This window comes from Panulirus ornatus, chromosome 46 (assembly GCF_036320965.1).
Source record: "Panulirus ornatus isolate Po-2019 chromosome 46, ASM3632096v1, whole genome shotgun sequence".
Classification (NCBI taxonomy): Eukaryota; Metazoa; Arthropoda; class Malacostraca; order Decapoda; family Palinuridae; genus Panulirus; species Panulirus ornatus.
Window position 1 is genome coordinate 7,355,370 of NC_092269.1, and position 72,089 is coordinate 7,427,458.

Consider the following 72,089-nt stretch of genomic DNA (forward strand, 5'->3'; position numbering starts at 1 on the left):
TTGCTCTACTTCCAGTAGCAGGGGAAGTTAATTGACGAGTGATAAAATGATTTTTAAAATGTCATCAAACATTATATGAAATATCTCTCATTCGATAGTCTAAACTAACGCCAAGCGTAATTAATTGAATGAATAGATTTAGTACGATGCTAGATTGTTTATTATCACCACTGACATAAAAATAGTATAGGAAAATGCGCACTGGTACATCTGTCAGTGGCAGGTAAACAACACATGAAATTTCTTTGACAGATATAGAGAACTGGACTCCATATGTCATGGCATTTATCTGCCATTGAACACTAAATGCTTCATTCGATTCATTTAAAAGGAGAAGCCCTTTAAGACTCATACATCAAAATGATGAAATAAAAGATATTTTTGCACATTATTTTATCATCTATAAATATATAGGTGTTATTAATCCAAATAATGTCGCATTTGTGAAAATATTTGATGTTCAGATAACGATGCTCATTTGTTCAAATCTTCCTCAATTTTTGTAAACAACAGAACACGATGTCTATAGTGTTGTCGTCCGCATTCAACACGGTGGTTGCAGAGCGGGAATGCACTTGTTCTTTGTGATCTAGAGCGTTAGTTGAATAGTTTAAGTGTTAGATATGTTATAAAACAGAAAATGTTTGCAGGCGGAGTCATCGAGGAGACGAGGGACTATGTAACCTTGTCGCTACCGGCATTACAACAGACGACATCCAGGCCATCCCGCTCATGGCGCCGAGTAAGTAGACGTCAGCTGATTTGTAACCACAGGTCCTTACACGTCCTCAGCCCACTGTTGTGTTAAATGGCGTGTAAACTCAGGTCTTTTATCGTGATTGGTGCCTTGGGGTCTCGCTCACATGAGTGTGGGTGATGGTGGTTGTAACATTTAGAACTTAATTATCTACGTCTATTATCCCAGTTTATCCCGAACTTCATTCGAAGGTGCAAATGTTTGAGTTACTTCCTTCCTCTTTCGAGATATTATTCCATTATTTTATTGCTTAATGTACAAAAAAAAATAGTTCAATATGTTCAAACTTGACTGTTATCTTTCATTTGTATATTGCTGTCCCCTTGTGTAACATTTGCTTATTTAGATATGAAACAACCTTTTTCCTTCGGGGACTGAATTAATCTACTGAAGTGACCTCATACAGCAGCCAAACTTCCCAGCAACTAGACTGAAAAACGAAATTATAAAAGTCACACATTTTCTTTTAGCTTTACAAATACAAGTGTTTGCCACTGACGGGGAAGGGTGAATTTAGGTGAGTTTTTCTGAATATATTTCGATTTGAAATGTTTCATCTACTTCTGTGTTGATTAGCGACTATTACCATAGTAGGCAGAATCGGTGTAATTGAAATGAAAGCACATTCGCAAAAGGGATAAAATGCTTGCACAAACGATAAATATAATTGTATATGAAGTGTTCATATCCAGATGGTAGATATGATTAAACAGTCACAGTAAAATAGATGAATATTCATATGTAATAGCCATAAGGTCATGGAAATCCTTACAGAAAAATTGGTGATTTATGAGTTTATCTTCCTATTGACACTTGGTGATTTATGCATGTATGTTTCCATCGACACAAGCCAAGAGTATTGATCCACAGTGCTCATATAATGTATAGAGAATGGAATAAGAATGCAGAGCACGATTTAGAATATTATGATTGATATTGAATATCAGGAAAACTTTAATTAATTGATTTGGAATTGTTTTAAACACATGCAAAAATCAACAAAACTAATGAATACTTCATCTAAAGTTCCCTGGTATCCAGGATTAATAGTAGAAATATATCACCATTGATGAGGTGTGCTGCTGGGGACTGTATGAAGTTGCAGTTCTGAGGGAGGTTGAGCCGTGATGCAAATAATCACTTGATGTGCTGACTCTTTGTTGACTTTCATTACCAACGATTATTTAGCTAAGTTGGAGGTCTGTCTAGTAATTTTGAAATTTGATAATGTAAATCTAAAGGTTAGGTAGGTTGCCTTAAGGTCTGATGATTTTAAGATTTTTTGACATTATACATACTTTTACAGTAACTGACTCACAGTTTACCAGTTGATTATAACGCTTATATGTATCACCTTATTTATTATTGTTCAACTCCATCAGGGCAATCCTTTTAGATGTAGGCAAATGCCTGAGGTGTGCTGGGATTTTTTTTTTTTTTTTTTTTTTTTGACAATTTGGAGCCTCACTGCCTCTGGAAACCATGCGCTGGAGTTGCCCTCTTCCAGTAGCCTGTCAAGGGTGAGGCACAAAAGGCTAAGAAGCAGCACTGGAATCTACAAGTAATGAAAGATCAACGATTGAGGATGATGGTGCTGAATGTAAATGGGATGACTGGTGAGAGTAAAAGGAAGGAGGTTGTGGAGAAGGTTAAAAGTTGTAGCTTGGATGTGCTAGGGATTGTGGAAACCTATTTCCTTGGGTAGGGTGTGTGGAGTGAAAATGGAAATGATGAATGCAAGTTATGGAAAGGCATGGAAGGAGGAATGATATGGATAGGAATGAGTGAAAATGATCATGGAAGAGAGAAAGAAGGATGTGCTATTCTGCTGTCACTGAAAGTGTGGGATGGTGTTACAGAGCATGGATGGAATGGATCAAGAATAGTGTGGGTGAAAAGAGAAATTGGAATTGTGAAGTATGAATGGGTATGTGTACATGTGCCTGTGACTATGCGAGGTAAGAATAGAATGAAGCATTTTTGGAAAAAAATTGATCGACTGTATAAGCAGTTTTGAGAATGAGAGACACGTGGTTGTAGTAGGTGATATGAATGAGTGGGATGTGATAGTTTGCAAATGGGGAGTGCCTGGAGTAAATGAGAAAGGCAGTTTTGTGAATGTTTGTGCTGAGAGTGTTTTATTCCCTGCAAACACCTTTTTTCTGCACATAATGATCCACAGATATATATGGACAAGAAATGATGGAAGAGAAGAGCAAAAAGCTTTTATTAATTATGTGTTAGTGGATGAAAGATCAAGAAAGGCCATGCTGGATGCTAGAGCAGTGAGAGGATTCTCTGGAGACTGACCATTTCACTGTTCTTTTGGGGATGAGGATCAAGGAGAAGTGGAGGTATGGCACAAGGGAGAATGGAGAGGTAAAAGTGTTGGCAAATGTGAAGATGAATCAGAAAAAATGCAGGGAGGAGCATGAAAGGAAGGTATCTGAAAGCTTAAATGGAAGTGGAGTGAATGTAGGGATGCAGTTTGTGTGAATGAGGTGTTTGAAATGTTTAGAGAAATACTTTTAGAGTTTGTAGAATTAACAGTTGGATACAAGGTTGTGGGGTATAGGAATAAAAAGGGCAATGCATTGCAGATGGATGAGATTAGACATGCTGATGAAGAGAAGAAAAAGGCATTTGATAGATTGCTTGATGGGACTGTATGAGTGGAAGTTCAGCAAAGGAGGAGGGAAGATTATATGTGTAAGCGGAATGTTAAGAAGCTGATAGAGGAAAGCAAAGAAAGAGTAGATGAAAATTTTGGAAGAAAGTTGAGTGAACAGTTTTGTGATAATAAGAAACTGCTGGAAGGAGGTGAAAAAGGAAAGAGGTGGATGGTTAATGGGTGAGAAGTGAGAAAGGGGAGTTGCTGAATCAAAAGGAAGATGGAAATAGTATTTTGAAGAACTGATGAATGTAGGAGAAAGGGAGGCAGCAGTTGTTGCATGCATTAGCATGGAGGATGGAAGGAAGAGGATGCATATGTAGGGGCCTGTAACAAAAAGGGAGGTAAGAAGTGCAATAATGAGGCTGAAGGTAGGGAAGGCACCTGGAGTAGATGAGATTACAGCTAAAATACTGAAGTATGGAGTAGAAAGTGTGATAAAGCGGATGCAGTTGATAAGTAATTTAGGCTGGAAACAAGATTGGTTGAAAACTATTATTGCTCTTTATTCTAAGGGAAAGGTGCCAAGTATGTATGTTGCAATTACAGGAGAATAAATCTGTTCAGTATACCATACAAAGTGTTTGCAAAAATGTTGATTGATAGTGATGGAAATGATTGAATGCAGAATAAGTGAAGTGCATAGGGTTTTTAGGAAAGGCAGGGGATGTGTGGATCAGAATTTTGTGGTAAAGATGACAGTGGAAAAATATTTAGTGAAAGGTAAGAAGTTGCATGCAGCTTTTATGGATCTGGAGAATGCATATGACAGAGCTGAATGGAATGCTCTATGGGACATGTTATGGATATATGGGGTAGGGGAACAACTGTTGGAAGGTGTGAGAGCCATCTGTAGAGGAGCAAAAGCATGTTCAAGAGTAGATGGAGAGTTTAGCAAAAGTTTCAATGTACATGTGGGTGTGAGGCAGACCTGTGTGATGTCACCATGGCTTTTTGATAAACATATGGATGGAGTGATAAGAGAGCTGAAAGCAAAACTAGGAAAAGTTGTGTGTTTTTTGATGTGTGTAACAGTTGGTGATTTGAAGGTAAATGCAGTTGAAAGTAAAGTAATGATGTTTGAAAGGAAACAGAGTGAAAGTATAGATTTTGTAAAACCATATAGAGTGAAAGAAGAAAGTGTACTAAATTGTCCTTTGGATAAGGGGGAGAAAGATTGTAAGAGGTGAGAGAATTTAAGTATTTGGGAGCTGTCTTGGGTAAGTTTGGTGATATGGAAGGAGAGATAAGGGAGAGAGCAGTACAGGATGGAAGTCACTGAATCCCTTGATAGAATAATGAAGGGTAGAGGTGTAAGTGTGGAAGTGAAGAGAGGATTTAGAGACAGCATAGTTGTCCCACCCCTGACTTATGCAGCCAAAACATAGACATGGAATGAGTCACAGAGATCAAGAATGCAGGCTGTAGAAATGAGCTATTTGAGAAGAGCATGTGGTATGACTAGATGGAATGAATAAGGAAATGAAGGATGTATGAGAGATGGGGTATGGCAGGGAATGCAAAGGGAATGAATTGTGGAGTGGTAGAGGGTGAAACGTAATACTTTGTGGTGGTTTGGACATGTGGAAAGAATGCAAGACCAGGAACTTACAACGAGAGGGTATGATGGCACAGTCAAAGGGGTTGGTGTGAGAGGAAGACCACTTGTGACATTGGGAAAGTGCAATAATACTGGATTGAGAGAAATGGTGGAAGAATGCACGGAATGATGTAAGCAAGGGAGGCATGTAAGAACAGGAATAAGTGGAGACTCTTTTACCATGGCCACCCCTTGATGGGAGTTTATGGAGGGAATGGTCATCAGAGATATAGATAAGATAGATATTATTTGTTTATGGATGGGGTTGTAAAGGAGGTAAATGCAAGAGTCCTGGAAAGAGGGGCAAGTATGAAGTCTGTTGGGGATGAGAGAGCTTGGGAAGTGAGTCAATTGTTGTTCGCTGATGATACAGCGCTGGTGGCTGATTCATGTGAGAAACTGCAGAAGCTGGTGACTGAGTTTGGTAAAGTGTGTGGAAGAAGAAAGTTGAGAGTAAATGTGAATAAGAGCAAGGTTATTAGGTACAGTAGGGGTGAGGGTCAAGTCAATTGGGAGGTGAGTTTGAATGGAGAAAAACTGGAGGAAGTGAAGTGTTTTAGATATCTGGGAGTGGATCTGTCAGCGGATGGAACCATGGAAGCGGAAGTGGATCATAGGGTGGGGGAGGGGGCGAAAATTTTGGGAGCCTTGAAAAATGTGTGGAAGTCGAGAACATTATCTCGGAAAGCAAAAATGGGTATGTTTGAGGGAATAGTGGTTCCAACAATGCTGTATGGTTGCGAGGCGTGGGCTATGGATAGAGATGTGCGCAGGAGGATGGAATGTGTGGAAATGAGATGTTTGGGGACAATGTGTGGTGTGAGGTGGTTTGATCGAGTAAGTAACGTAGGTAAGGAGATGTGTGGAATATAAAAAGAGCGTGTCGAGAGAGCAGAAGAGGGTGTTTGAAATGGTTTGGGCACAATGGAGAGAATGAGTGAGGAGAGATTGACCAAGGGATATATGTCGGATGGGGTATGGACGAGGAGAAGAGGGAGACCAATTGGAGGTGGAAAGATGGAGTGAAAAAGATTTTGTGTGATGGGGCCTGACATGCAGGAGGGTGAAAGGAGGGCAAGAAATAGAGTAATTGGAGTCATGTGGTATACAGGGGTTGACGTGCTGTCAGTGGATTGAAGCAAGGCATGTGAAGCGTCTGGGGTAAACATGGAAAGCTGTGTAGGTATGTATATTTGCGTGTCTGGAGACGTGTGTATGTACATGTGTATGGGGGGGGGGGTTGGGCCATTTCTTTCGTCTGTTTCCTTGCGCTACCTCGCAAACGCGGGAGACAGCGACAAAGTATAAAAAAAAAAAAGAAAAAAAAAAAAAAAAGATATTATTGCATAGTAAGGTATGCTGCCTTCCAGTCAGACTCTACAACACCAATTATGTTGTGCAGAGGAGGGTGGATGTGTTGGAGATGAAATGTTTGAGGACATTATGTGGTGTGAGGTGGTTTGATCGAGTAAGTAATGAAAGGGGAAGAGAGATGTGTGGTAATGAAAAGAGTGTGGCTAAGAGAGCAGAAGAGGGTGTATTGAAATGATTTGGTCACGTGGAGAGAATGAGCTAGGAAAGATTGGCAAAGAGGATATATGGGTCAGAGGTGAAGGGAACAAGGAAAAGTGGGAGACCAAATTTTGTATATAATTTTATATATATATATATATATGTTTAATTAATTTTGATTAATATTATTTTTACTGATGGAATAAAAAGCAGTTTACAGTTTTCATTGGCTCTGATGATGTAGGTAGTACTTCAAACTTACCGATGTGTGATTCATGTTGGAATGGCATGCTATACAGTAATGTAGTGGTAATCATCTTGTTAAGGAGAGTGGGAAGCTGCGGAGGTGGTTCATTTACAGCAATCTGTGTACATAAGAAGATTGCCAGGAATGGGGCTGGTGTTGATTTAAAGGTCATTTGGTGGATATGATAATGGCCGTGGATGAAGAGGGTGCTTTACTTCCAGCAGTTGGTGACTAGAGTGTGGTTGGGAAGGGACGAAAGAACCGGAAGGGAAGGCAGTGTACATGTGGTTATAGTTTGTGCCTTTCTAGAGATATGGCCCCTACTGTAGGTATATACATAGATCAAGTAATTTTTTCGGTGAGTACTATGTTCCCTATGCTGTACTGAAAACACTTTACAGAAACACAGTTCTTTGGTACTATGCTGTAATGAGTTTACTGTAATGAATGATTTGCATGGATCTTCTTTGTGGCCCTTGGTGTTTGACTGCCATTGCCAGAGTGCTAAGGCCATGCCCTCTGAGTTATATTCAGTGATTTCCAAGTTAGAGGTTTGTTCCACAAATAATAACATGGTGGTAAATTCTAAACAGTGTATAGCAGACCTTTTACAGTCTTAAATGTTTATTTGAAGTTTAGCTCCACAGTGTCTTCATTTGGAAAATATTTCCTTTGTAGGGAGAGTTCGTGAAGGTTAACCAAAACCCCAGTTTTTTAGCCAAGAATGAAACCAATGAATATAGTTATAATCCATTATCTTCTGTTCTTGGAAGATTTCATCAAGATTGCATCATGCCATTTGCTTGATTAGATCCCCTATAGACTTTTTAAATTTTATCAGTTGTCAAGGGAAACTGATTTTTACATCCTGAAACTGGGATCAAGAAACTTGTCTGATTGGCTCAACTTAGGCTTCACACTAGAGCACATGATGTGAGGAAAATGGCATGTTCTATAGCATTACATAGAGACATTTTGTTGGAGAGAGAGAGAGAGAGAGAGAGAGAGAGAAAGAGAGGAGAGAGAGAGAGAGAGAGAAGGGCCTTTAGTTATTATCTTCCAGCTTGATCAATCGATACCATAGTTTTGTTATGGTTCTACCCTGTGTGGCTATAGAGATTCCTACTTCTAGAGTTAGACTCCAATATGCTTCCGTGTCATCAGTGGAATTTTTCATTTTCCTCTTTTTAAGTCAAAAGCTTTTTCTCTCGCTTTGCTCTTTCATGTGCATATGCTCTCCCTGCTTATGGAACATAGTGTAGAGGAGAGATATGTAGGTGTTAAAAGTTGAAAACGTTTTCTCTTCAAGGTGTCCCATGAGCATTATTTTTCTGGTTTTCTTGTCCTGCCTACCTTTCCCTCCATTTTTGAAAAACCTTTTCTCAATACTCATTGTGATTGCATTGGCTTGGAGCTATGATTTCAGAATTGTGAGCTTTGAATGGCAAAAAGCAGATGGGTTGGTGAAGTCAACTTGGTGGTGGTCGCTGATTGGCTGAGAGCTAACCCATCTGTCGAGCAAATGGTTGTAGTGGTCAGAGGTTGACTGAAAAGGGGAATTCAAGTGAAAAGCTTCCTCGCCATTAATAGGATGGCAGGAATGATCCTGACCCTGACATTCCCAAGGAATATCTCACTGCCATGGAAGGAAAAGATTTTTCTCCTTTAAAACTACAGCTTTTTTTAAGGCCTTAATTGCATAAGTTATTTAATTTGATTCTACTTTGGTTAGTATATTGCAGTTAGATTTTCTGTCATCCCTAATTGTATATCTAATAAGTATTCCTTTCCATTTTGCAGAGCTGTTTCGTCAGTCATTATTTATAGCAGTCATGAAACATAGTGAGAAAAGGGGGAGACTAACATTTTGTAGCCCATCCGTACTGTTGTTGATGTAGGACATTAAAGTGAAAAAAGTTCTCTGGTTGGTTGGCATGTCAGCATGAGGTCTCTTCATCCCTGTCCAGGGATTCATCAGTATGTATAACAAGCATTTCCAGGCAGCTGGTTACTTTAGCATTAGGGTGTATGAATATTTACAGAATTTTGCATATGTAACAAAGAAGTCCTTTAAGTTGACCGGCGTAACATTTTTCTAGCGATGGAACCAGCTGCCCCGATTGCAGCGAGTGGTGCTTGTAATGCTGGGAGTTGCAGCCCTGGTGGCCCTCACCTATGTTGTTGCCAGTCGTGGTGAGCCCTCAGTAACTCCTACTGTATCCCAACCAAACTATCAACATGTGAGTAACTCTGAGCTAATGTATTTTCGAAAATATTTTCTCTGTACATACCACAGTTTGAAATGTTAATGAAAATTAAATTTGGCTGCTTATCACCATAAAATGTATACTTGACTGCCTCATCTTTTTGTATTTATTATTTAGGCTTTATTTGAAATATGTTGGTGTAAAACATTGTTTTATTTTAATTTGGGGAGATCATTCCTCTCTCTGCATCAGCTCATACCTATATGGCTAAAGCTTATCTAGATTTAAGTTGGCATCTTGGCAGAGGAAAATTATAGTTCATTAATATATATTCCCATACTTTGGCAAATACTTGTCAGTTCTTCCTTGACTAAAGGTTGCATTGTAAATCAAAATTGTACTCATGGGTATTATCTACATATTATTCATAGACTGAAAGAAAAAGTAGCGTAGATTCCTATCAAACTGAAATTATCTGCCTGCTTGAGATTAATTGTGAAGCATGTATATGCACACTAACATTAGTACCGGTAGACTTTTTCTTTATTACTTACTCCTATATTAACATTATCTATTATTCACAGGAAAATAACTTAACACCACCACCAATGCTGCCGCATCCACCAGATGATCAACAAGAAAAGTGAGGAAACTATCATAGATGCTGTTTGTCAGATTTTCAAATTACTACTAAATTGTCTTTGTATTATGTAATAAGAACTGAAAAGTTTTCTGATATGCTAAAGGCGGTAATTTCTCCATCCAGGGCTGAATCCCATGAACATCAGAGAGAGTACATGCTCACAGGGAGGTTGAAACATCATCGTACCCCTTAGATAGGATGTATGCACCAGGTTTTCACCCTGTTCAACCACCATCATGTCACAGAGGCTTGATTATGTCCATTCAGAGACCTACCACCCTGGCCAGGCTGATGATATCATTGGTGCCTCCAGCCTACAAACTCACTTCATACTTCTTCACACTCTCTTTTTATCTATCTATATCTCTGACACCTCTTCCTACCCTGGAACTCCCTTAAAGAGGTGGCTATGGCAATAGAGTCTTTATAACTCTTGAACTCTGTCTATGTAATAATGCTGACTTGCTCATGAATTACATCAGGTCCTAGTTTCTTTTTTCTTTCATGGCCTTGTTTCTAGGATGCTGGGTTTGTATCCTTTTTATTTAATTGTTTAAGGGGGTTTGAATAAAGTGCATTGCTCTCTTTTCTGGGCATCATTCACCACCTTAGTTGGATACGTATTCATGTGTTCTTCATTTTGATATACCAAAGTACCCTGCTCTCCTCATGTGACATCTCTATTTTGTTGTTTCTTGATAAGTTTTTCCTCTATGGCACAAATATTCATGTTTTGTGTTGAAGTTCTAGGAGTTTTAGTTAAATAGGCTTTCAGGGATTTTCAACATGGCGTTAACCATAGATGCTAGTTGTGGTCATCTTAAATTAGTCTACTTAATCAGAGATATATGTTGGGTTTTATTGGGAGGACTCTGTATATGGACATATGGATTGATGGTCCTACCAAAGACATGTTCTTTGCTCTTATAGTCATAGGAAGATAGCCTCATTTGTTAAAAGAATGACAAAAAGACATGTATCAGATCTTGATCTAACAGTTCTCTTCATTTAAGATGTAGTATACTTACACACATTAATGATATTAGTAAATGTCTGCAAGGACAAAGATGTGAATGATGTATTGTTGTATGGATGCAGGGCTTGGGCTGGTTAGATAAACATTTAAGTGGTTGGTATTGGAAATGTTTTGGAAATTAGATGTTTGAAAAATTATGTAGAGTGAGGAGAGTAGGAGTGTTGTAATAGAAAGAGGAGTGTGTATGGGAAAGTTGGAGAGGCTATGCTGAGATGGTTTGGACACATGGAGAAGATGACTAAGAGGGTAGACCTATCATAAGTGGAGGGAACACGGAAAAGGGGAACTGAGGGAGAAGCAGAAGTATGGATTAAAAGATGCCTTGTGTGTTTAGGGTCTGAACACGCTAGAGGGTGTGAGGCATGCATGGAATGGAGTGAATTGGAGCAATTTGTTATACAGGGGGTGCTGTGCTGCTAGTAGGCTGAACCAGGGTATATATAGTGGTCAAGGGACACTATGGAAAACTCTGTGGGATCTGGTTGTGAACAGGGGATCTCTGGTTTTGGGAAATTTTGGATAACAGCTAGAGAGTAGATTTGTCTGTTCCTGGTGCTTCCCCACTGTTGCAGGAGACAATGAACAAGCTTGAAGAGAAAAAGATGGATGTGTTTTTTTCAAATGGGTTTTTATATTCATTAAACCATCAGATACTTTCACATGAATTCCTTGCCTCAGATACACTCACTGCAAATTACCTTTACTGTACCTTTCAGAGAAAAAGACTTGAAAAATGAAGAGAATGCTAAAAAAGATGAAGGAGCCAGAGATGGAAGAGACCAGATTGTTCCTCCGCCAGGACTTCCTCAGAGAAGTATGTTTTGCTCGTTTTTCTTGGGATAAAGTAACTTATATCACCATTTATGTCAAGAAGTTATATAATTGATTTAAAGAAAATTAGTTCATATAGAATTTCAGAAGAAAATATCATCACACTATATTATATGCTCCATGTCATCTCATCCCACACACTTTTGGCTCTTGTTTAACTGTAGAATCTCCTCCCTCTCTTCATTTCTCTTATGCCAAATTTACTGTGTATCAACCTTCCTTCATGTAAAAGCTCATCATATGTAACTTCAAGGGCTTTCTCAGGGTTGTGATGATTTCAGGTCAGGATTGCTTTCAAACCCCTCATAGTTTAGTTGTACTGCCTCCTCTTGCATGAATTGCATGGCTGTAGAACCAGTCACTCCACCACCACAGTATATGCCCAGAGATATCCTCACACAAAAAGATTATATCACCTTCCATGAAAAGACTAAATGTAGTTAGCCAGCTTCATTGCTGGCCACTAGGTGAGAATCTTTTACAGAGGTTTCATCTCCAGTATTCTCAAGCTTTACTATGATGTTCCCCAAGGAGTAGTCCTATTTACAGTCCTCCATCACATTAACACCACACAACCAGCCAGACACATGCAACTCTTTGTCACAGTAATTAGAACACTAAGCGACTCGAAACAAAGTGCCTTCATCCCCATAGAAATGCACTGTAACCTTCATAACCTGTGGCAGAGATGAACCCAACCTGCATTCCCCCTCTCTCCTTCATCCTGACACACAATTCTTACTCTTTTGGTAAGAGTTTACCTCTGTATTAGGAACTTTCCCCTTACTTCAAATATTCCTAGCAGCCTCCACAAGTTCTCTGTCGACTGTATCATACACTTCCTTCAGATCCGTAAGTAACACATACAGTTCACTCTTCTTCTAGGGTTTCTTCAGACAGATTCTTCAAAGCAGACACCTGTTCCACACATTCTTCACCTCTTTTGAAGCCATACCACTCATCCACAGTCAGAGGAATTGTGCTTGCCACCACCCTCTCAGTCACTACTTTCCCATACACCTTACCAGGTATACTCAACAGATTTATACCTCTGTAATTCATGCATTTGCTCTTGTTTCCCTTGCCCTAATATAAGAGTATTATACCACCTGTGACATAGGCAAATAGGGTTGAGGAATACGTTTATCCTGTGTGTCATAGAAGGCAACTGAATGGGGAGGGAACCAGGGGGCTGGAAATCCCCCCCCCCCCCCCCCATTTGATTTTCCAAAAGAAGGAACAGAGAAGGGGGCCAAGTGAGGATATTTCCTCCAAGGCTCAGTCCTCTGTTCTTAATCCTACCTTGCTAATGCAGGAAATGGCGAATGTGTATGAAATTAAAAGTAAGATTATAAAGAGATAGGTTGGTTGGAGTTGAATGGAGAGAATATGCAGTAAGTGCAAAGTTGTAGATACCTGGGAGTTGACATGGCATTGGATGGAACCATGGTAGTTGAGGTAAACCATAAGTTGGGTGAGGGTCTGCAGTACTGAGTGGATTAAGAAGTGAATAGAAAGAGAAGTCACTGACTTTAAGGTCAAAGATGGGTATATTTAATGGTACAGTAGTGGTATAATATGGTGTTGTATGTATGTGAGACATGGGCCATAAATAAGTAGGCACAGAAGAGAGTAGATGTATTGAAATTGAAATGTTTGAGGACAGCATTTGTCATGAGGAGGGTTGATCAATTAGTGTGATAGTATGAAGAATGTGTTTGAGAGAGCTGAAGAGGGTGTGCTGAAATGGTTCTGAAACCTGAAGGACATGAGTGAGAAGAAGCTAAGGTGGTGTACATATCAGAAGTGGAGGGGACAAAGAGAAAGGGGAGACGGAATTGGAGATGGAAGTATGGAATGAAAGATGTTTTGAGTAATAGGGCCTGAACATTCAGGCTTGCATGGGATAGAGTGAACCAGGGCAACATGGTATACAGGGGACAATTTTCTGTCAGTGGACTGAATTAGGGTAAATGAATTCGTTAAGGAAACCACAGAAAGGTGTGTAGGGCTTAGCTGTAGATAAGGGCTCTGCTTTCAATGCATTATACATGATAGCCAGAGAGTAGATGTGAGCAGATGAGACTATTCTTCAGCTATTCCTGATACAACCTCACTAAGTGGAAAATAGTGAGTAAGTTTTGAAAAAAGAGATATGTGCTTTGCCATTTCCTGCATTAGCAAGGTAGCACCAGGAACAGGTGAGGAATGGCATCTTTCATGTACATGAATTATTATTGCTTACTGTATGATACAAGAAGTTTTATTTTTCTTAACTAGGATCAGCAAAACAAGAATCTGTGGTGGCAGCGATGAAACATGCTTGGAAAGGTTATAAAACCTATGCCTGGGGGCACGATCATCTCAAACCAATATCTAGAACGCGAAATGACTGGTTAAGGCTTGGGCTCACACTTGTAGATGCACTTGACACCTTGTGGATCATGGACCTTAAGGAAGGTGAGTTTAAGAGGTTTTATTGAAATGTTACTATGGTTCACTTAAAGATTATAGCATCCTTGAGTATGTAGTATGTACTGTAGTTAGATAAAGGAATGGAATTTCTAATATTTTGCCCATAAGGTATTATTTTCCTCTTTTCCTGTTACTTGTGTTTCAGATGATCATTTATTCATTTGGGAATCTTGATTTGGAAATGATAGCTGTTTTTAAGTTTGCAGTAGATAAACCTGTGTATATGTTTTGTGTCATGAAAAGTGAGCAAGCTTGGAAAAGTGGCTTGTGTGCAGAAATATCTGGAGATATTGAGTTTAGAATGTTATATGGCGAAAGTATATGAAACAAGCAGTTGGAAAAGTAGTGAGAGAGATTAAAGTATGCAATGCTTAAGTGTATAGGTGAAATGTATGTTGTGCAGAAATTTAGCTTTAGATGTACAAGAAAGGGTTATGATACGAGGTTGTCAGTATATCATTGAAAGAGAAAAGGGAGTTGTATGGTTAGTAGCTCTAGAAAGAGTGTGAGTGATTGGGAGGAATATAGGAAAAGTGGCAGGAGGTGAAAAAGAGAGCAAGCAATGTGGAGAGAGTGAATCAGAAATTTCAGTGAGTATTTTGAAGGATTGTTGAATCTGTTCCTTGATAAGGAAGGTGGATATTGTGGGTTATGGAAGACATGGTTTATGAAGTGAGAGTCATGGTGAATGGGATATTGAAAATAGAGAAGGTAGCATAAGTCTTGCACGAGATGAAATGTGAATTTTCAGGGGTGAATAAGATTGCATTTTCTCAAGAAAGTGGATAATGGTACTGTTAATTGGTTAATCTGGCTCTTTTAAGTGTGTATGACCCATGATAACTGATGTAGTGCAATTATAATGCCCTTGTGTATAGGTAGACAAGGGGTAGAATTATGAATGTTCATGTAGTCTGTTGAGTGTATCTGATAAGGTTTAAGGAAACATGGTGATTGAGAGAGGGGTGTCACACATATCAGATGACTAGGGAGGACCTGTGTGGATTCAGGGAAGGTACAGGATGTGTTAACCAGGTGTTTGTTGTGAAGAATATGTGTTTAAAATGCATGGAAAAATAAAGTAACTGACTTCTATATGGCATTTCTAGATCTAGATAAAGCCAATGGTATGGTTGACAGAGATGTTGTATGGAAGGTGCTACAGATATATTAGGTGAAGGGAAAATTGCCTAATGTAGTGAGGAGCTTCCACTGGGACAGTAGGGTACATACGTAAATTGGAAAGGAAGAGGACATACGCATGAGTACATATGTTGAGGTACGTTTGAGGCAGGGTTAATGCATGATGCTTATCACTTATTGTATTTGTTTCATTATGCAATTATCTTCTGCCATCAATCCCTGTGAATGATTATTTATCCTTGGTGGATTTATTATTTTTTCCGCTAATTTTCCGGTTTTCATTTGAATGTCTAGGTGTTCACTCATCAGTATCTTTTGTCACCAGGTAGAACACCAATGTCTTTCTATGTTCCTTGCAGGGCATTCATTTATCTTTGTTTGATATCTTTGTAATGTATTTGCTGGTATACATGTAGATTTGACCATGCTGTTTCTAACCACATGTGAAGCTTTTAGTTGTAATATTTGTGTTTTGTTCATGTTTTGTTATCATATATAATCACATGTTTCTCTCTTTTTAAGACTGTAGGTATAATTCCTTTCATCTTTCATTGTAGTTCAAGTGTTTTATTCCCACAGTTTTACCTGTAAAGTGCTTCTTGATTCTCTCCAGCTAATTTGGTTGAGCTTCTTTGGTCATGATCTTACAACACAGTAGTAACAAAGTTTTGCTTTTTAGGTACTTGCAGAACATTTTCATCATCATTTTATCTCTGTTGGTTGGATTTTATTATTATGTCGCTCTGCTTGACTTGATAGGACTGTTTGTCCCTCTTGGTGAATTTTCTTTCATCATTTCACTCATTGCTTGACCTGTTAGGAGTGTTATATGAACGTGCTCTTTGTTTTCAAGAGGGTAAGTAGTTTGAGGAGAAGGTGGTACTGCATCAAGAATGTGCAATGTCACCATGACTGTTTCAGCTTTTTATGACCCTATGTGGTGAGGGAGGTGAATATAAGGGTCTTGGAGCAAAAGTTGGCTCTGCAGTATGCTCTGTAGGGCATGGGAGGTAAAGTGATTGCAGTCTTTGGATGATGGAACTATGAAGGCAGACTTTAGTGAAACTCCATGGGCTGGTAACATATTTTGGGATAGTGTATAAAAGAATTAAGCTGAATAAGTTTCAGGAAGGGGGGTAAGAGAGAATGGCTTGAATGTTAATTTGAACATTGAGGAACTGGAGGATGAGTCACCTTTGGCAAGTCTATGCCATTAGGAGTACACTGTTGTCAAAAAGCTTGTTGTTATATAGGAGACTACATTTCCCGGCTACTGGAAGTAGTTCAGCCTTGGACTGCAGGAGCCTTTTATTAATAAGAGGTCATAGGTGTCTCCAGGACTGTCATAGAATTTGGTCTTGATGGTGTAATTGTAGATTGTTATAGGTACCACTGGGATACAGAAATAGTATCTAATGTCTTCTGCATATATTTTTGAAAGGCCTTTTATTTAGTTTTACACGAAGAACTATTTAAAAGAAAAAAGAGTAGTGTAACACAACGTTTAGTCTGGCCCAGATTTTTCGTATTACTGTATATAAAAATGGTCTAGAAATAGGTCTTCTCCAAAAAGTGACCCAATTTGTTGACACAAAAGTAGGACATGGGGAAAGAGTATCTAGGATTGACTGGATGAATATTCAAATGACCCAAGAGAAATTTTCAGCCCAGTATGAGAAGTGGTAAATGAAACTTAATGTAGGAAGATATAAAGTGATGAATTTTGGGAATAAAAGAAAGAAGATCCTATAGAGATCCAAGAGGAACAAGACCCGAGAGATAGTAACTATGAAATCTACTTAAAAATTGCAGTTTCCTGTGAAAAGACAAACAATGTCAGGATTTTGTAAGAGACTTACAGAGAAAACTTAGACACCACACTGATCTTGTATCCCCAGCTTGTAAAACTACTTTTGAATGTTCATTACAGTTATATTCTTTTGAGCACAGAGGTACCTAGTGACAGCCCTAGGATCCCATTCCTCTATCAAGGAATAAAGTATTGAAATTGAATTGAATTCAATTATCTGAAAGACCAATATCAGCTTGAAAAAAGAAATCAAGAAAATTTTTAACAAAATTAACAGGGAACAGGCATCAGAGATATAGATAGATAGACAGAAATGATCGTAAGCTCCGTGCTAAAGTAATTGACATTTTCCAGTTGCATGAGAGATATGATAACATTGATACAGGTTCCTTGTAAAGCATATACTGATAACCAAAAACAAAGGGCAAAGGTTTAGAGGAAAGGATTGGAAAATACTACTTCAAAAAGTCATTAAAAACTGGAATACACTGCCTGCTAATGTTATGAATATAAGAACACTATAGTCATTCAAAAAGATACTAGGTGATTATATCTGGCATTTAATGGACGAGATAAAAAAGATTTGGTTTTCTTAATTCCTTCTGTAGGTTACTTTCTTAGAAGCCAGAAGTCCCTCTGTTACCTTTTTCTTGTACGTACTGAATGTCTGCTTGTATTTTATATTTCCCTCATTCATTCTCTATTGCTTTCTCTTTGTTCTGTTCTTTCTTACATTTTCTCTTTTTTGTCCAGACATTTTCTCATTTTGTCTCTTCCAGATTCTGTCTCCCTTTCTCTAATCATAAGTAGGTATTGCTTCCTTCTAAACAAAAGTAACCCATGAAAGTTGTTTTTTAAACTGTGCTTTTGTAATAATAAAAATCTTGTAACAGAATTCAACGAGGCACGGGAATGGGTGGCAACACAGCTGCACTTCAACTTGAACCAAGATGTCAACTTATTTGAAACTACCATCAGAGTGTTGGGTGGCCTGCTGTCCACATACCACCTCACTAAGGAACAAATTTTCCTTGATAAAGCTGTAAGAGAAATCTTCATTTTATGGTTAAGACCTCATTATTAGACATTTTATACCAATCAAGCTGCTGAGTGTTATAGATTTTTTCCCTTTGAGTATGGTTTATTTGTTGAAACGTGCCATTATTTACTGAGATGTAAAGCATTAATGTTCACAATTAAAAGAATATGCAGAGTGTATGCTGAAGGTAAACCAAATAATTCTTTTTACAAAAGTTGAGATTGCATTTAAGACTCTCATGTATCATATGTGACATAAATTTTCGTAAATATAATGCACTAACTTTTCATTTCTCACAATTTTTTGCATGAGAGGTTTGACTGAAAGAAGAACAGGAGAATAATAGAATAGTTATGTGGATATTAGGTGTTTGAGGACCAGATGTAATTTCAGAGGTACCCATGGAAGGGGTATAGGAAAAGGACTAGCACAGTGATTAAACGACAAATTACTGCATTGGTGAGGCGACATTAGGGATGGGCATATATACAAATATAGTCAATTCTACAGCCTCATGTCTTTTTTCATAGGGCTCCACCAACTTTGATGCTGCAGTCCAAGTAGGAGCAAGGAAAGGAGAGTTTTTTTGGGGCAGGAAGTTCCTCCATGATGTACCCCTTTCAACCCCCTGACAGTGATACAGCTTTGTTGAGTGGGACTTCTCACATGCAAAGTCCAGAAACACTTGTGCAGTTTATGCACAAACTGATGATTATAGATAGGTAAATAGGTAACACAGAGCTATACACAAATAGATGATTACAGATATGTAATTAGGTAATTACGCACACACACACACACACACACACACACACACATACTTATACAAATCTGTTCATGTTTGTCTATCATTTCCCACCTTTTGAGGTAGTACCAGGAATAGATGAGTAGTAGCCTCATCCAGTCTGTAGTTCTCATTTATAATGGACAAAAAAATGAGCTTACCATCCACAACCAAGGCCGACAGACTGTTTCATGGTTTACCTTGATCACCTCATATGCCATGGTTCATCCCATTGATTGTACACTGCCACATGTATACCATATCTATCCAAGTCATTGTGTCCTGAGTGTTCAGACCCTGATATTCCTAAGCCTTTTTTATTCCATCCATTCCCTTCTTTGGTCTCCCTTGTTCCCTCCACTCCAAACATAGAGATTTACTTCAACTTTTCACTCAATCTTACCATATGTTTGAACCATTTCAGCACACCTTGGTCAGTTCTATCCGTAAATGATCACCTTCTTCTCTTCTGCATTTAGAGCCTAAGACTCATCCATACAAAAGCATTGTAACTAATGTACATTCTTGCCCAAATAGATGCTGAGCTGTTCATCCAAACACTTTCCAGTGTATCTGTGACACGTAACACATGCTCACACACACACACACACACACACACACACACACACACACACACACACACACACACACACACACCCTGGTGATTCACTTCAGCCCTTTTGGTTCCTCTGATATCTAAAGATACCTAAAGTACCCCATTACCAGCAGTTCCTCAACCATCCATTTTCATCTGTTACCTTACTTGTGTTCACATTTACTCTCAACTTTCTCCTTTCATACTACCCCAGACTCTGTCACCACCTTGTAGATTCTGCCATTTGAGCTGTGTCATCTGCAAATAGCAACTCTCTCTCTCTCTCTCTCTCTCTCTCTCTCTCTCTCTCTCTCTCTCTCTCTCTCTCTCTCTCTCTCTCTCTCTCTCTCTCTCTTTCTCTCTCTCTCAGGGGTGTAAGCTTTGTGTCCTATAGGATGGCACATGGAGGGACTAGAAGATAGACATGGCCCCTCAGATAATTTCATCCTGATGTTGCTCTCTAAGGGAGTATTGTGTGAATTGAGGTGTGTATCTGGCACAGTAACATCTTGTACCATTAATGGGCTAGATGAAGGAGTTAAAGTTACAATTTCTGGATGTGGCAGAGCTTTGAAGCCTTCTTAAGCATTTTTTGAGGATGTCCCATACTTTGTAATGTTTGGTTTATTCTTGATGATTTTTTCATCTCATTAGTTTTGAAAAATTTCAAAGTACTCTTCCGCAGCCTTTTATTTTGCGGACTTTTTCTTACCTCCTGCTTTTAAGTAATTGATGTCATAGTGCAACTTAAATTTTTGCAACCATCAAGTCTTAAACTTAAGAGGCTCTCTAATTTTCAACTCTTGTTGGAATTGTTTTGCTATTTTACATAAAACTGAACCAGAAATAGGTACACCTTCACTTCAGTGTTGGTTAATTTTCTAATACACAAGGTGATCAAGGTTGGCTGACCTAGCTCCTTGTATTTTTCTGTGCTTAGGAATGCCTTTAATCAAATAACTGTCAGTATGAAACTAACAGTTTTTCACATTACTCTTTGTTGTTGGATATGGTCTTGTTGCCAACACAATAATGCTTTTTCAGGTTTTGCAGTGACTCACCTATCTATCTTTCCATATCTCTGATGCCTGTTCCATTCTGGAATCTCTCAAAGGGGTGGCCACAGCAATAGTCTCTGTAATGAGTGAACTCTAGTGGCACTTCTTGATCTTTAGTGCCTCACCCTTTAACAGGCCACTGGCAGAGGGCAGGTCTGGTATAGTGTTTGCAGAGGCACCTACCTAATGTTCCTGGTGACTAATGATACCTAATGCTCCTACCTACTACTACTTTCTGTTGCTCCCACCATCTCACCAAAAGGCAGGGCTAGCACAAAGCACATCTTTTTCGTATTTTTGTAAAATTCTAACTTTTGTATTATGGTAAGCACAGTTACAGTCATCACTGTCACTTGGAGATTCTTGAGTACCGTTATGAAGCAGAAATAACAGAATAACCTCAGAAATAACAAAATCTCAGAGCTTTACTATCATGTCAAATTCAGACTGGGAGAACAGTGATGAAGCAATGGCATGAGCTTCATTAGCAAACAGACAATAGAGCAGTGACCAAAACTCTTGTTATTTTGATAGGAATTTTAATGTGCTGGTTTTAGAATTTTGGGTGTTTTCTGACTATGGATCTTCTATTGTACCATGATCAAATATGATTATAAAATTTTTGTACAGCTCCCTTTTGACAAACATGTCCATTGCTCTTCTTATATTAGGAGTTCATGGTAAAAATATAACTTAGGTATGATATCATCCTCAAGTTTTCTTTGATTTAGCTCAGCATCTTGTATTGTTCATATCAAGGAAAAAATTGAGACAAAAAGTAGAATGATTATCAATAGAAACTCCTACAGTTTAGTATTACTTCTTGAGCCGTTGATTGGAAGAATTGTTTCTTTGCCCTAGGTGATTATTTTTTCAGTCTTATTGCTTTTTCTTAGCTTCTCTGTTTATTGTTAATGTTTTAATTTTTCTTGGAATTTCCAAATCACATAACCCTTCAAATGACACCATAGACATTTTCATCAATATCATAGCACCAGGTAGAAAAACAGAACTTTTTAGTTTTGCAGTTTCAGAAAATGAGTGCATCAATCAAAACATTTTGTGTCATCCAGATGTTATGTTGTTATTTATCACTCTGTTTCAGGTTGACTTGGGAGACCGGCTAGTTGCAGGATTCAGCAGTGGTTCAGGGGTACCCTTTGCTGATGTAAACCTTTACTCACGAAGAGCTTCCAAACCTAAGTGGGGACCTGACTCCTCAACCTCTGAAGTGACAACCATTCAGTTGGAGTTCCGTGATCTCTCGCGTGTCACTGGAAACCCAGTTTATGAGGTAAATTTTTTTCATTTTTGTTTGCTTGATAAGTTAGTAATGTGATTACAAGTGTATTTTCTGATTTTTTAATGCCTTCGTTACCGGTTTGAGGCCTAGGACCCCTGATCACTGCAAGTTCATGGAAACAGAAGTTGAAAGGAGAAAGATATAACTGATCCCCACCCTTATCAACATCACATTTTCTTCAGGAGAAGGAGTATAGCCAGCATTGTGATCAATTGCATCTTATTTTTGTTAATTGTTGTTCATGTGATTTTACTAAGAGTTCTAGACCTATAAGTATGTCTTGCCATGTTTTGTTTAGATTAGTGATGTAAAGTTTTCTGGTAAGACTTAAATATCAGAAACTTGTAAGTTTTGCAGCAGATTGGAAAATTTTTAATCACAGTTTCCTCACCATTCTCTGCATGGCAAGTTTATTCTTCTGAAATGCATGGAAAGCAGGATGTTAGTAACTATTACTGTTGTTTTGTTTTTGTTTTGTATAGGCTTGGTTGATTTGAAAGTTATTTTCAGAGGAGCATTTGCCTGTAGTTTTTGAGTGGAAAGGCTGGATTCTGAATAATGGATTGTGTATCAGTCTTTCCCTATAAAGCATCATAGTTTAAGTGCATAAAGGGACAAATTGGATGCAGACTTGTGATTAGATTTATTGTCATATATGTCATACAGTATTTGTGTGTTTCACCTGATGCACATATTCAGTGAAAAAATGTATTTTTTCAGGAAAAAGCTACATTTGTTAGTGAGCACATCCACAAGTTACCAAAGACTGAGGGTTTGGTTCCAATCTTCATCAATGCCCAGACAGGACAATGGCGATCACATTCCACCATCACACTAGGAGCCCGAGGAGACTCTTATTATGAGTACCTGCTGAAGCAGTGGATCCAAACTGGTCGCACCAAAGATTAGTAAGTAGCATGATGTTTTTCCTTTCATTTCTAACTGTGATCAGACTAAAGCTCAAGTTTTTCCCCATTTGAATTGGGTAGTGTGGAAATGGGCTAGTTCTTTTCTAGATAGCTGTATTCTCAAACAAGGAATTACCCAAAATTGAGGAGGTAAGCTGTGCCATCTAAATGTCAGCACTCCTGATTGGCACCCTGTGGCACAAGTGCTTCCATTTCATTCAGTCAAGGATTGTTCCTTGACATCCTGATATGAGTTTATTCATTGTATCTGCCTGGTTAGTTCAGAGATAGAAATCCTCAAGCTTTCTCTTGTCATGTTACAATAAGTGTTTTAATCAGAACTGCATTTGAGTCAGTGGGCAGCTACTCCACTCCATGAAAGATGGGATTGATAAAGTTTGTTAATGTGAATATAGCACAATATAGCAGTTATTTTTACTGCCGAGACTAATTCAATAAACGCTATGTTTTCAGTCTGAGAGATGACTACAATGAAAGTGTTTCTGGTATGGAGCATTACTTAGCAGCTAGAACAGAACCAAGTAATCTACTTTTCTTTGGGGAGCTTCATGGCAGTAGCAAAAACTTTGTCAACAAGATGGATGAGCTGACTTGTTATCTCCCTGGAACTCTTGCACTTGGTGTCCATTATGGAATGCCAAAACATCATATGGAGATAGCTGAACAACTAATGTATACCTGTACTCAGACGTGGCTTCGCCAGCCCACCAATCTTGCTCCAGAAATTACTTATTTCAATACTCAGGTATTACTGGAACTAGTATTTCTTTATATCCTTCCAGGACATATTTAAAGAGCATCACCAAAATTTATTTCAATTTTCTTTGCTTAAACCTATTGAGTACTTTTTAGTCCTTTTTTCATTTCATCATCATCTGAAAAGTTTAGCCATTGCTGATTTGAAATGGAGAGCACAACAAAATTTTGTTCTACCATAGATAATAAATCAGTGAAAAATAACTGTTCCATTATGTACTCACCACAAACTTTTTATGTTGTTTTGCAGCCCACAGGCACCAGTGACGACTTTTATGTGAAAAACAATGATGCTCACTACCTGCTGCGGCCTGAGACAATCGAGTCCTTATGGTATATGTATCACCTTACAGGAAATAGAACATACCAAGACTGGGGTTGGCAGATGTTTCAGGTAATTTCCTAGATTTCATGTAGTACCAACTTACATATAGGATGGTTAACAGAATAATAGATTTAAGAAATATCAGAGGGAAACTTTTTTGCAATATGGCCTAAGGATTGTTAAAGGATATGTTGACCAGGTGTTTGCTTTGAAAAATCAGTGAGAGAAATACTTGAAGAGGATTTATATGTGGCATTTATAAATCTGGAGAAAGCATATAATGGGGTTTTGAAGATGCCTTTAGAAAGTTTTATGAATATCTGGTGTGAGAGGAAAGCTATTAATTGCATGAGGAGAGTAAGACGTGGTGTAAGTAGGAACAGAAGCTATTAATTGCATGAGGAGAGTAAGACGTGGTGTAAGTAGGAACAGAGAATGTTTGGTTCCAAATGAAGGAGGAGTCTGCATTTTGGGTGTTTTACATCAGCATAACTGTTTATGTGTTCACAATTAAAACACTGAACATGGAAAGTTTGTAATTAAGAAATGCCATGGTACTGTGGAAGCCTGTGTATGCATAGCATCATGGACATAAGATGAGGATGTAAGCATGTGATCCTTCCCTTGTAAATAGGAATGGAATTAAAGATGAAACAGCATTGTTGCCTCAGTTTTAACCTTAAGCCTGTCCCTCAGTCCATCATAGTTTTCAACACATATGCTTCTCTTTTTAAAAGTTTTTCTGCACCTTTAGTAGCTTTCCTCTCACTCTATGCTTTTCTGTATTAACTTTCCTTTCAGCCTTTTGAGGAGATAAATGCTGTAATGCTCTCATGTTCTTTCTACTTTTTCAGATGAATATTTTATGGTAGACATTTGATTCATTCATTTTTTCTTATATATTTTGTATTTTTCTCTCCTTACCACAAAGGTTTATAATCATTTGTATTTATTACCCTAACAGGTATTGTTGTCCTTTGAAACAACCAGCTTGAAAATCTATGTTTTACATTCATTTCATAAACTTTTTTTTTGTCATTTAACCTTGTAGTGGGGAGGGGTATCCCTCATGAGATACTGAATTCACATTGTTTTAGATTATTCAAATTTGGGGTCTTATTTGTTGAAGGGTTAAGTCATGTGTGAATTTCATTTCCTCTCATGCTAGCACATATATTACATGAAAACATGCATGTAATATCTCTTTTTCTCCTTCCTTAGTCACTGAACTTAACTAGTCCAAGCTATTAACATTTTCCTGCTTGTGTGACTTTTTCAGTCTCCTTAATTGCAATCCCATTTCATTTTGCACCTGTATCACTTCTCACTCCCTTATCCCTGATTTTCAGTAAACCGTGGAATACTCTTAATTTCTATTTCTTGTTTCATTGGGTTTTGATAATGCTGCTAGTCAGGTATTGTCAGATGTGAAACTTCCCTTTTTTGATTTTGTATTTCCACCTCAGTGCATTAATACTTGTAGAGAAGATTCATGTTCTTGTTGGTAATGATTACTAGGAGCCTTTCAGATACTGAAATTTTATGTTTTCTTGCAGGGTATAGAAACATACTGCAAGGTAGAAAATGGCTACACATCTATAGGCAATGTGAGAAGCATTGTGGACCCAAAACCCAAAGACAAGATGGAATCATTTTTCCTTGGGGAGACTCTAAAATATCTCTATCTGTTATTTATGGATGATCAGAGTGCATTTAGTGTTGACAAATGGGTATTCAATAGTGAGGCTCATCCGTTACCAATATATGCACACTAGTCTCACACAAGTCATAATCGTTGTAAACTTTGTTATTGATTTTTATATTATTTATGTTGAAAGATATGGTAAATGAGTGATTCTTATTTTTAGCAGTAACTCATTTAATTCCAAGGAAAAGCATTCTGCCAATATTCGCCATACAGTACCGTACTGTGATACTGATATTGTGAAGGTCTGGATATTCCAGTATTCAGAATAACTTTTATCAGGTTATATTACAGGCCATTACTTTTGATAACTATTGTCTGTATATTGCATATTTTTATTGCAATTGTTCCCCAAGATTGTTCACTAAGATTGTTTGTTCTCCAGAACAGTATATATTTTTTCCATTATGTAAAGTTAACAATGTTAAAACTATTTTTGCTTGGAAAATACTATATAGTCTGTAAGATGCCAAACATCAAACAAGGTGTGTTCTTGAACAGAATTGTTTTTGTAAGGATGGCATATGATATACTGGTGTGAATAGTGTAGTAGATGACTTATCACCTAGCTAGTTTGATGCCATTGGCCATATCCTGGAAATTTTTTGTAACATGACATTATTGTAATCTTATATTGGAGCCTTACTTGTGATGTAAATATTAACTGTGGCCCTCTACATATGTATGTCATCATTATCTATAGCTATAGTGTGCACCAGCCATGAATGATGCAGTATGTCCCAGAATGGTGTAGGCAGCATCTTTTGCAATTATATGAATTGCTGAGCTACTTGAAGGAAATACATCTCCGTCCTTTCAGACTGACTTAAGGATATGTAAGTTATGATGGTCTTTTTATGTGGCATATACAGTATATGCAGTTTCATGTACATGCATGTTCCTATTGATAATGGTTGGAATGTCATTGTGGATGGGGTGCAGGCAAGGGCTTAGGTGTGAGCTGCATTGGAAGAGAAATTTAGATAAACAGTGGGAGAGTCTCATAAAAGAACTGCAAAAGAAGAGCTTTGTATGAAAACTGCCAAGAAATATAAGATAGAATAAATCTTTGCAAAGTGAGTGAAAAAAGAAAGGAAAAGCACATCTTGAGAGGACTGTGTCAGATGAAAAGATCACCAAAGTCAGAAATAAGAACATACAGAAGAGTTAAGGTATTAATGTAAGATCACTTGTTTGTGAAAGAGGAGTTCTTAATGTGGTATAAATTTATATAGGGGTTAGATGGAGGAGGATTGAGCCTGAAAGACTGGAGTGCACAACATGGAAGACACAGATCAAGGTAGAATATAAGCACTTAGTGAAAGAGTGAATATTAACCCTTTTGCTGCTGTAAAATGAAAGCTCATTTTTTTTCTTTTACATAAAACATCAAAAACACTGAAATCATTTAAAAGCATGCAAATTGCAGTTTATAGAAAAAAGACCTTTTACCAAATATAATTTCCAACATATTCTACTAAAATCATCGAGAATGAGACTATATCAAGAATGTGTTTTACAAACATGTTAATTCAATATGCATATAGAATTTTGCCAAAGAACTGTATGAAAAGATGCTTGTTATATTTCTTTGCTGGTGGAAAATGAAAGAAAAAAAGTGATGGGACCATATACTCCCTAATGTTTCAGGATTGTTCGAGGGGGTTATCATTTGAAATACAACTGTCCTTTGATGTCATCATTGATTCATCAATGAAAAATTCTTTGTTTCTGTTATAAATTGCTGGGTACCTAACTTTCACCATGTCTAATATTGCTGTGATTTGGCAATACCCATCACTATTATTTGTAATATTTTTTACTGTTATGAGAATGCAAAGTTGCGTGAATCAGTTGATATTGATCCCATGTAAAAATACTTGCAGAGCAGGTGTATGGAAAAGTCAGTATGCATCCTTAAAGTATGGACACCTTACATAAGAGGTCTGTGGGTATTTCAAGGTCTTTGGGATATTCACAAATCTCACATTAAATTGAATATTTTTATAAATCTACAAGATAAATCCTAATGTCAAAGACTAGGGAAGAATAATGTATTCATGTATATCCAAATATGGCAGTGAAAGGGTTGAAGAAAACATTATTACTTTGGAGATACTCTCAGTAACACCAATGATTTATGTTAGATTAGCTCTGCATGTGGTGGTAGGGGGTGGCAGGATACATTCATAAGAATGAGGCTTATTCAGTTGGTAAAACTAACATCCATTATATTATCTTTTACTGAGTTGTACAAAAGCTGGCAAGGTTAGAATCCACAAGATAAGGGCAATGGTATGGAAGAGCATTTGCTCCAAATCATAGTGTAGCAGATATCACCTCTCCAAGTGTCCATTACTGTTATATGACGAAATTGTTAAAAAAGAAATGCTGCATACTTACGGTAGGATATTCAACACAATTTGTAAGCTTGTAAGTCACAATGCAACTCCACAGAGTCTTGCAGTATGCAGCAGCAGTGCTCTAAGCATTTATCCCACAAATAGCCATGTGGATTTAGTTATGGAACAAGTGCATCAGTAATTTTCTGCACTCAGTGAAAGAATGAAAGATAAAATGTTATGTGCCCCAAGTACAAAGTAGATCATAGCATTTAAGGTAACATGATGGAAAGGGAAGTAGTTATTAGGAGATGGGAAGCAGGTAAGATGTTGAAATACTGAGAAATGAATATTAAGGTTTTTCAACTTAGGGTTCATTGGGAATTAGGACGAAATGTTTGTCTCAAAAGAGAGAAAGCCAACTGTACGAAACCTTACTTTTTTGATATTTGCCCTATAGTACATGATTTTCTTGCAGCTTAACAATTAGCGAGTGTAAAGTCACTATATGGCTTAGATGTAAAAAGGATATAGCACACTTTCTCAGCTGATCTTCAGTGTTCATGACACCTGTTATATAAGTCCTGTGAAGACAGCTCCTCACCTCTCCCATGAAATATCCTTAAAATGTCCTGGCATTTCAGAGCAAAGATTATTACTTGAGTATTGACAGATCTCTTCTGATCTCCAGACTTGTAGTACTTGTATTTCTTGGGTACTATTGTATGTACTTAAAGCACAAGTACTTATATCATACTTGTACTTGTGATTTTTTTTTCTACATTACTGTCTCATACTTGTACTCATATTCAAGCTACTCAAGCACTTGTACAAGTATAAGGACGTAAATTGCTTCAATTAGAAAACAGAATTTTAGTCAGAAGTATTTGGTTGTGTAGAATGAAATGATACATTCAACCCTCACACTGCCAGTCCTCACTTCATTTTGATATCATGCTCTATCATTTGTGTTATACATCTGTGGAATCTAAAGAGAGGAAGCTTAAAAATTTAGTTAAGATAGGAAAAAATACTATAGAAATATTTGACAAATCTAAAACTTTTGTTCCAGTTTAAGCAGCCTTATATATAAAGTAAACGAGAGTCATGTAGTCAAAAATATGCAGTGTTATGGAGACGGTTATTTTGGCTCTTGACAAGTTTTATTTAGATATAAACATATGATTTACATTAATCAAATTGTGTATTTATGTTTTTATTAGTATTTTTTCATACAGTATGACTAAGATTTAATCGAGGTTTTTATATTTTGATCATACGATCCCATGATCCGTTTCTGGGGTTCCTGCAGCTTCAAGGCTGTGCTACAATCAGTAGAATGGATTCTTTGGAGTGAAAAGCTTTTTGATGAGATTGTACTCGTTTTCATCCATGTACAGTGATGCAACCTTGCTGAAGGTGATTTTTTCAAAATTGGCATAACATATAGGTAGAATCTGGTAACCCCATCTGAGTGTTATATTCATGTTGAAGCTTGCATGCTATAACTCGCACTTTTGAATTAGTTTACATAAATTGAGAAGTAATCCTCCTCATACTTGTACTCATACTCAGGTAATTACTCATACGTATATTCTAAGACACGAACTCTTGACTCTTAAAATGTACTCATGCTACAAGTCTGTTGATCACCAGAAGGACTTACCAAAGCCATACTTGTTAGTCAGCTTTTCTCTCTGAATCAATACATACAATCCATAATTTAAGTAGCTACACTTTGAGACTTTCAAATTGTCATTTTAGGAAATTGTATCAAATTTTTTTTTTTTGTTTTGTTTTTATTTGGTTGTTTGTGCATATTATGTACTTTTTTTTTTTTACAAAAATAGGTGTGAATGAAATGCAAGTGTTTCACCAGACTTCGAGACGATGAAAATCAAAGGTATGTTCTTGTGTCCTGTTGTGCATGCCTTATATTTCACTGTTGTTGTGTTTATATAAATTTTTTCATTATCATGAGGAGCAATATATATATTTTTTTTATTCAAGTTTATGAAATATTTTTTTCATATTTATAAGACATTATTTCTTCTGTTTTAAAGAGAAAGAAATCTTGAGATACTTATGAAATTGATTATCACAACACACTGAACATATACTGTTTAAATGAGCTGATGCCATTTCTGATGACAGCAAAAAGTTAGATTTTGCTTTAATTCAAACAACTGACTTTCCCATTTTTTTCTCCTTGCCAAACTTATAGTCTATATATTGTGATTTTATGTTATCATAACATATTTGTATTTTTTATATTAATATAAAAGTTACTTAAAAAGCTTACAGTTTTTATTAGTTTATCCTTCTGATGTTGACCAAAGTAGCCATTCTGCATGAATGTCTCTCTCTCCCCCAATAAAACCTTTAATTAGTTTGAAAAATTTATAGTCTTTCCTCTAAGCCTGATTATTTTGTTCTTTTTTTTTTTTTTTTTTTTTTTTTTTTTTTTTTTTTTGCCGGTCTCCCGCGTTTGCGAGGTAGCGCAAGGAAACAGACGAAAGAAATGGCCCAACCCACCCCTATACACATGTATATACATACGTCCACACACGCAAATATACATACCTACACAGCTTTCCATGGTTTACCCCAGACGCTTCACATGCCCTGATTCAATCCACTGACAGCACGTCAACCCCGGTATACAACATCGATCCAATTCACTCTATTCCTTGCCCTCCTTTCACCCTCCTGCATGTTCAGGCCCCGATCACACAAAATCTTTTTCACTCCATCTTTCCATCTCCAATTTGGTCTCCCACTTCTCGTTCCCTCCACCTCCGACACATATATCCTCTTGGTCAATCTTTCCTCACTCATTCTCTCCATGTGCCCAAACCATTTCAAAACACCCTCTTCTGCTCTCTTAACCACGCTCTTTTTATTTCCACACATCTCTCTTACCCTTACGTTACTTACTCGATCAAACCACCTCACACCACACATTGTCCTCAAACATCTCATTTCCAGCACATCCATCCTCCTGCGCACAACTCTATCCATAGCCCACGCCTCGCAACCATACAACATTGTCGGAACCACTATTCCTTCAAACATACCCATTTTTGCTTTCCGAGATAATGTTCTCGACTTCCACACATTCTTCAAGGCTCCCAGGATTTTCGCCCCCTCCCCCACCCTATGATCCACTTCCGCTTCCATGGTTCCATCCGCTGCCAGATCCACTCCCAGATATCTAAAACACTTTACTTCCTCCAGTTTTTCTCCATTCAAACTTACCTCCCAGTTGACATGACCCTCAACCCTACTGTACCTAATAACCTTGCTCTTATTCACATTTACTCTTAACTTTCTTCTTTCACACACTTTACCAAACTCAGTCACCAGCTTCTGCGGTTTCTCACATGAATCAGCCACCAGCGCTGTATCATCAGCGAACAACAACTGACTCACTTCCCAAGCTCTCTCATCCCCAACAGACTTCATACTTGCCCCTCTTTCCAAAACTCTTGCATTCACCTCCCTAACAACCCCATCCATAAACAAATTAAACAACCATGGAGACATCACACACCCCTGCCGCAAACTACATTCACTGAGAACCAATCACTTTCCTCTCTTCCTACACGTACACATGCCTTACATCCTCGATAAAAACTTTTCACTGCTTCTAACAACTTGCCTCCCACACCATATATTCTTAATACCTTCCACAGAGCATCTCTATCAACTCTATCATACGCCTTCTCCAGATCCATAAATGCTACATACAAATCCATTTGCTTTTCTAAGTATGTCTCACATACATTCTTCAAAGCAAACACCTGATCCACACATCCTCTACCCCTTGTTCATGATACACCAAAATTGTGAGCAGAATAGCAAACTTTTATTTCACTTTATTAAATTTCTTCCTCTTTTTGTTTAATCGATAAGATTTAGATGTGTGCATGCTTAACAGTCATCCTGTCAGACTGTTGTACCTAGGCAGAAGAAAGCTCAGCAGCTTCAGTAAAGTACCAACTTCAGGTAGGCTAACCAATCATTACCCTGAAAAACATGGACAGTCACCAGGTCATGGTCCAAAACAAGATACAGTTAGACCATCCCAAATCCAACTACCTAAAAACTAGAATGCTCCAGAAACAGGTTATTCTGGTGAACGCTTCTTTTGAATAGATTGCCCATAGTTATTTTTCTGGTTTCTGATGGACACTTCCAACTTGAAATTGCTGAAGACTGCAGCAAGAAATACCATGAAAATTATTTTTAGATAGATAACTGCAAATAGTTACCTACTTATATATATGAGAGTAATTTTTCAAGAGGATATATGTGTCGGAGGTGGAGGGAATGGGGAGAAGTGGGAGACCAAATTGGAGGTGGAAGGATGGAGTGAAAAAGATTTTGAGTGATCGGGGCCTGAACATGCAGGAGGGTGAAAGGCGGGCAAGGAATAGAGTGAATTGGATCAATGTGGTATACCGGGGTCGATGTGCTGTCAATGTATTGAATCAGGGCATGTGAAGCATCTGGGGTAAACCATGGAAAGTTCTGTGGGGCCTGGATGTGGAAAGGGAGCTGTGGTTTCGGGCATTATTGCATGACAGCTAGAGACTGAATGTGAATGAATGTGGCCTTTGTTGTCTTTTCCTAGCGCTACCTCGCACACATGAGGGGGGAGGGGGATGGTATTCCATGTGTGGCGAGGTGGCGATGGGAATGAATAAAAGCAGACGGTATGAATTGTGTGCATGTGTATATATGTATATGTCTGTGTGTGTATATATGTGTGTACATTGAGATGTATGGGTATGTATATTTGCGTGTGTGGACGTGTATGGGGGTGGGTTGGGCCATTTCTTTCATCTGTTTCCTTGCGCTACCTCGCAAACGCGGGAGACAGCGACAAAGCAAAATAAAAAAAAATTTTCATGTATCACATATTTGCTTTAAAATTCTTAATATTTCATATATTTCATGTATATGTTAACCTTAGTTCTTGAGGGATAGCAAAAATAACATATGAGGATTAAGGTAGTGGGTATTACCATAGGTATAGATTTTGTGGCACTGTGTGTGAAAAGAGAGGTCTGTGTCTGGTAGGGTAAAGATGGGTGCTTTTGAAGGTATATATTTACTGCCTGCTTAGCAAGGAGATTACATTTCAGGAAAACTCACATTAATGATCAGTCATTGTACAAGCAATATATTGTTCATATATTTTTTATTTATATCATTAGGTGCAGAAAAATAATCAAAACCATTGCCTTTTTTTCTTAAGGAATTAAGAGTTAAGTATTGATAGAGTGGGATAAACACATTATTTACAAGGACTGACTAATCTTAAGTTCCAATAGTATGGTTATGGTAGTGGATACTATAGGCAGTGACAGGTGCAGCAGATGTGGCAAGACCTGCAAAAAAGCTGCTCACCCATCCACAAAGGTCACTGGCAGGTTACTGAGGTCTCCAGGCAGCTCCAGTGACTCGTCCCTTGTTTTGGTTACTGACTATGGCCAGCCTCCAATGTGCACAAAATTCAGTATGTGGTGGGAATGTGTTTAGAGAAACGTAATTAGTATCCAGCTACGTAAGGTAGGTTGATGCCAGTAGCTTACGTGATTCACCCCCATATGTACAAAAATATAAACTAAAGGTATTGTATTATATTAAAGAAATACAAAAATTTAATATTATTAACTTTGTGCTAGTACAGCAGTGTACAGAGGAGGGCCTATTCTGCTGGCATGAGTATTCTTTATGAGGAAGTTTGTAAAAATGATTTTTTTTCATGCCTCGATTGTATCTTATACAAACATAATTGCGTTGCACCAGTTGACATAACATTTCAAGGTGTGATTTAATGCTACACATACGTAGTTTCTACTATCTTTTGCATATTCTATGCATATTTTCATATACATGCTTTTACTTAAAGAGAAAAAACTTTACGTGAAAATGTCAACATTCAATACCTTATATTATGTATTTTTGTTTTTGAACATTCTTCTGTAGTGAGTGCCAATTCCTGGCTTACTATCGAGTTGACATACATATGTACACATTTGTTAACATCCTGTGTTTGACTGAGATGTTTGAGTTTTTCCATTTGTAACTATGCTGACAGTGACATCTATGGATAATGATTGGTGACACCAAACCAGCTGGATTTTAAACTAAGGCAGGAAGCCATAATTCTTCATTATGACAATGGAGGCAGAGCTATAAGGTTCATAGAGGACTATGTGAGCAGTTGGTTCAATCACTGACTATGGTAGGTTGATCATGCACTGGATTAGACTATCAGCCAACACTTTATGTATGTAGGCTTACAGCCTGTTAAGCAATTTAAAGAGAAAGATACAGCTTTCCCAAGAAATTCTACTGCTATTGTATTTGGATCCTGTTTTTACTTCATTGTATAATATTTTGCTGGGAATGTCCATCAAGATATTACTGCTCTGCAAAGTATGACTTTACAACGCAAGTATTACCAATGGAGTCCATTTTACCCTGCTCCTTTTTGGAGCACGACCTTGAAACTTAAGGATCCTCCATTGAAAAGGATCTGCAGTTGCAGAATAGTAAAGTGTAAGCTGATTATTTGGCACAATTGATGAACCATGATGTGTTAGTGAATCTTGTTTTTCAAAGAATCACCTATTTATTCAAGTTGAAATGCAATCAATTGTGCATTTTTGTAAATTCCATTTAGGTATGTATATATCTGCTTACTCATTGATTATTCTCAGTTATCAGTATGGATAATAATTTTGGTCAGGTTATTTGATAAAAAGCTTTGTTTATATAAACTGGTAAATTTCTTCAAACACAGACTCATCACAAATTTTAGCAATAAATCACTCCTTGTTATCAGCCAAATTTGAAATCATACTAAATTACTACATGTAGCACTTTAAAGAGTTGTAATGTAATGACATAAGTTATTGAAGATTGTTACTAACATTTCTGTATAATGCTATTTTAGGTTTTATTGCTTCCTTAGGAGGAATTTGTTTCCAGAAGTAGTAAGTAAAAAGTTTTAGTTAGATCTATCTTGGCCTTGTATTTTGACATAGCTATGTTGGATTTCACTGGAAATTATAGTAAGATATTACTACATAATGTAAAAAAATGTTGATAACCAGACAGATGATTAGGGATAGGAGAGAAAGAATATTGACAGTGTATCTCCTGCATGTTACTGAAAGCAACCAAAAGGGCAGGAGTTGGGGGGCTGGAAATCCTCTGCTCTGTATTATTTCCTCAAAGAAGGAACAGAGGAATGATCCAAGTAAGGATTTTTTCCTCTGTGGCTCAGTAATTAGTCCTTGGCACTACTTCATTCACATGGGAAATGTGAAATTATTTATAATTTTTTTTATTATTTTACTTGATTGCCATTTCCTGCGTAAGTGAGGTAGCAGGAAACAGACAAAGAAAGACCCATCCACTCATATACATACATGCTCATATTTGTACATATACATATTAACTTATACACATGTACATACATATACATATCAACATATACATGTATACTTACATATACATACATATGTATAGGGGAGAAAGAATACTTCCCATGTATTACCTGCATGTCATAGAAGGTGACTAAAGGGGGTTAGAAACCCTCCCCTTCTTGTATTTCAATTTCAAAATGAGGAAATGGAAAATATGTTATTTATTTACATATATTTTCATTCTTGATTACTGTCTCCTGCATTAGTGAGGTGGTGCTGGGAACAGATGAAGGAAGGCCACATTCACTCTCATCTATTCTCTTGCTGTTGTGCATTTACACCAAAACTACGCTCACACATTCACACGTGAAGCGTCTTAGGTAAATCATGAAAAGGTCTGTGGTGCATGATTGTGGAAAAGGAGCTGTTGTTTTGGTGCATTATACAGAACATTTAGATACTGGATGTGATTGGAGGCAGCCTTTCTCCATCTGTTCCTGGCACTACTTCACTAATGCAGGAAACAGTGGTCATGAATGAAAAATAGAATTTTTTTTTTCATAAATGTTAGCCATTTTTGGCATTAGTGAGATAGCAAAATAGAATAAGAATGAAATAAAAGATATATATATATATATATTTATTCCCTGGGGATAGGGGAGAAAGAATACTTCCCACGTATTCCCTGCGTGTCGTAGAAGGCGACTAAAAGGGAGGAGCGGGGGCTGGAAATCCTCCCCTCTGTTTTTTTTTTAATTTTCCAAAAGAAGGAACAGAGAAGAGGGCCAGGTGAGGATATTCCCAAAGGCCAGTCCTCTGTTCTTAACGCTACCTCGCTATCACGGGAAATGGCGAATAGTATAAAAAAAAATATAATAATATATCCTGGGATAGGGGTTAAGAACTTCCCCTATTCCCTGCTGCGTAAAGCGACAAAAAGGGAGGAGCGGGGGCTGGAAATCCTCCCCTCTTGCTTTTTTATTTAATTTTCCAAAAGAAGGAACAGAGGGGGCCAGGTGAGGATATTCCAAAAAAGGCCCAGTCCTCTGTTTCTAACGCTACCTTGCTAACGCGGGAAATGGCGAATAGTTTAAAAGAAAGAAAAAATATGTATATATATTTATTTATATTTATTTTACTTTGTCTGCTGTCTCCCATGTTTGCGAGGTAGCGCAAGAAAACAGACAAAAGAAATGGCCCAACCCACCCCCATACACATGTATATACATACACGTCCACACACAAAAATATACATACCTATACATCTCAATGTACACATATATATATACACACAGACACATACATATATACATATGCACACAATTCACACTGTCTGCCTTTATTCATTCCCATCGCCATATATATATATATATATATATATATATATATATATATATATATATATATATATATATATATATTAAGTAAGTAATGAAAGGGTAAGAGAGATGTGTGGTAATAAAAAGAGTGTGGTATGAGAGAGCAGACGAGGGTGTATTGAAATGGTTTGGTCACATGGAGAGAATGAGTGAGGAAAGATTGACAAAGAGGATATATGTGTCAGAGGTGGAGGGAACGAGGAGAAGTGGGAGATGAAATTGGAGGTGGAAAGATGGAGTGAAAAAGATTTTGAGTGATCGGGGCCTGAGCATGCAGGAGGGTGAAAGGCATGCAAGGAATGGAGTGAATTGGAACGATGTGGTATACCGAGGTCGATGTGCTCTCAATGGATTGAACCAGGGCATGTGAAGTGTCTGGGGTAAACCACGGAAAGTTTTGTGGGGCCTGGATGTGGAAAGGGAGTTGTGGTTTTGGTGCATTATACATGACAGCTAGAGACTGAGTGTGAGCGAATGTGGCCTTTGTTTTTTCCTAGCGCTACCTCACGCACATGCGGAGGGAGGAAGTTGTCATTTCAGGTATGGCGGGATGGCGACAGGAATGAATAAGGGCAGACAGTATGAATTATGTACATGTGTATATATGTATATGCTTTTCTTTCCCACATGTGCCCAACTGCTTCTTTTGCCTAGTGAGGTAGTATCAAGAACAGGTGAGCAAATGTGTGATTTGCATTCACCCACTCTGTCTGTCATGTGTAATGTACTGAAACCAGAGCCTGCCATCAACAGCCATGTCCGACAGACCGTTCTATGGTTGACTTTGCTTCATATTCCTTGGCTCAACCTGTTGAAAGAACATCAGAGAGCCCCCTTCCCCCAAACACCACACTGATCCAGTTCATTCTTTCCCTCATACACCTCTCACTCTCCTAAATGTTCATGTCCCAATATCCAAAAGCCTCCTTTCCATATTTTTGTGTCCCTGTTCTTCCCTCCATTTTAGACAAGTAGATTCTCAAAAGTCCTTTTTCACTCATCTTTAACATATGTTTGAACTATTTTTGCACACCTTATCAGCTCTCTCAGTTAGGGTGCACTTAATACATCTCTCTCACACCAAATACTAACCTCAGGCATTCATCTCCAACATGTTCACCATCTTCCTCACTTTCATTTTCAAGGCCCAAGGCTGGCATCCATAAGACACTTCTGGGATCTACAATACTTTGAATTTGAATACACCCATCTTTACACTAAGAATCGCTGATGTTTCCTTTCACAAGCCTCTTAATGCATTCAGGACCTTATCCTTTAGATCTGTGCTGTTACTTGCCTCAGCCCCTATGGTTCCAGCTGCTACTAGAAAAACTAAAAGGGGTAATGGGGAGAAAATATATAGATCATTGAAAAAGAACCCCCTTTTTCCTGACTATTTTCTCTCTTTTCAGCTATATGCCCTTCATAATTAACCAAGATGTGGTATTTCAAATGCATACAAACATACGTACCTTCTGACAAGGAGAGTGACGAACACACTGACATTCATTGTCCACCTACCTGTCTCTTAAGTTTGTGCATGACCTCTTCCATCTAAACTTATGTTACCTCTCATTTGGGTAGTTTCTCCTTGCATGATTCATTCATTTGTTTTCTGTTCATTTTTTGCCGCATCTTACCGCATGTATTTTTTAGCGATATTATTCCATAGTTTTGAGCTTTTGTTAACAACCTTAGATAAGAGTACGTGTACACAGCACAAAAGCAATATTTACACCAGTGAACAACAGATATTTCATCCTTGTGTCATCTTATGTTTCTTTGAAAGTGTGATCATTTTTGTGCTGTGTGTACATTTGCAGATGTGATGATTCCCTAATTCCTTACACGATCTCACATGGATGTATCATATATTTTTGCTAGTACTTACTACTAGACCTAGATAATTCTTATGTGTGAGTAGTTTTATTTGAGTTTTGTAGGAAGGAACCTTTAATCAAGGTGATCTGGATCAAAGAGAGAATGTAAGTACAAAGACAGATTTTAGTCACTACAAAGCTTTTCCATAAACTGTTTATTAATAAAAGATTATTGTTTTGGGTTTAAGGCGAGAATATGCATGTTTATTTATGCAAAAGTGTGATTCTATTCATTTTTTAAGCAATCACTTTTATCACCTGTTGAGTGACATTGTTCAGGTGGGAGTACCAGGAGTTTTCCAGCCTCCCACCCTTTGAAAATAGTTGAGTAACAAGGTGTGCACACAGAGTAACAAGCAGCATGTTGCATAATTCTGCACAGGCAAAAGCCTGGCTCTCCCATTTAATATAGGTGTTCACAATTAAGGATGTTATATAAATTGTTGAAGATATATATATATATATATATATATATATATATATATATATAATATATATATATATATATATAATATATATATATATATAAAGAATCATTCATTTACCATAGGTTTTGAGTGCTTTTCTAGATGACAGAATAGAATTAAATTATTTCATGTATAATTAATGTAGCTGGAAAAACCCAATTTGAATTGTTTTTGATATGATTTCCATTATATTTTATGTAAGCTGAATGTGTGTTCTTTGAATGGATATACTTAATGACTCTGTGCTGTATATATTGTTACAAACAAGTTGAATATTACAAATTTAAATTATAGGAGAGATTATCAAGTACTGAATTATAACATTAAAGCAAGCTGTTTTGGTATATTGTATCAATATACAGGTAATGCGTTATTCAGAGTTGTATTTTTCATTCTACCTACTTGATGAGGAAACAAGAGTTTCTGTTTGTCATGCTTTATTCCTGTGTTGATATTGCCTAAATTGAAAATTATTAGCAGTAATTCTCATATACCATTAACATGTTAGGAACTAATGTGAAGACAATAATGATGCATTCTAAAATGGTTAACGATACCTCACTAACGCGGGAAATGGCAAATAGTATGAGAGAAAGAAAATATACACGTATATACGCTTCTGGTGAGGATGCTAGATAACTTTTCTTTTCTTATGGTGAGGGCTCTTTTCTCAGGGCACATCCACTGTGCATGACCACTGATGATCTGAAAGGGCATCTTTTTAAAATGGAAGTGGAGTAATTCCCCAACTATGCTCTTCCGTCTCCCATAATAACCAAGAGAAAAATGCTATTTCTGCCCCAAGAAACTAAGCCTTTTAAGTTCTTTTTTGGTATGACACGTGTATTGTAATATTTGTTGTGAGCTTTCTTTTATCATAATAGTTATTATTTATCTCCATGCACATATTTGGGCCCTTCTGAAAATTTGCCTTAGTAGTAAAAATTCCTTAAAAGATGCTCTGGGTCTTATACATATTTTTAAACTCACTATTAACCTTCAAATAGAGCTGATATCTCATTCCTTTCATCTTTTGATATTTCTCCTTACTAATTCCCATCTCTCTCTCTTCTCATGCCACTTTATTTCTACATTTCCAAACAATTCTTTTATTTTTAGTGCAAGCAAGTAGCACTGGCTTCACAGCCACACCAATAAGGAGAACTCTTCAGTAGGTGTTCTGAATGTTGTTATGGGTCCATGACACGTATAGAAGAGTCTGGATTCACAATTGAAGTGTTTGGAGAACATTCATTATGTGTACCATCCTACTGCTGCTGAGGAAGCAAGAAGAGGTGTATGGACGATGATGATATAGATACATAGATTTAGTAGAAGGAGAATGAGAAGAGGTTCGATGATATATCTCTTTAATCGATTGGAAGTAAGATAAGAAACTGGAATATTTTCAGGATTTTGTTTGAAGATTTTAGTTTTTTATCACTGTATTAACTACCCTACATGCTATGGCATGGGTAAGAGATGACAGACATTTGACAAACTGAGTTTACTGAGATTAACACGGTAATAGGTGGATATGAGACAAGATACAAAGGTGGGGTGAGGGCTCCAATGACTCAATAAATTGACATAGGTACAGCAGAAGGTGGGTTATTGGCTTATTATGCATAAGCATGGATAGTAAAGAGGTACATTAGTTGGGTTACAAAGGTTGATGAGTGTCCCAGCTACTTTAAACAGAAACACACGTAATACAGGTTGGGTCAGTATCCACATAAATGTATGAATTTGTAAAAACAAATGCCATTCCCTAAATCTTTTTTCCACTAGTGATTTTTGAAATGACCGTACATCTACAGCTTTTGTATGTGCTGGAAAGGGTAGAGAGGGGGTTTTACCTATATGAGATGGCCAGGGAGGTTTTGGGTTATTTCTACATTTTATGGACTAGAGATTTTTTTTCTGTATATGAGTGGTTAGAATGCTGTTTGGGGAGGTCAGAGGAATGATAAATGTTCATTGTTCTGGGAAAGGTTAAAGGGGTGCCATTTGTGTTGGAGAGATTAAAGAGGTGTTTGTTTACTGGGAAATTCAAGATTGTTCTGTATGTACTGAAAAAATTACCAGTGTTCACTGATCTGAGTCTGAGAAGAATTGTGTTTGGCAGATTTGAGTTTTTTGTGTGTTGGAAAACATAGAAGGGTGTTATATGAGTTGAGAAGATTTGAGGAGTCATATTTGTTTGAGTAGTTGGAAAGGCATCATTTGTGCTGAAGGTGTTGTATGTATGTACTGGAGAGGTTAGAGGTAAGAGGGGCGGTATATGTATTTGAATGGTTAAAGTGATATATGTTGGGGAAGCTGGAGGAGTGTCCTGAGTATTTGGAAGGTTAGAGGAGTAGTATATGTGCTGTGAAGGTTAGAGGGGTGCTATATGTGCTGGGGAGGTTAGAGAGGCGGTATATGCACTGGGGAGGTTAAAGGGATGTTAAAAGTACTTGGAAGGTTAGAGTAGTAGTATATGTGCTGTGGAGGTTAGAGGAGTGTTATAAGTACTTGGAAGGTTAGTAGAGTAGTATATGTATTTTGAAGGTTAGATGGGTGGTATATGTGCCTTGGAAGTTAGAGGGGTGATAAATGTGCTGGGGAGATTAGAGGGGTGTTATATGTACACTTAGAAGGGTAGAGAAATAGCATATATGCATGGGAGGTTAGAGGGTTGCTATATATACTTGGAAGGTTATAAATTAGAGAAATAGCATATATGCATGGGAGGTTAGAGGGGTGCTATATATACTTGGAAGGTTATAAAAGTTTATTTTATGAGGTTTGAGGGGTGGTATATGTGCTGTCAGGGGTTAGAACAGTGCAAGAGGAAGAAATTAAATGTTCATAATTAAAATGTGCCAGGGAGGAGGGCGTGGGTGTTTATATTTTTGGGGGAGAAGTTGTAAAGGTGGGGGAAATCATATGGATGTTAAAAATGATAGCAAAAATGAGAAAGGTGTATACGCTCAGGCCGTTAGAGAAGCGTGTATTCTGAAGGAAATCAGAGATGTCCTTATGTACTGGGGAAGTTAGAGAAGTGTTATGTCCACTAGGGAAGTTAGTCTATTATTTGGTGTATTGGAATGGCTTTGAAAGGGGTATAACTGATATTAGAAGCTAGAACCGTGATATAAGTACAAAAATGGAAAAGGTTAGAGAAGATTCTGTACCGCCAAGGGAGGTTTGAAAAGTGTTTTACGTGCTTAGGGAAATTAAAGAGGTGTTATATATATTCTGGGAGATCAGAGGACTTATTCTGTGCGAGGAAGAGGCGTTATCTGCTTGGGAAGTTAGTTATATTATGAGTGGGGTTTTGGGGGGAGTTAAATGGCCTTTGGGAGATTAATGTGGTATATACGACCTTTGGGAGATTGACAAAGGATATGGGTAAGAATAACCTCAAGCTTAATGAAATGACATGATTGTGTATCTGGCGTAGGGGGGAGAAATGCACGATTTGCCGTTCATCTGACACCAGAATCAATATTCAAGGTGGGTAGTGGTGGGATCCCACAATCAAGGTTGGGCTAGGGTAGGCCGACCACTCTGGCAAGTCAGCCTCCTCACCGCTCCACACTGATTCTCGATATTTGGAAGGATTTTTTCCCCACCCCAGATTATTGTGAAAGATGGTGGTTTATATTGCATGATATTCAGACTTTATTACATCTAACCTCATTTATCAATTAACTCTAAAGGCCATATTATGATCGTGGTAAAGACACGAGTGTTCAGGACACACCTTTACCAGTGGCATTTCATTAGCACCCGTTAAACCTAAAGTTAATTTTCAAACTTGATTTGGGATTTGGTAAAAGACAAAGTGGGGCTAACGATGGCTTATGATAAAGTCTATCTTGCATATCATTCCTAATACAGTATGATCTGGATGTACAGATGAGGTCGGTAAGGTGATAATGAGAATGACAGAAAATGTGCATCATGAACAAACTATCAATGATAATGATATATTGGACATTTAGATATGAGCCAATGGGTCGTTAAATATCCTAATTTATTTGATTATCTTGTAGCATAGTAGTATAATTGTTCAGAATGATTAACAAGTACAATGCCTCTATCAAGTGTATTACGGTACTGCTTATATTAGTTCCATCCTATATATAAACACTCATAATTCATATAATGGTGTACGAAATAGTGTAAAATATTCGCACTATGTATTATCAGTGTTGCCATAAGCTATGTGCGACTAGTGTAGAGAGTAATTAGTGTTGGTAGGGTAATAAGCACAAGAGAAATGCAATATATTGGTGTGTTCACAGTATAATACCCGGCTTTTGGGGAGGAAGCTAATGGTCGTTAAGGGTAATGTCAATTTAGGGCGATTTAAAGAAAAGAAAGCTAGATGAAGCTGTTCCTAGCGAAACTTATTCTATTTTTCTACCCAAGGAAAAAAATGCTTGTTTTGTGGTTGACAATTGGCACTGCTATGATGGATCAACAACTCAGGTTCTTTTTAAAGTTACAACGGGGTTTCGTGTCAAAATCTAAATTTCAGTAATATATCAATATATGTCAGACCCTTAAATACACTACTGAAGTATAAGTATTAATAGACTCCATGTAGTAAAATCTTGTTCTACGTAAACTTTTCTGGATTTTCGAGGTAAATTTTACATGTACAGTAAAATTCGAACGTCAAGCCATACCTCATATAGATCATTTTCTTCATGTGATTAATGCAAAAAATTTATCATCTAGAAAGATGATTAGCATTAAAAAAAAAACTTAAATCACGTAAAGGGTGTATATGGAAGTAGCCAGTTATCCAAACAGTAAACTACACACTCGTAGATTCTTACTGAAACTTCAACATTTAATAAAAGATATGCTCATAATTCCTCATAAATAAAATTTTAGATAGTATGAAAAGTTCTGTATAAATTAATTAACTCAGCAACATGAGAAAACTTAGGAATATGATTAAAGTATCTATTTTGGCCACGAGAATATACAGCAGCTGGACAGTAAACATGTGTGTGTGGACGTGGATTGGTGTTGGTGAGAAAACTGCATATTATGTCTACATTTATCAAGTATATCGAGAATACCAGCTTACATTTTGAGTACCAAGTACATCAGAAGATGGGCACAAGGAAATTATCATTCAATGGTCTAGGATAACTGGAGCATAAAGGTAAATAGTGGAAGTTTAACGTCGAATGTTAAACCAGCAGTGGTGAAGGGGTGGAGTATAGTGTACACTATGGATTCCTTTTTGTTTCGTAGACTAAATTAATTTTAATCTATAAAATCTATTAATTAACATCAAAATGCAGACAAACTGTAAAGACTTAGATATGGAGTGAAAATGGGGATTATCCACGACCCATTGACATGACGTATTGAGAGAGAATGACACAGGGACCAATTGTTATATAAACATGCTGATGTTACACAGGTTCTATATATAGGGGATCATGCCGCCCAAGACTGCGCTACTTCCAGTTGCAGGGAAATGTAGACTCCCTTGGTGTGACAAGTTCCTTAACGAGGTTGTTACTCCAATCATACAGCCTCGCTCAAGTGACCATTCCCGTTGTGACCTCGAATATATATATATATATATATATATATATATATATATATATATATATATATATATTTCTTTCTTTTCTTTTAAACTATTCGCCATTTCCCGCGTTAGCGAGGTAGCGTTAGGAACAGAGGACTGGGCCTTTTTTGGAATATCCTCACCTGGCCCCCTCTGTTCCTTCTTTTGGAAAATTAAATAAAAAAACGAGAGGGGAGGATTTCCAGCCCCCCGCTCCCTCCCCTTTTAGTCGCCTTCTACGACACGCAGGGAATACGTGGGAAGTATTCTTAATCCCCTATCCCCAGGGATAATATATATATATATATATTTTTTCATACTATTCGCCATTTCCCGCGATAGCGAGGTAGCGTTAAGAACAGAGGACTGGGCCTTTGAGGGAATATCCTCACCTGGCCCTCTTCTCTGTTCCTTCTTTTGAAAAAAAAAAAAAAAAAAAAAAAAACGAGAGGGGAGGATTTCCAGCCCCCCGCTCCCTTCCCTTTTAGTCGCCTTCTACGACACGCAGGGAATACGTGGGAAGTATTTTTTCTCCCCTATCCCCAGGGAATAATATATATATATATATATATATATATATATATATATATATTTTGCTTTGTCGCTGTCTCCCGCGTTAGCGAGGTAGCGCAAGGAAACAGACGAAACAATGGCCCAACCCGCCTCGTACACATGTATATACATACATGTCTACACATGCAAATATACATACCTATACATCTCAACGTATACATATATATATATACACACACAGACATATACATATATGCACATGTACATAATTTATATTGTCTGCCTTTATTCATTCTCATCGCCATATATATATATATGAATGAGTGAGGAAAGATTGACCAAGAGGATATATGTGTCGGAGGTGGAGGGAACGAGGAGAAGAGGGAGACCAAATTGGAGGTGGAAAGATGGAGTGAAAAAGATTTTGTGTGATCGGGGCCTGAACATGCAGGAGGGTGAAAGGAGGGCAAGGAATAGAGTGAATTGGAGCGATGTGGTATACCGGGGTTGACGTGCTGTCAGTGGATTGAATCAAGGCATGTGAAGCGTCTGGGGTAAACCATGGAAAGCTGTGTAGGTATGTATATTTGCGTGTGTGGACGTATGTATATACATGTGTATGGGGGGGAGGGGTTGGGCCATTTCTTTCGTCTGTTTCCTTGCGCTACCTCGCAAACGCGGGAGACAGCGACAAAGCAAATATATATATATATATATATATATATATATATATATATATATATATATATATATATATATGGTTCATATGAGAGTTGTGTGTCCAGCGGGGAGCAGGTGGTGTGGCTGTTTGGCACATGTGTCCAGCAGGAGACAGGTGTTGTGGATATTTGGAGGCATGTGTCCAGCAGGGAGCACATATGGTCATGACTGTATGTGTCCACCAGGGAGCAGGTTGTGTGGTTGTATGGCAGCATATGTCCAGCAGAGAGCAATTGTTATATAGCAGAATGTATCCAGCAGGGAGCATATGATGTAGTTATATGGTAGTATGTGTCCAGCAGAGGCAGTAGTGTGTCCAGTAAGGGACACCATGTGTCCAGCAGAGCATTATGTGTCTAGCAGGGAGCAGATGATGTGCTTATATGGTGATATGTGTCCAACAGAAGGCATTATGTGTCTAGTTTAGGGCAGTATGTGTTCAGCCGAGAGCCGTATGTGTCCAGCAGGGCCAGTATGTGTCCAGCAGGGGCATTGTTTCCAACAGAAGCCAGTATGTGTCCAACAGAGGGCAGTATGTGTCCAGCAGGGACAGTACGTATCCAGCAGAGGGCCGTATATGTCCAGCAGTGGCAGTATGTGTCCAGCAGAGGGCCGTATGTGTCCAGCAGTGGCAGTATGTGTCCAGCAGGGACAGTATGTGTCCATCAGAGGGTCGTATGTGTCTAGCAGAGGACCGTATGTGTCCAGCAGAGGGCCGTATGTGTCCAGCAGTGGCAGTATGTGTCCAGCAGGGACAGTATGTGTCCATCAGAGGGTCGTATGTGTCCAGCAGAGGGTCGTATGTGTCCAGCAGAGGGCCGTATGTGTCCAGCAGGGGCAGTACGTGTCCAGCAGGAGGGCCGTATATGTCCAGCAGTGGGAGTATGTGTCCAGCAGGGGGTGTATGTGTCCAACAGAGGGCCGTATGTGTCCAGCAGAGGGCAGTATGTGTCCAGCAGGGGTGGTCAGGAGGCAGCAGGTGAGGTAATGAGTGACGGACGAGGAGCGGCGACACATGGTCGGGGTCCCGGGCGGGTATTGATCAGCGGGCGAGCGAGCACGGCAGGTCCTGAACCCTCCATACACCCTACCACGCCACCACCCGCCCACACTGTACACACACCCGCCCACCGCCCACACACCCGCCCACCGCCTACTCTGTACACACCGCCCACACCTCGTACACCCGCCCACTGCCCAAACATCATACACCCGCCCACTGCCCACACTGTTCGTCTGCCCACACCTCATACACCGGCCCACTCTCTACATCCACCCATCGCCCACACCTCATACAACCGCCCACTGTGTACAGCCGCCCACCGCCCACATCTCACACACTCACCCACTCTGTACATCCACCCATCGTCCACACCTCATACAACCGCCGACTCTGTGCCGCCGCCCACCGCCCACACCTCTTACACCCGCCAACCGCCCACACAGTACACCCGCCCACCGTCCATACCTCATACACCCGCCCACTCAGTACACCCGCCCACCACTCACCTCATACACCCGCTCATCTAACACTACGCCCGCCCACTGTCCACACCTCATAGACCCGCCCACCGCCCACACGATACACCCTCCCACCGCTCACACCTCATACAAACGCCCACCGCCCATAACCCATACATTGTAGACCCCCCTCCACCCTCACTGTACATTCAACCACCGGCCAGACTATATATTGTACAGCCACCCACCGCCCACAGCTCATACACTGTACCCACCCATCGCCCACACACCACACAGAACACAATCTCTCACCCTACCCACACCTTATACTGTGCACCCGGCCACCCACTGTACACCGTAGACCCGCAGAACACCACACTGTACACCCGCCGCCCAACACACCATACACTCCACACCTGCTCACAGTGTACACTATATCCACCCACTGCCCATATTGTACGTTACATTCGCCCACAGCCCACACAACACGCACTGTACACCCGCCCACAGCCCACACAACACGCACTGTACACCCACCCACAGCCCACATAACACGCACTGTACACCCGCCCACAGCCTACATGTTGTACACTCTGCACCCACCGCCCACACACCATACACTGTACACCTGACGCCCGCCCACATGTCTTTACAACCACCATCGACTTGCTGTACACTGTACACCCACCACTTACACTGTACACCCGCAGCCTACACACCATACACTGTACACCCGCAGCCTACACACCATACACTGTACACCCGCAGCCTACACACCATACACTGTACATCCGCCGCCCACATTGTCAAACCAGTGTAAACAAGTGAAGTGTATCATACACCAGGAAATACTTTTTGAAAGTTACAGGAATGTTTTCACATTACACCAACATTGTCTTAGGAAAAAAAAATAGAGAAAACCCGCCAGAGAAATTGGTTTGAGGAGTTGATAATATGGGGTCGGTCTGGAGGTGTGATTGGCAGCAGCCCAATGGAAGGTAATTAGTCTTGATGACGTCAGAAGTTCAATTAGTCTTAGCGATGTCTCTTCTTTTACTCTTGATGACGTCAGAAGTTCAATTAGTCTCAGCGATGTCTCTTCTATTAGACTTGATGACGTCAGAAGTTCAATTAGTCTTAGCGATGTCTCTTCTATTACTCTTGATGACGTCAGAAGTTCAATTAGTCTCAGCGATGTCTCTTCTATTAGACTTGATGACGTCAGAAGTTCAATTAGTCTTAGCGATGTCTCTTCTATTAGACTTGATGACGTCAGAAGTTGTCTAACCTTAACCCAACCTTAAGTAGATATATGTTTCATGTGTGGCGGAGTGGCGACGGGAATGGATGAGGGCGGCAAGTATGAATATATACATGTGTATCTATGCATATGTCTTTGTATGTATATGTATGTATACGTTGAAATGTATAGGTACGTATATGTGCGTGTGTGGGCTATGTTGTATATACATGTGTAAGTGGGTGGGTTGGGCCATTCTTTCGTTTATTTCCTTGCGCTACCTCGCTAACTCGGGAGACGGCGACTAAGTATAATAATAAAATACACATGTAAAGACATGGACTCCTTTATATCTCTTAATTGTAGGTATTTAATGTATATATACTTAACCTAACCTAACCTTGTATCTCATACCTCATCTGTGGGGTTGTTTTATAGTCAAATCGCCTCATAACACGGATATAGTCCACAGCAAAATATAATAATATATTCTTAATCCCTTACATATATGATATGTTAACTACCAGTTATTGATGGCAGGGACTTTGACCTGATCCGCAAAAAGGTTGAGTTGAAGGCAGAAGGCCAAGCCATGGTAGCCAAAAGGTCGTAAAGTCATGTTCAGTGGATTAAAATTTAGGAAGCAGTAAATGCGCACATGATTCTCTCTCGCCACGTCGTAGCCACCACTGTGGTGGAGGGAAGGTGTGGGTCATCCGATCCCTTTTTCCCCCATTTGCGTGGTAGATTCCGATCCTCTTGCATGGTAGAGTCCGTGCATGACGTACGTGTTTCGTGGAGAGCACTAGGCTCCATTCCCTACATCCGGGTTGGGCTGTTGCGCATCGGTATATATATATATTGTACTTCTACCACATCACGAGACTCCGGGGGTTCGATGTGTGGCGTGTAGCCGTAAGCGTGATCTACACAGCTCGTATAAAAAGGTGTAGAGTGTGAAAACAAAGGCAAATATTAGCACGTGTGCCTTGCTAAAGGTGTGTTGGCCATGTAAACACACCCGGGGGCGGCCGCTGTGTACAACTCGTGACGTCATGACTTCGCGTCCCCCCCTGTGTGAGGGAGAGAAGGGATCCTTCGTGTAAATTATCCAATATGTATCTTTTTACGTAAATTATGCGTCTTAAGACTCATTTACGATTTTGAATACGAATATCCATAGGTGGACATTTGAAACTCTTTATCCTCAACGTTTGGTCTTGATTCCTAGGCACGTTTCTATCCCCTTCCGCCCGAGTCCCTGTCTTGGCGTTGCAGTAGCGATCATGTGAGTCATGAGATTGTAGCCACCTCCCACGACCAGCCATTTATCTGGTATGTATTTGGATGTTGTGTATCCACGGGCACGACTTGGGGGGGGAGGGGGGGTCCTGCTTGTCGTTTTCTCCCGCCCATCTTGGAAAAATTAGTACCGGTCAGTGTGTCTTCTGTACTCCTTCCTTGTTACTGAATATTACGAAGTCTTTCTTTTTCTTTCTTATTTCATTATTATTGTAATTGTCTCGTATTTCGACGTAGTGTTGTGAGGTAAATTATCTCTCCATAACATTTCCACGAAGAAAAAAAATATATATATACAGTTTGTCTCGCCCGTCGCGTTATCCCATATACACACCCCCCCACCCCTCACAACATCACAACACCCACCCCACCCCCCCACCCCAACACCCCACCCTCACAACAACCCCCCACACCCCCTCAACAACAACCCCCCCACCCCAAACCCCACCCACCCTCACAACAACCCCCACCACCCCCCCCTCACACACCCCCACCCCACCCCCTCACAACAACCCCCCACCCACCCCCTCACAACAACCCCCCACCCCACCCCCCTCACAACAACCCCACCCACCCCGTCAACAAGCCCACGCCACCGCTCCTCACAACAACCACCCCACCCTCACAACTAACCCCCCACCCCACTGCCCTCACAACACCCCCCACCCCACCCCCCTCACAACAACCCCCCACCCCACCCCCTCACAACAACCCCCCACCCCACCCCCCTCACAACAACCCCCACCCCACCCCCCTCACAACAACCCCCTCTCTCTTGTCCAGGGGGGGTGTGGGGGTTGTGACACGTCATCCACCTGAACTTAGGTTTCCCCCTACATTCACATGGCGGCTTTTTGAGTCTTTAAGGTTCACGGCTCTGCCTCAGTTCGTGTTCTCACCCGAGGCCCATCGTGTTGGTGAGACATTTAAATTGGTACAGTCCTTCGTCAGCGTCGTAGGACGGCACTCCGTTTTCCAGCACTCCGTTTTCCATGTGGGGGTCTCCGCTGACGAAGTAGAGTCTCTCCTGCAGGAGGGTAGACGTCCGAGGGTCTTAGTTCCCCCTCACACACACAGGTCTTGGTCACCACAGGGGCGACGCCTTGTGTCTTGGCCTCCTCCTCCTCCTCTCCTCCCGCCACCGTCTCTCAGGGGCGCCGCCCTTGTGCCTGGCCGGCCGGTTGTGGTGAACGTTGTGAGCCTTTGCCACACCCCAAAGGGGGGGGGGGTACATGTACCACAACACACCCCTAGGCACGTGTGTGTGTTGTGTGTGTGTTGTGAGTGTTTGTGTGTGTGTTGTGAGTGTGGTGTGTGTGTGTGTGTTTGTGTGTGTGTGTGTGTTGTGTGTACAGTGTTTCCTGTATCTGGGTTTTATTGTGGTCATATATATTTTTTTTCCTTCTCGTGTCTTCGAACACTTGTGTTGCCTTATCTCTTTCATTTATCCCATGCTCTCTCTCTCTCTCTTCTCTCTCTCTCTCTCTCTCTCTCTCTCTCTCTCTCTCTCTCTCTCTCTCTCTCTCTCTCTCTCTCTCTCTCCATCTTTGCATGTTGAGTGCTTTCATCTGTTCTCTCCCTTCCCGTACAGCTGGTACACACACACCCACAGTACCAACTTGTACATCGCTGTACATTTGCTGTACATGTCACAACACTACAGCGACTGTTATCTCCAGTTGACACACATCCCGTTTTCTACCGTTCGTTGTGTTGCAATATATATATATTTTTTTATTTTCCTTCTCTCGACGCACGTCTGCACTTAACACTCTCTCTATCTCTCTCTCTCTCTCTCTCTCTCTCTCTCTCTCTCTCTCTCTCTCTCTCTCTCTTCTCTCTCTCTCTCTCTCCTTCCTCCCTGACTTAGAATACATTTCATCGAAGGGCCCACCACTTAATGGCGTCTCTGGAGCGAAACTCCTGAAGATATATTTTTTTTTCTTCCCCTCCTCTCTCCCAGATCTCCAGGTTCTGGTGTGTTGTATGTAAATAGAGAGAGAGAGAAAGAGAGAGAGAGAGAGAGAGAGAGAGAGAGAGAGAGAGAGAGAGAGAGAGAGAGAGAGAGAGAGAGAGAGAGAATATGCCTGTGACCCCCCACCCCCCGTGTATTTCTTTGGCCAGGGATGTGCTCCATCTGACGTTTTCTTGTTAACATTGCCGCAAAACGTTTCCCTTCTTTGTCGATTTTGGGATTAGAAAAGCGCTGTTAACACTGCCTGAAAACGTGCGTATGTTAATACTGCTTCAAAAACATTCGTATGTTAACACTGCCTGAAAACGTTAGCTTGTTAACATTGCCTCAAAACGTTCGTATGCTAATTGCCTCAGAACGTTCGTATGTGAACACTGCCTCAAAACGTTCGTATGTGAACACTGCCTCAAAACGTTCGTATGTTAACACTGCCTCAAAATGTTCGTATGTTAACACTGCCTCAAAACGTTCGTATGTTAACACTGCCTCAAACGTTCGTATGTTAACTGCCTCAAACGTTCTCTTGTTACCAAAGCCAATTTGTACCTGCAGGAGCCTTCACCCCCAACCACCTCCCCCACGTAGAATTCAATTATTTCACTTCCTCCCCTGCAGGTAATTGAACCTCCCTCCCCCACCTTTAACTACCCATCGCCTGGTTAGCTGAACTCATTTAAGACGTGCCACGGTTCCCCAGACATTCTCGTGTGATTCTGTAAGACAGGAACTGTGCAGAAGGTCTTATCCCCGACGTGATGTTATCCCCTGTCATGTATGTCGTGTGATTGGTCCATTTGTGCAACACTGGAGCACCTTACGATGGGTGAAAATGGGGAAGTGGTGCCTGGCGGAATGAGTATTTTGAAGGACTGTTGGATGTGGGGTGTTTGTGAACGTGAGCCATGCGAAAGTGAGAGGGTCATGCCATTTGGCCTCGTGAAAAGAGATGAGGTGGTGAAAGCCTTGCAGACAGTGAAGTGTGGCAAGGCGAGACAGTTCTCCACAGAATCTGAGTCTTGGGCCACCTCTGGGGTGGTGCGTGATCATCTCACCTCCTCATGTGTTCTCTGTTCTCCCCCCTTGTCAATATATGTTCTTTGAGAATTACTGTTCATCCGTCCTTCTAAGCATACGTGTAGTGCCGACCCTGTGCGTTAAATTTCTGAATGCCTTCCACCTGTGTTATGTCTGCATATATATATATATATATATATATATATATATATATATATATATATATATATATATATATATATATATATTGCAAGAGGTCACAGTGGTGCTCGTGATCTAGTACATGCTGATAACAACAGGAAAATGAACCACGACAAGTTCCCAAGTGCACTTTCGTGTAATGATCACATTGTCATGAGAGATACAATAATGAGATAGAAGACGTAGAACAGTTACTTGATATACAAGGAAGAGACGTAACTACGACGTCATTGGTAAACAAGCGTTTTAACCAATGGCGTCGTAGCTACGTCTCTTCCTTGTATATCAAGTGACTGTTCTACGTCTTCTATCTCATCATTTTATCTCCCATGATGATGTGATCATTACACGAAAGTGCACTTGGGAACTTATCGTGTTTTATTTTCCTTGTGGGTATCAGCATATATATATATATATATATATATATATATATAATATATATATATATATATATATATATATTATGTGTGTGTGTGTGTGTGTGTGTGTGTGTGTAAGCTGTCTAGGCTGGACCATGTGCTTCACACACTAGACGAAGCCTCTCCTCTGCTCCCGATCTCTCTTCGTGCTTGTTTCCCACTCTCTCTCTCTCTCTCTCTCTCTCTCTCTCTCTCTCTCTCTCTCTCTCTCTCTCTCTCTCTCTCTCTCCTGCTCCTCTTTTTCCCGCGTCGGTGGGCCGGGGCGCGCGCGCGCAGGAGGCCTGCCTGGGCCAGCGGGTGTGGAGATAAGAGACGAGGCGTGAGGCGTCCAGTGTGCTGCTCTGGCCTGACCCCAGAACTCCCTCTTCTCTCTCTCTCTATCTCTCTCTCTCGTCCAGCCCGTCGCCCCCCCACAACCACCACAGTGTTTTCCGTGTGCGCCTCCTGCTCCCCTAAGGCACTGCCTAACAAGGGAAACAACAAGAGACGTGAGTACAAAAGGGGTGGGAGGAGACACACTTACCCTGCAGATGACTGGGGGAGTGGTGGTGAGAGGCCATATGTAAGTGGGTGTGTTTCCAGCCGAGCTGGTTTGCGGGAGGTTGGCTTATGCGTATGTCCCGTGTGTGTGTGTGTGTGTGTGTGTGTGTGTGTGTGTGTGTGTGTGTGTGTGTGTGTGTTATCACATATCTATATGTATGAGGAGATAAATGTTCACGTTGCTGGGGTTCCTTGTTATCTATATTATCCATCAGTTATTTTTAACACACGGGTTCATTTTTTTTCATGTTTTTTTCAATGATATTTACTATTTACTATTTTCTTCTCTCGGTATGTTTGACCCACGTCTGGCCAGCTGTGCTACAAGACCAGTCCTTCCTAACATACATTATAACATTATAGTCTTCCTAACTCCAGCCAGGCTCTGTTCTTTGTGTCGTCGTCCCCCTTGACTATATATTGTTTTGTGGTCTTTATGGCGTCCCGGGAGACGCCCTTGTACAATGTATCATGGGTCTTGTAGATCCCATACATTGTCACACAGGGTAGATTTGAAGGTCGGGGGGGACAGGTCCGTTCCACGTTCCTCCCACAACCCCACTTGCGTTATTCATTCCGCCCAGGTCTGGAGGACTAGTCTAAATTCCCCGTTCCTCTGGACAATGCTCATCCGCTGTTCGGTTTGCCTACTTCGATATGTGTGTGTGTGTGTGTGTGTGTGTGTGTGTGTGTGTGTTTACAGTTTCCTAAGTGCGTTATCCATTTTCTATCCTTAGTAATTATGAATATTTACAGATTAACAATAAACATAATCTGGTCAACAGAAAATGGAATGATACAAGGCAGAGAAAAAAAGATGTATGCGCGCTTGCGTTAATGTGTATGTGTGTGTGTGTGTGTGTGTGTGTGTGTGTGTGTGTGTGTGTGTGTGTGTGTGTGTGTGTCTGTGTGTGTGTGTGTGTGTGTGTTTTCAAGGCTTGGGGTAGTGTTTATGTCTTGTGTGTCCCCCCCCAAACTAAAGTGTTTGTATCCTCGTATATCGTGTTTCTTTCCCATATGTTACATACATATTCGTGTTCTTCATCGGTGTATTACTGCTTTATCAGGGCAAGGACGTACATATGTGTGCGTTTCGTGTTGTATTTGTATCCATGGTGTAGTCATGTATTTGATGTATGTATTTTCCACCCATTTCCTATCCCCGATGCATCTGTGTGTATGTATATGTGCTCTTATGTATGAATATGTGCATGCACGTTCATGCACATATTTTGTCATGCACGTGTCGTGATGTGCATGTAGTCATGTATGGCTTCTTTGGTGTACATGATCACGTGTCTGGATCAAGTTTGGATACAAAACACAGGATGGTCTTCCATCATTTGCTCCCTCCCGTGTTTTTCTCCCAGCCTGATCCACTCATTTGTCAATGTGGACATTTGCATATGTGTGTGTGTGTGTGTGTGTGTGTCTGTGTTAGGTCCACACCTCTCAAACATTCAGTATCATAGAAGGTTAAATGTGTGTGAATCTGTCCATATTCACGATTACAGTATTTACTGTATTCCATTCCTCACCACACGTAGACTATTGGAAGTTCATCATTACATATTGTCTAACAAGTTTTTTATATGTTCTCTGGTTGTTCACTGTTCACAAACTTGTAGTTTGTGATCAGGTCACCCCTCACTCGTCTTTTATTCTGCCTGGGGATATGTAAGGCCTCTGAACTATGTCCATAACTTAGTCTGTCCCAAAGTCTGGTATTGTCTTTGTTGCTCCTTCCTCTGTACCTTCTTCATAAGATCTTTCTCTTGCTGTAGGTACGGTGACCAAACTGGAGAAACATAGTCTTAATTTAGCCAAGTGTAGGATGTGGACAGCACGTGGAATACTGACTTAATCCCTGCACTTCGATGCTACAGCAGAGCCAGTTGTCCCCTTATTTACTGCCAAATGTAGGACTCTGGCGAATAGTTTAGGGATGTCTTGTGCCCAGGTCTCTCTCTTCTCTCTCTCTCTCTCTCTCTCTCTCACACAGATTGCTGCGGGTTCACTCTCCATACTGAAGCTTGTATCTGTGTCTTATCCTCAGTACTGTACAGTTACTTGCACTGATTTTCTTCATCTGTTATCAGACGTCCGTCTGGAGTGTGACGAGGTTCCCTTGTAGGGTGATGCAATCATCTCCCTCTTCGCACATCCCTCATGACCTCGGCATCATCTGCAAATAAGTTCAGATATTGGCTCATCCTTCTGGTATTTGCATAAACCATGAATTGTCTTTTTTGTTCACAATTTCCAATCCAAATTTTTTTTTCCCCCCGCCCCCACTTCCCCTTTTTACCCCCCCAAAACCCTTTTCAAGGGGCCCCTTTTCCCCCCACTGCCACCACGCCCTTTTCATTTGTTTTTTCCCACCCACCCCCCCTTTTTCCCCCCAAAATTTTTCTCAACCCTTCCCATAAATCTCCCATTTTCCCCAAATAAAATTTTCCCCAAAACCACCTCCCTATGAACCGCCATCACCTCCCCTTTTAAATCCCCCACACCTCCCTCAAATCGCCCACACCCCCCATATCGCCCTCACCCCCCATACGCCACCCCTCCCTCATTTCCACACCTCCCCAAAATCGCCACACCTCCCCCCATAATGCCCCTTCTCCCCCCCTCAAAATCGCCCACACCTCCCCATAAACGTCCACACCTCCCCATAAATCGCCTCACCCCCCATAAATCGCCCACACCTCCCCATAAATCGCCCTCACCCCTCAAATCCACCCCCCAAACCCCTTTCCCCCTCCACTGTTTTTACACTAATCATCTGTCCCCCCTTTTCCCAATCTTCTCACATCACCACGGCCCCCCTCCCCAAACCCCTTTTCTACCCCTTTCTTTTTCCATCTTCTCCACCACCTGTCCACACCATCTTCTCCCCCACTTTTCCACATCCATCTGTCTCCACCACCCGTCCAGATCTGTCTCCACCACTTGTCCACATCCATCTGACTCAACCACTTATCCACATCCATCTGTCTCCACCACCTGTCCACACCCATGTCTCCACCACCTGTCCACATCCATCTGTCTCCACCACCTGTCCACAGCCATCTGTCTAGCCTGCCCTTCCCTCTGCCTTTCGCTGACTCTTCCACCTTTGCAAATGTTCTTATTTATTTTTTTAACAAAGAAATTTGGTACAAGAATTTGACAGCTTTACTCACGGTCGTCTGTGGGGTAACCCCCCCGAGACAGGTGGGTTTAGACCCCCAAGAGCGAGGGGGTTTAGACCCCCAAAGCGGGTGGGTTTAAAACCCCCCAGAGAGCGATGGGGTTTTTACCCCCCCAAAGCGAGGTGGGGTTTAGACCCCCCAAAAGCGAGGTTGGGTTTTAACCCCCCCCGAGAGCGAGGTGGGTTAGACCCCCAAGACGAGGGGGGTTTAGACCCCCCAAAAGAACGAGGTGGGTTTAGACCCCAGAACGATTTTTTTAAAAGGGGGGGGGTTTAGACCCCCCGAGACGAGGTGGGTTAGACCCCCCCAAAACGAGGTGGTTAGACCCCCCAGAGAGCGAGTGGGGTTTTGACCCCCCCGAGACGAGGTGGGGTTTAGACCCCCAGAAACGAGGGGGTTTTTGACCCCCCAGAGACAGGTGGGTTTTTGACCCCCCCCGGACAGGGGGGTTTTTACCCCCCCGAACGAGGTGGGTTTTTGACCCCCCCCAAAACGAGGGGGTTTAGACCCCCAGAGACGAGGGGGGTTTTTGACCCCCCCGAAGCGAGGGGGGTTTAGCCCCCCCAAAGCGAGGTGGTTTAGACCCCAGAGACGAGGGGGGTTAAGACCCCCCAAGAGCGAGTGGGTTTTTAAAACCCCCAGAGAGCGAGGTGGGTTAAAACCCCCCGAGACGAGGGGGGTTTTGACCCCAGGGCGAGGTGGGGTTAAAACCCCCCCAAAAGCGAGGGGGTTAAACCCCCAGAGAGCGAGGTGGGTTAAGACCCCCAGAGAGCGAGGGGGTTTTTAAAGACCCCCCAGAGAGCGAGGTGGGTTTAGACCCCCCAGAGAGCGGGGTGGTTAAACCCCCGAGACGAGGTGGTTAAGACCCCCCAGAAGCGAGGGGGTTAGACCCCCCAGAGAGCGAGGTGGGTTAAGACCCCCAGAGAGCGAGGTGGGTTTAGACCCCCCAGAGAGCGAGGTGGGTTTAGACCCCCCAGAGAGCGAGGTGGGTTAAGACCCCCAGAGAGCGAGGTGGGTTAGACCCCCAGAGAGCGAGGTGGGTTTAGACCCCCGAGAGCGAGGTGGTTTAGACCGCCCAGAGAGCGAGGTGGGTTAAGACCCCCAGAGAGCGAGGTGGGTTAAGACCCCCAGAGAGCGAGGTGGGTTAAGACCCCCAGAGAGCGAGGTGGGTTAAGACCCCCAGAGAGCGAGGTGGGTTTGTCTAGGCAGATTTATTTTGACACGCGTTAAGTACTTGAGGATGGAGGAGGAGGGGGGGTCGTGTCTGTCTCCTCCCCCACACACTCTGGGGGGGTGTGTGGGTGGTGGGGGGAGACCTCAGAGGAGGGTGGGGGTGTACGGAGTAGTATTCATTTAAAAGTACACGCGGGAGGAGCAGATGGTCACGTGAAGGTCGTCACCACCACACGACTCTCTTTCTTTTCTCTTCTACCTTCTCTCTCTTCCTCTGTCTCATTCTCACCCTCTCCTCATCTCTCTCTCTCTCTCTCTCTCTCTCCTCTCTCGGTGGTACTATCCCCCCTCCTTTCAGCCAAGGGTCTGTACTACTGACCTCTCCTTCTCTCTCTCTCTCTCTCTCCTCTCTCTCTCCTCTCTCCTCTCTCTCTCTCTCTCTCTTCTCTCTCTCTCTCTCGTCTTCGTAATGGTAACGAGAAACGTGTGTGTGTGTGTGTGTGTGTGTGTGTGTGTGAGATGAGGAGAAGAGAGAGAGAGAGAGGAGAGAGAGAGAGAAGAGAAGACAGACAGACAGACGACAGACGACAGAACACTAGCTGCCTATTCTTGCCTCATCTACATAGAAATTAGTGGGGGGGGGGTGTAGGGGAAAGAGGGATAGAGAAGAATTGACATTTAAAAACAGACAACTCAGACGTGGGCCAATGGCTCTTTTTATATGTCTGTCCCACACACATCCCAGACAACACTATATATATATATATATTATATATATATATTATATATATATATAATTAATATATATATATATATATAATATTATATATATATATATATATATAATATATATATAATATATATATATGTGTGATGTGTGTGTGTGTGTGTGATGTTGTGTGTAATGTTGCCTGTTGTGGGCGTTTATGTATTACATAATGTATGTGGGTGGGTTGGGCCATTCTTTCGTCTGTTTCGTTGCGCTACCTCGTTAACGCGGGAGACGGCGACCAAGTAAATAAATAATATTATATATATATATATATTATATATATATATATATATATAATATATATATATACATATATATATAGCATATATTAGAGCGAGACATTTTGGCTACGTATATATTTAACATTTATTCCCGTGATGACCTGGGGTCAAACATGTGATGATGATGGTGTAGGATGAAGATAATGCTATAGCTGCCAGACTGCAGACAATATTTACCATTTTGTTATCATTATTTAAAGGGACACTACCATACCCTAATGTATTTGTTGTATTAACACCATACCCTACTGTATCCATACGAATACTAACATATCTTCCTGTCGTAGGAATAGAACCGTATCTTACTGTATTTGCTGTATTACCACCATATCCTACTGTATTGCCACCATAACCTACTGTATTTGCTGTATTACTACCATAGCCTATTGTATTTTTGACTTGGAAATACAAGGGCTTGGCGTCTCCCGGGATAAGAAAGATACAGCGTACCACGTAATTAGGTCATCCTGGGATACAAGGGCTTGGCGTCTCCCCTGGGAAAAAATAATTTAAAGTTTTATCAAGGCTGCGTCAAACCAAACTTTATTAGGTCATCCTGGAATAAAAGGGGCTTGGCCGTCTCCCTGGGATAAGCAAAGATACAGAGTTACCACGTATTAGGTCATCCTGGGAATACAAGATCTTGCCGTCTCCCCTGGGATAAGCAAACATACAGTTACCTAGTATTAGGTCATCCTGGGAATACAAGTTCTTGGCGTCTCCCTGGGATAAGCAAACATACAGGTTACCACGTATTAGGTCATCCTGGGAATAAAAGGGCTTGGCGTCTCCCCTGGGATAAGTAAACATACAGCGTCACCACGTATTAGGTCATCCTGGGAATACAAGAGCTTGGCGTCTGCCCTGGGATAAGCAAACATATAGCGTACCACGTATTAGGTCATCCTGGGAATACAAGGGCTTGGCGTCTCCCCTGGGATAAGTAAACATATAGCTTCACCACGTATTAGATCATCCTGGGAATAGCAGACGTCAGCTGTGGCGCCCACCTTGGGTAAACAGTTTCCCATTTGGGGTGAATGGGTTAGTTACATGGTTCTGTAGTTACGTGATAGTTCAGGGACGTGTATGGCTCTCACGTAGCTATGTGCAGGTAGTGATGTGCACGTATGTGCTTGTGTGTGTACACTCGTCTTTCGTGGTTTGTACATACGTACACGTACATGATCATGTGTACGTGATTGTACTCTGTTGCTTGTTTGTACGTGGGTATTACTATTGATGTACATTTTCGTGTGTACTTGACTGTGTACAGTTGTACATTATGTGTACGAGTGTGCTTTGGTCTGTGTACATTATGTAGAAGTGTGTGAGTTGGTGTGTATATTATGAGCAAATATGTGAGTTAGTGTGTACATTATGTGATCGCGTGTGCGTTGGTGTGTGTACATTATGTGCAAGTTTGAGTTGATGTGTATACATTATGTGAACGTGTTTGAGTTGGTGTGTACATTATGTGAACGTGTTTGAGTTGGTATGTGATTATGTGATTTTGTGTGCGTTGGTGTATGTACATTATGTGATCTCGTGTGCTTTGGTGTGTGTACAATATGTGAAAATACGCTTGGTAGGTCATTCTTTGTGTGTTTTGTTGTGTGTGTTTTGATGTGGTGTGTGGGGTTTGTGGTGTGTGTGTTTGTGTGTGTGTGTGTGTGTGTTTGTATTGTGTGTGTGTTGGGTTGTTGTGTGTGTGTGTGTGTTGTTGTGTGTGTGTTGGGTGTGTGTGTGTGTGTGTTTTATGTGTGGTGGTGTTGTGGTGTTGTGTGTGTGTGTGTGTACACTGATGTGACCATTCTGGTTTGTATGAGTAATTACCTATATGTACTGTACAGAGAGGGAGTTGTACACTCATTGGTCCTCATCTGCATATTCTAATTTTGACCCATGTAAGATATGAACAGCAACGCTGAATATATCCCCTTCTCACAATACCTAAAATAAAATATATTCTGCGATCTACCAGTAGACTTTGTTTACTCTACCATACTCCCTAATGTGGGACTCTGGCGACAGATTAGGGACGATGTCTGCTCCCAATTCCCTCCCACACACACGGGTTCCTGCAGCTGCAGGTCAACAGTCATGTATCAGGCCCACATTTGCAGTGTGTCTGGGTCCCCTTGTAAGCTGATGCAATCCCCTTCATACGTTTTTTTTTTTTCTTCATATTTGATCGCCTTTTTCCGCCTTAGCGAGGTAGCGCCAGGAAAGACAAGACGACCCCTCCCCCCATATTAATTAAAATAAAAGGACCCAAAATTTCGTAAACATAACATATACTATCAAATAACACACAAATACTACACATAACAGATATATATATATAAAATATATATATATATATATAATATATATATTTTATATATATATATATATATATATTATTATATATATTGTTTTTGGGGTGTGTATATTTATTGTGGGGTGTTGTGTGTGTGCACCGGGATCTCGGTGGAGGGGGGTGGGGGGGGGGGGCCTGCATCAGTCGATGAGTCATGAGGTCGACCCAGACTCGTGGAGAGGTCAGAGGTCAAGCGGCTGGCTGGCTGGTTGGCTGGCAGTGAGTCACCGCCAGCTTACCACACAGTGATGGCAAAAATGATTTTGTACTGGATCTGGTTTAGGTTTGGGTGGGAGTTCGTATGACCCATGTTGTCCTCTGGTGTGTCTGCGTGGCTTCTAAGGCTTCATCCACTTGGGGGACAATGGGTGGATTAAGCTTCCACGCCACGTCACAGCTCGCTATGACCTTGCTCTGATTCGCCAACAGGGAGGAGAGAGAAGAGAGAGAGAGAGAGAGAGAGAGAGAGAGAGAGAGAGAGAGAGAGAGAGAGAGAGAGAGGGAGAGAGGGGAGAGATGGAGAAACACACACCCGCAATGGAAAGATTATGTTAGTGGAAGGGGAACTGAGGACGTAGTACCTCAGGGTTTCCATTTGGAACCATGAAGTCTTCTTGATCTTTGGGTTGACCTCCTTGCCAGAAGGTATGGCCTCCCGGCACAGTATGTTTGAAAATGAGGAGGAGAAAAAAAAGGTTTAGGGGAAGAGAGAAGTGAGTGGGAGACGTGTAGGGTTGCAAGAAAGGTTTGGGGAAAAAGAAGTATGAACTTTGGTTATAGTCAAGGGCACCTTCGACTCCAAAAGTAAAATTTAATGGTTAAAGAACACTGCCCGAAGCTTCCCCGGGTGTGTTTATTATCATCACCCAGCAGGAGACAAGCTGGGAGAATATATATATATATAAATAATATATATTATATATATATATATAAATATATATAATATATATATATATATATGTGTTTTGTGGTGTGTTGTGGAAGAGAGAGCATTTGTTCTCGACTTCCTAACCAAACCTGTCGATATGTCTTCCTTAGGGACCGTTTGTTGCTGGCAAATATTAGAACTGTATTCAGTTCATGGTAAGGGAATTTTTGGAAAAATATTAAACTGTATTCAGTTCATGGAAGGGAATATTGGCAAATATTAGAACTGTATTAGTTCATGGAAAGGGAATATTGGCAAAAAATTAAAAACTGTATTTAGTTCTGGTAGGAATATTGGCAAATATTAGAACTGTATTTATTTCAGGGTAGGAATATTGGCAATATTAGAACTGATTTGGGTTCTTTGTAAGGGTTTTGCAAATATAGAACTGTATTTAGTTCATGGTAGGAATATTGGCAAATATTAGAACTGTATTTAGTTCATGGTAAGGGAATATTGGCAAATATTAGAACTGTATTTAGTTCATGGTAAGGGAATATTGGCAAATATTAGAACTGTATTTAGTTCATGGTAAGGGAATATTGGCAAATATTAGAACTGTATTTAGTTCATGGTAAGGGAATATTGGCAAATATTAGAACTGTATTTAGTTCATGGTAAGGGAATATTGGCAAATATAGAACTGTATTTAGTTCAGGGTAAGGGAATAATTGGCAAATATTAGAACTGTATTTAGTTATGGTAAGGAATTTTGGGCAAAAAATTAAGAACTGTATTTAGTTCATGGTAAGGGAATATTGGCAAATATTAGAACTGTATTTAGTTATGGTAAGGGATATTGGCAAAATTAGACTGTTTTTAGTTCTTTAAAGGGGAAAATTTTGGCAATATTAAACTGTATTTAGTTCATGGTAAGGGAATTTTGGGCAAATATAGAACTGTATTTATTCATGAAAGGGGAAATATTGGCAAATATAGAACTGTATTTAGTTCATGAAAGGGATATTGGCAAATATTAAACTGTATTTAGTTCATGGAGGGAATATTGGCAAATATTAGAACTGTATTAGTTCATGGTAAGGAATATTGGCAAAATTAGAACGTATTTTATTCTGTAAGGGAATTTGGCAAATATTAGAACTGTATTTAGTTCAGGGTAAGGGAATATTGGCAAATATTAGAACTGTATTTAGTTCATGTAAGGAATATGGCAAATATTAGAACTGTATAGTTCAGGAAGGGAATATTGGCAAATATTAGAACTGTATTTAGTTCATGGTAAGGGAATATTGGCAAATTTTAAACTGATTTAGTTCATGGTAAGGGATATGCAAATATAAACTGTATTTATTTCATGGTTAGGGAATATTGGCAAATATTAGAACTGTATTTAGTTCAGGGTAAGGGAATATTGGCAAATATTAGAACTGTATTTATTTTCAGGGTAAGGGAATATTGGCAAATATTAGAACTTATTTAGTTCATGTAAGGAATATTGGCAAATATTGAACGTATTTAGTTCATGGTAAGGAATTTTGGGCAAATATTAAACTGATTATTCATGTAAGGAATATGGCAAATATTAGAACTGATTAGTTCAGGAAGGGAATATTGGCAAATATTAGAACTGTATTTAGTTCATGGTAAGGGAATATTGGCAAATATTAGAACTGTATTTAGTTCATGGTAAGGGAATATTGGCAAATATTAGAACTGTATTTAGTTCATGGTAAGGGAATATTGGCAAATATTAGAACTGTATTTAGTTCATGGTAAGGGATTATTGGCAAATATTAGAACTGTATTTAGTTCATGGTAAGGGAATATTGGCAAATATTAGAACTGTATTTAGTTCATGGTAAGGGAATATTGGCAAATATTAGAACTGTATTTAGTTCATGGTAAGGGAATATTGGCAAATATTAGAACTGTATTTAGTTCATGGTAAGGGAATATTGGCAAATATTAGAACTGTATTTAGTTCATAGTAAGGGAATATTGGCAAATATTAGAACTGTATTTAGTTAAAGGGTGGGGGAATATTGGCAAATATTAAAAACTGTTTTTTATTCGAAAGGGGAAAATTTTGGGCAAATATTAGAACTGAATTTATTCATGGAAAGGGGAAATTTGGCAAATATTAAACTGTATTTTTTTCATGAAAAGGGAATTTGGCAAATATTGAACTTTTTTAGTTCAGGGAAGGGAATATGCAAATTTTAGAACTGTTTTTATTTCATGTAAGGGAAAAAGGGCAAAATTAGAACTGTTTTAGTTCAGGAAAGGGAATATTGGCAAATATTAAAAACTGTTTTATTCTTAAGGGAATATTGGCAAATATTAGAACTGTATTATTCAGGGAAAGGGGAATTTGCAAATTTTGAACTGTATTTATTTCATAAAAGGGAATTTTGGGCAAATATTAAACTGTATTTAGTTCAGGGAAAGGGGAATATTGGCAATTTTAGAACTGTTTTTATTCAGGGAAAGGGGAAATTGGAAAATATTAGAACTGTATTTAGTTCATGGTAAGGGAATATTGAACCAGCCTCCGTCGCATTTACAGAGATAGCAGAGAAAGTCCAGAGGAAGGCAGCAAAATTGATACCAGGAGTAAGAGAGTTGAAATAGAGCGAAAGACTATAAAGGCCTTAGATATGCTCACCTGGAAGAGAGAAGAGTTAGGTGTGACCTGATCCTCTGAATATTTAGAACAGATTAATGACCGCATACCAGTTCCTCGACAGAAGTTAGGATAGAACAACCAAAGGCAATAACATGAAATTGAACAAGAAACTTGTTAAAGAAAATGAGAAAAATTACTTTTTAGAGTTTAAGACTGGTGGATGAATGGAATGAGATGAATTAAGACTAGGTAAATGCAGACAGCATACTGAACTTTAAAAGCTGTATGATTGCAGAGAATGTTCAAGAGATGGGGTTCCCACGCTTGTATATATTATATATATATATATAAATATTATATATATATATATATATATATATATATATATATATATTATATATATATATATTGAATAGACACAAGTTAAACACTATGAACACTGCTGCTCATCCCTTCCTGATCGATTAATTTACCTGCCAACGGATCGGAAATAGCAATATGGACTCATACAGTCCAAACTAGCTGTGAGAAATTTACTGACAGCTCAAATATGACTCTTAGTACAAGGGTTCTTTAAGTAACCCTAGATGTGAACCACTTACGAACACCATCACAATCAAGAACAAATGATACTTGATCCCTTGCTTGAGATGGTAAAATGTATTTCATTTATTGATTTACTTATGTGGACCACTGGAAAATTAGGCTATGGACCAGTGGTGGTCTATGAACCACAGGTGAAGGACCCCCTTGCTGTAGTGCCTTATAGCTGGAATGAGAAGTTTTTATTATATAAACCTGAAACGCGTATTTACACCGTGTTACACTATTGAGAAATATTACGGTTCTGAGCTTAGTTTTTGAAACACTGGAATGAACCTCTTCATAAAACTGAACACCTGTACTGAAGGAACGAACCAAAATGATGATTATTTCGAGTAAATGTTTGTAAATAAATCAGTAAAGAGTTTTATTTTCGTGAAGGCGACGAGGAAGTAAATAAAGCGAAATCACTGCCCAATTGGCGGAGACCAGACGGTCATGTCTGGAAGGATGTGAGTCAGCCCAGCTTCCAGACGTTCCCCCTGGAATGATTCATGAAGTAAAACGTTCCCCTGGAATGATTCATGAAGTAAAACGTTCCCCTGGAATGATTCATGAAATAAAACGTTCCCCTGGAATGATTCATGAAGGAAAACGTTCCCCCGGAATGTTTCATGAAGAAATACGTTCCCCTGGAATGATTCATGAAGTAAAACGTTCCCCTGGAATGATTCATGAAATAAAACGTTCCCCAAAAAAAACGTTCCCCTGGAATGATTCATGAAATAAAACGTTCCCCTGGAATGGTCATGAAAATAAAACGTTCCCCTGGAATGATTCATGAAATAAAACGTTCCCCTGGAATGATTCATGAAATAAAACGTTCCCCAAAAAAAACGTTCCCCAAAAAAAACGTTCCCCTGGAATGATTCATGAAATAAAACGTTCCCCTGGAATGATTCATGAAGTAAAACGTTCCCCTGGAAGATTCATGAAATAAAACGTTCCCCTGGAATGGTCATGAAAATAAAACGTTCCCCAAAAAAAACGTTCCCCAAAAAAAACGTTCCCCAAAAAAAACGTTCCCCAAAAAAAACGTTCCCCTGGAATGAATCATGAAATAAAACGTTCCCCAAAAAAAACGTTCCCCTGGAAGATTCATGAAATAAAACGTTCCCCTGGAATGATTCATGAAATAAAACGTTCCCCTGGAATGATTCATGAAATAAAACGTTCCCCTGGAATGATTCATGAAATAAAACGTTCCCCTGGAATGATTCATGAAATAAAACGTTCCCCTGGAATGATTCATGAAATAAAACGTTCCCCAAAAAAAACGTTCCCCTGGAAGATTCATGAAATAAAACGTTCCCCAAAAAAAACGTTCCCCTGGAATGGTCATGAAAATAAAACGTTCCCCTGGAATGATTCATGAAATAAAACGTTCCCCAAAAAAAACGTTCCCCAAAAAAAACGTTCCCCTGGAATGATTCATGAAATAAAACGTTCCCCTGGAATGAATCATGAAATAAAACGTTCCCCTGGAATGATTCATGAAATAAAACGTTCCCCTGGAATGAATCATGAAATAAAACGTTCCCCAAAAAAAACGTTCCCCAAAAAAAACGTTCCCCAAAAAAAACGTTCCCCAAAAAAAACGTTCCCCTGGAAGATTCATGAAATAAAACGTTCCCCTGGAATGATTCATGAAATAAAACGTTCCCCAAAAAAAACGTTCCCCTGGAATGATTCATGAAATAAAACGTTCCCCAAAAAAAACGTTCCCCAAAAAAAACGTTCCCCAAAAAAAACGTTCCCCAAAAAAAACGTTCCCCTGGAAGATTCATGAAATAAAACGTTCCCCTGGAATGATTCATGAAATAAAACGTTCCCCAAAAAAAACGTTCCCCTGGAATGATTCATGAAATAAAACGTTCCCCAAAAAAAACGTTCCCCAAAAAAAACGTTCCCCAAAAAAAACGTTCCCCTGGAATGGTCATGAAAATAAAACGTTCCCCTGGAATGATTCATGAAATAAAACGTTCCCCAAAAAAAACGTTCCCCAAAAAAAACGTTCCCCTGGAATGGTCATGAAAATAAAACGTTCCCCAAAAAAAACGTTCCCCAAAAAAAACGTTCCCCAAAAAAAACGTTCCCCTGGAATGGTCATGAAAATAAAACGTTCCCCTGGAATGATTCATTAAATAAAACGTTCCCCTGGAATGATTCATGAAATAAAACGTTCCCCTGGAATGATTCATGAAATAAAACGTTCCCCTGGAATGATTCATGAAATAAAACGTTCCCCTGGAATGATTCATGAAATAAAACGTTCCCCTGGAATGATTCATGAAATAAAACGTTCCCCTGGAATGATTCATGAAATAAAACGTTCCCCTGGAATGATTCATGAAATAAAACGTTCCCCTGGAATGATTCATGAAATAAAACGTTCCCCTGGAATGGTCATGAAATAAAACGTTCCCCAAAAAAACGTTCCCCTGGAATGGGCCTTAAATGACAGTATTGCCATTCTTTAAATGACTAAAGAAGCGCGTCACTTACAATCGTTGCCAGCGAAAGTTTCACTTAAGAATTTAGACTTCGTGGAAAACGTGGCCACACAAGGATTCGCCAGAGAAAAATGGATACCAAACATCTGTTCTTCTTATCTGTTCTTCAGAACAGATAAGCCTTTTCAAGATGAAGGTTCTACAATAGACCTTGTAGGGAAAGACTGGTGTGGAACGGTCCGTCCAGGAGAAAGCAGCGGGAAGGGGCGTCTTTATGGAACAGAGGAACATGGACAAGTTTGAAACACATTTGCGGCGTTACGTAATATAAACATGTCTCGAAATTCTGTCCAATGTTTGTTTACCAACAATTTTGCAGAGGGTCTGATTACGGAAAATACTGGTACCTATTCTCACTGTGGAAAAAATGCTTATTAAAATGATTTATATATATATATATATATATATATATATATATATATATATATATATATATATATATATATATATATATATATATATATATATGGCGATGGGAATGAATAAAGGCAGACAGTATGAATTATGTTCATGTGTATATAAGTATATGTCTGTGTGTGTATATATATATGTATACGTTGAGATGTATAGGTATGTATATTTGCGTGTGTGGACATGTATGTATATACATGTGTATGGGGGTGGGTTGGGCCATTCTTTCGGCTGTTTCCTTGCGCTACCTCGCTAACGCGGGAGACAGCAACAAAGCAAAATAGATGAATATATATATGATCACCGTAGTTCGCTTGCTTATTGCGTCGTGAGTGAGTTCACCACCTACCCTTGGCGAGGTTTTATCCTCGGTGTACAGTCCCATCGAAGAACCTCATTCCAGTGGATGGTTCCATCCTGTACCTGCTACTGATTGTAGCGCACTTCCGAAGCTGCATGAGCCCTAAGGGAAGAGAGTGGGTTTGGGAGGCTCATAGGAATTGATAATAATAATAATAATAATGATAATAATAATAATAATAATGATAATAATAATAATAATGATAATAATAATGATAATAATGATAATAATGATATGAATAATGATAATGATAATAATGATAATGATAATGATAATTATAATAATGATAATAATGATAATAATAAGAAGAAGAATGATGATAATAATAATAATAATAATAATAATAATAATGATAATGGTAATGATAATGATAAAAGAATAATAACAATAATTAATAATAGTAATAATAATAATAATAATAATAATAATAATGATAGTATTGATAATAATAATGATAATAGAGTATTGTCAACATGCATATGAAGGTGTTATTAACGAGGTGCTTGTATCCCCCCTCCCCCCTCAATACAGCCAAAGGCAACATGTCGGACAAGAAACCCAGCCAAGACCGGATTAAGCCCCAGTCGAAAGAGCACAAGGAACACAAGGAAGACAAACCGAAGGAGAAGGAGAAAAAATAATGAGGGATCGTGAGCAACAGAGGTGAGTGCAACACTGACATTGTTTAGTTTGGGGTGAATTGATTAGAGAAAATGGAGAAAGAACATTGGTATGGTAGAAAACGGGGCTTAAACTATGTTTTGGCTATAGTTCCAAATATCGAATGTTCTTGTATTTGTGTGTGTGTGTGTGTGTGTTGTGTGTTCGTAACAGAGGGATTATGTGTAGGTTTACTTTAATGTGTATTTATGTGTTTGTATGTGAACATATACTTGTAAACGTGTGATTATCTGTCCTCCATTTTTACTGTATGGGTAGGTTGGGCAACACCTGTGGAGCTCCTCCATCTCTCTCTCTCTCTGTCCTCTCTCTCTCTCTCTCTCTCTCTCTCTCTCTCTCTCTCTCTCTCTCTCTCTCTCTCTCTCTCTCTCTCTCTCTCTCTCTCTCTCATGACACAGACCACTTGAAGTTGCTCATGCTGTCCGGTCTCTCTCTCTCTCTCTCTCTCTCTCTCTCTCTCTCTCTCTCTCTCTCTCTCTCTCTCTCTCTCTCTCTCTCTCTCCGTGTACAAGTACTGCCACACGTGCCTTATGACCGTTGTTTTAAACCTTTATTTACATTGCACCACTTGGTCAGGTCCTCAACCATCAAGAGGAACAGATGTGAATTGTATTTTCACAGACCAACTGATCAATGTGAATTATACGATCATTTCTCTCTTTTTCCCTGAAGTGGATTAATATATTTATACCAGCAGCCTTTCCTTACACCTTACTTTGATTATATTTTTTTTTTTATTATGCAGACGTCCATTAAACTTGTGTGGTATATTCTTATGTGCTCCCAGAAGGAATTTACCCAATGGATGCCTCAAATGTGTAAATGATTTTCTCATCTGTCCAGTTATACCTGGATTTGTTATATTAGCATTGTTTATTATATACCGACTTTCTTAAAAATGGGTATAACATCTGTTCTTTTCCATTCTCCCTTCACACCAGACCCTCTTATATATCATTTGAGTTTCCCCAAACATCTGAGGTGACCTGTGTTATGATCCTACACACTTGTTGACCTCACGGGACCAGATACCATGAGACTTAGGGCCTTATATAATGATTCCATAAGGGTCATGTGTCTTATCTGGAACTCATCAAAGTCATATACCTCATATTTCTCATGAGTCTATTTATATCTCGTCCATCATCAGTGAACTGTGTTTGATGTTATTTCCTCCACTATTGAACTGTTTCTTATATTACGTCAACTTAATGATAAGATTATCAGTTGCTGAGAGGTTTTTAAATATATATATATATATATATATATATATATATATATATATATATATATATATATATATATATATATATATATATATGGCATCCTAGCTTCGTCTCTTCGATGTATATCAATTGACTCTTATATTTCTCTCTTGTGTCTCCCCTGATGATGTGATCATTACACGAAAGTGCACTTGGGAACTTTTCGTGTTTCATTTTCCCCATGGATCATAGGAATATATATATATATATATATATATATATATATAATATATATATATATATATATATATATATATATATATTATATAATGTTAATGATATATACATGTATAGTCTTTTCAGTGTAGATAGTTAACTAACTTTTATACTAATATCTTTTTAATCTAAGGCCTTTTGACCTCACCCATATGTTGTCATTCGTATCCGTTTATTGACGCGATAATGTCATTCCCTGTATGACGTGTTGTTCACCTGTAGTTCTCCATGTTTCCAGGTGTTCCAGGCTTGTCTGGACGTCGTCCCCCACCTACCACCACACACACACACACTGTAGAACGCTCCCAGTACGTCACGTCAGCTGTCGCCTCATTTATGGCCTCCTCCGCCTCCATTATTATCGCTCTCCATAACGGTCCCTCACCACGTCGTTCCCCCAGGGGACCCACGTCGTCTCCCAAGGGGACCCGCGTTCTCCCCCAGGGGACCCGCTACACCGCGGGCGGGCCAGCCAGCCACACTGCCTGGCCTGGCCTGGCCTGGCCCGCTCCCTCCCTGCCTTCCGCCAGCCCTGCGCAGTCGTCTTCGGCGACACCTTCTACAGGAAGAATTTCTTTCCCCATTTTTAGTTACACGTTTTTCTTGTGTTGGTAACATCCCACAGCAGCGCTGTTGTTGCTGCCAACCCCCCCCCCCCTTCTGTGTACACGACAGGCCTAGCGGATCGTCTCTTCGTAGATTTGTAACCCGCAGCCCAGATGAGGCCCCCTCACGCTATGTTGCCTTTATTTAAATGCACTAGATTGTTGCCTTTATTTAAATGCACCCGTCTGGTCTCACATGCTCTGTGAATGAATCCACACCATTGTC

General features: G+C 39.7%; 1 protein-coding gene and 1 long non-coding RNA gene across 3 annotated transcripts in view; both read left to right on the top strand.

The window, feature by feature from the left end:
• The first annotated feature begins 525 nt into the window (after positions 1 to 525).
• On the top strand, positions 526 to 30,067 carry alpha-Man-Ib (alpha-Mannosidase class I b). 2 transcript variants are annotated; one of them, XM_071688763.1, is made up of 11 exons: positions 526 to 742; positions 8,887 to 9,027; positions 9,579 to 9,637; positions 11,390 to 11,487; positions 13,785 to 13,964; positions 17,826 to 17,974; positions 21,514 to 21,702; positions 22,432 to 22,619; positions 23,094 to 23,385; positions 23,647 to 23,790; positions 25,278 to 30,067. In XM_071688763.1, the coding sequence occupies exons 1-11, from the start codon at positions 641 to 643 to the stop codon at positions 25,494 to 25,496; spliced, it is 1,761 nt and encodes a 586-aa protein (XP_071544864.1). In that variant the 5' UTR covers positions 526 to 640; the 3' UTR covers positions 25,497 to 30,067. The 2 variants fall into 2 exon arrangements, with proteins under 2 accessions (XP_071544864.1, XP_071544865.1); XM_071688764.1 differs by lacking the exon at positions 526 to 742 and adding an exon at positions 7,011 to 7,145.
• Positions 30,068 to 53,672: 23,605 nt separating this feature from the next.
• Positions 53,673 to 72,089, top strand: part of LOC139763109 (uncharacterized) — a 19,696-nt gene continuing 1,279 nt past the window's right edge. Inside the window, exons 1-3 of the long non-coding RNA XR_011716035.1 lie at positions 53,673 to 53,859; positions 69,628 to 69,759; positions 71,497 to 72,089. The exon at positions 71,497 to 72,089 is cut by the window's right edge and continues 1,279 nt beyond it. This is a non-coding gene — a long non-coding RNA (uncharacterized lncRNA). The remainder of the gene's footprint in view (positions 53,860 to 69,627; positions 69,760 to 71,496) is intronic.

What these genes read in the sequence shown, in the direction of transcription:
- alpha-Man-Ib (XM_071688763.1), top strand. Translation starts at nt 641, where the DNA reads ATGTTTGCAGGCGGAGTCATCGAGGAGACGAGGGACTATGTAACCTTG. An exon ending in GATCATGGACCTTAAGGAAG is followed by an intron (nt 13,965 to 17,825) that starts GTGAGTTTAAGA and finishes ATCTTGTAACAG; the next exon opens with AATTCAACGAGGCACGGGAA. An exon ending in ACTGGTCGCACCAAAGATTA is followed by an intron (nt 22,620 to 23,093) that starts GTAAGTAGCATG and finishes CTATGTTTTCAG; the next exon opens with TCTGAGAGATGACTACAATG.